The sequence below is a fragment of the Ptychodera flava genome, chromosome 20, assembly GCF_041260155.1.
Source record: "Ptychodera flava strain L36383 chromosome 20, AS_Pfla_20210202, whole genome shotgun sequence".
NCBI classification, from domain to species: domain Eukaryota; kingdom Metazoa; phylum Hemichordata; class Enteropneusta; family Ptychoderidae; genus Ptychodera; species Ptychodera flava.
In genome coordinates this window covers 34774286-34846374 of record NC_091947.1, presented here as the reverse complement: position 1 = coordinate 34846374, position 72089 = coordinate 34774286, and the positions used below count along the sequence as shown (strand labels likewise).

Genomic DNA, 72089 nt, shown 5'->3' with positions numbered 1-72089 from the left:
CTATTTATTTACAGCAGCTGTTTTCTATAAGCATAAACGCACCTTTCTACACATTCTCCTTGTTTTACAATAAATCATTTTCTTTTAGCCTTTCTTCTGTGTGCATATTAAAGGCATTATTGACAACATTGAAGAAAAAAATTACGTTATAGAGTCATAATCTTGTCGCATCTTTGTATTTATTCAATCGCTTGAAGCCCTGTTCACAGCTCTGTGTGTTCGTCCCGTGTATTTCTTTAAATTTCGGCAGGGCTGTGAGGACACCGCGACATTGCACTTTTATATAATATCCGATATTTACGGCTACTAGACTCTACAATATGGAACTTAGATTGAACCGTGAGGTGGTGAAATCTCCGATATATATCGGATATTTACTTGCGATTTGACAGAATCTAGTGTCGTCTAGTATCGATGCTAGAGTCAGTCCTTTGAAGTGGGGTTTAGCTAGAACTGTGAGGTGGTAAAATCTCCAATAAATATCGGATATTTACTTGCGATTTGACTGAATCTAGTATCGTCTGGTATCAATATTAGAGTCAATCCTTGGAAGTGGGCTTTGGCAAGAACAGTGAGGTGGTGAAATCTCCGATATATATCGGATATTTACTTGCGATTTGACAGAATCTAGTATCGTCTAGTATCCATATTTGAGTCAGTCCTTGGAAGGGGGTTTGGCAAGAACTGTGAGGTGGTGAAATCTCCGATATATATCGGATATTTACTTGCGATTTGACAGACTCTAGTATCGTCTAGTATCGATGCTGGAGTCAGACCTTGGAAGTCGGGTTTGGCCAGAACCGTGAGGTGGTGAAATCTCCGATATATATCAGATATTTACTTGCGACTTGACAGAAACAAGTATCATCTAGTATCGATATAAGAGTCAGTCCTTTGAAGTTGGGTTTGGCCAGAACCGTGCATGAGGTGGTGAAATCTCCGATATATATCGGATATTTACTTGCGATTTGACAGAATCTAGTATCGTCTAGTGTCGATATAAGAGTCAGTCCTTGGAAGTCGGGTATGGCCAGAAAAGTGAGGTGGTGAAATCTCCGATATATATCGGATATTTATTTGCGATTTGACTGAATCTAGTATCGTCTAATATCGATGCTACAGCCCTGGAATTGGGGTTTGGCCAGAACCGTGAGGTGGTGAAATCTCCGATATATATCGCATATTTACTTGCGATTTGACAGAATCTAGTATCGTCTAGTATCCATCTTAGAGTCAGTCCTTGGAAGTGGGGCTTAGCCAGAACTGTGAGGTGGTGAAATCTCCGATATATATCGGATATTTACTTGCGATTTGACAGAATTTAGTATCGTCTAGTATCGATGCTAGAGTCAGTCCTTGGAAGTCGGGTTTGGCCAGAACCGTGAGGTGGTGAAATCTCCGATATATATCGGATATTTACTTGCGATTTGACAGAATCTAGTATCGTCTCGTATCGATATTAGAGTCCCAACATCGCTGGTACATATGGGGTAAATATCAGTGATTTCACAGATCCGGCGTGCCCAGCCACAAGGCAACTCATTCTAGTATCCTCTAGTATGGATATTAGAGTCCCCAAATCGCCGATAAATATCGGAGATTTCACAGATCCTGCGTGTTGAGATACAAGGCAAGTAATTCTAGTATCGTCTAGTATCGATATTAGAGTCAGTCCTTGGAAGTGGGGTTTGGCCAGAACTGTGAGGTTTTGGAATTTCCGATATATCGGATATTTACTTGTGATTTGACAGAATCTAGTATCGTCTAATATCGATGCTAGAGTCAGTCCTTTGGCCAGAACCGTGGAGTGGTGAAATCTCCGATATAGGCCCTATATCGGATATTTACTTGCGATCTGACAGACTCTAGTATCGTCTAGTATCGATATTGGAGTCAGTTCTTGGAAGTAGGGCTTGGCCAGAACTGTGAGGTGGTGAAATCTCCGATATATATTGGATATTACTTGCGATTTGATAGAATCTAGTATTGTCTAGTATCGATGCTAGAGTCAGTCCTTGGAAGTGGGGTTTGGCCAGAACCGTGAGGTGGTGAAATCTCCGATATATATCGGATATTTACTTGCGATTTGACAGAATCAAGTATCGTCTAGTATCTATATTAGAGTCAGCTCTTTTAAGTTAGGTTTGGCCAGAACCGTGAGGTGGTGAAATCTCCGATATATATCGGATATTTACTTGCGATTTGACAGAATCTAGTATCGTCTACTTATCGATGCTAGAGTCAGTCGTTGAAGTAGGGTATGGCCAGAACCGTAAGGTGGTGAAATCTCTGATATATAGCGGATATTTACTTGTGATTTGACAGAATCTAGTATCTTCTAGTATCGATGCTAGAGTCAGTCCTTGGAAGTCGGGCTTCGCTAGAACTGTGAGGTGGTGAAATCTCCGATATATATCGCATATTTACTTGCGATTTGACAGAATCAAGTATCGTCTTGTATCGATGCTAGAGGCAGTCCTTGGAAGTGGGGTTTCGCCAGAACCATGAGGTGGTGAAATCTCCGATATATATTGGATATTTACTTGCGATTTGGCGGAATCTAGTATCGTCTAGTATCTATATTAGAGTCAGTCCTTTTAAGTTGGGTTTGGCCAGAACCGTGAGGTGGTGAAATCTCGATATATATCGGATATTTACTTGCGATTTGACAGAATCTAGTATCGTCTACTTATCGATGCTAGAGTCAGTCGTTTGAAGTCGGGTATGGCCAGAACCGTAAGGTGGTGAAATCTCCGATATATAGCGGATATTTACTTGCGATTTGATAGAATCTAGTATCGTCTAGTATCGATATTAGAGTCCCAAAATCGCCGGTAAATATCGGGTAAATATTGGAGATTTCACAGATCCGGCGTGCCGAGGTACAAGGCAAGTCATTATAGTATCGTCTAGTATCGATATTAGAGTCCCAAAATCGCTGGTACATATGGAGTAAATATCGGAGATTTCACAGATCTGGTGTGCCGAGGCACAAGGCAAGTCATTATAGTATCGTCTAGTATCGATATTAGAGTCCCCAAGTCGCCTATAAATATCGCAGATTTCACAGATCCTGCGTGTTGAGATACAAGGCAAGTAATTCTAGTATCGTCTAGTATCGATATTAGAGTCAGTCCTTGGAAGTGGGGTTTGGCCAGAACTGTGAGGTCGTGGAATCTCCGATATATCGGATATTTACTTGTGATTCGACAGAATCTAGTATTGGGTAGTATCGATGCTAGAGTCAGTCCTTTGGCCAGAACCGTGAGGTGGTGAAATCCCCGATATATATCGGATATTTACTTGCGATTTGACAGAATCAAGTATCGTCTTGTATCGATGCTAGAGGCAGTCTTGGAAGTGGGGTTTGGCCAGAACCGAGATGTGTTGAAATCTCCAATATATATTGGATATTTACTTGCGATTTGACAGAATCTAGTATCGTCCAGTATCGATGATAGAGTCAGTCTTTGGAAGTCGGGTTTCGCCAGAACCATGAGGTGGTGAAATCTCAGATATATATTGGATATTTACTTGCGATTTGACAGAATCTAGTATCGTCTAGTATCGATATTAGAGTCAGTCCTTTTAAGTTGGGTTTGGCCAGAACTCTGAGGTGGTGAAATCTCCAATATATAGTGGATATTTACTTGCGATTTGACAGAATCTAGTATCGTCTAGTATCGATATTAGAGTCAGTCCTTTTAAGTTGGGTTTGGCCAGAACTCTGAGGTGGTGAAATCTCCAATATATAGTGGATATTTACTTGCGATTTGACAGAATCTAGTATCGTCTAGTATCGATATTACAGTCCTAAAATCGCCGGTAAATATCGGGTAAATATCGGAGATTTCACAGATCTGGCGTGCCGAGTACAAGGCAACTCATTCTAGTATCATCTAGTATCGATATTAGAGTCCCAAAATCGCAGATAAATATCGGAGATTTCACAGATCCTGCATGCTGAGACACAAGGCAAGTAATTCTAGTATCGTGTAGTATTGATTTTAGAGTCAGTCCTTGGAAGTGGGGTTGGGCCAGAACTGTGAGGTGGTGGAATCTCCGATATATCAGATATTTACTTGTGATTTGACAGAATCTAGTATCGTCTAGTATCGATGCCAGAGTCAGTCCTTGGAAGTCGGTTTTGGCAAGAACCGTAAATATCGGCGATTTCACAGATCTGGCGTGCCGAGGCACAAGGCAAGTCATTCTAGTATCGTCTAGTATCAATATTAGAGTCCCCAAATCGCTGAAAAATATCGGGTAAATATCAGAGATTCAACAGATCCGGTGTGCCGAGGTACAAGGGAAGTCATTCTAGTATTGTTTAGTATCGATATTAGAGTCCCCAAATTGCTGGTAAATATCGGGTAAATATCGGAGATTCCACATATCCTGCATGCTGAGACACAAGGCAAGTCATTCTAGTATCGTCTAGTATCGATAGTAGTCCCGAAAACGTCGATATGTCAAACTTCGATACTAGATTGTAAATATCCAACATTTAAAAATTGTGCAAAGTCGCGCCTTCATGAAGGCGATGTTATACTCACAAAGTGGATTTTCTGGTGGAAAGCACTGCGGCTCTGTATGTTTTTTTACAATGGAACTCGTCTACTAGAAATTTACAGTGACTCATAAGTAACTTTGCTCCCGCACTTTCATTCTTAGCTTGATTTCGCAGAAATGGGTGCAAATCACACGCTCTGTCATATTCAATATATCTCAATCGGGGACTCACAAGTGAACATTTCTGTCATTGATACCACAATGGCATGCCACATGTTCGGATGGCGGCGAACATTCCAGCTGTTGTTTCTGTATACTTTTTCACATTTTCCCTACGTTTACATGCTACAAATACAGAAACATCATCATTCTCAGGTAGTTTCGTGATGTCTTCGTTATTAAGAGATCTGAATTCGGGCAGAGTGGCATGATCCCCTGGCTCAGTTTTCATTTCATTTTTCTTTTCGATTTCAACTTCCTCACCATGATCATGTACACGGCAGTATCTGGATGCTTCTTGGTGGTTTCCTCCCATGATTGGTGCATTGGGACAACATTGAATTATGAACGGCAAATCCTTCGGAATTCTCAAATTCTCTTTTGGAGCTGCGCACTTGGGGCGTTTCAGTTTCTCATTTCCATCGATTGTAACATATCCCTCACTGCATCCGGGCGTTTTACACCTAAGCAAGGCCCACTTGCTTGATTCTTTACATATTTGTCGCCAGGCATCAAAACAAAGCCTTACTATGTCATGGTGCTTAGAACAATCCCTATAAACAGTGTAAAGGTAATGTTTCTTGCAATTGGCCGATTGATTCGTAGTACTTCACCAGTTGCCATGTGAACCAACACTCTTCTATTCTCTGCTCATTTATTTGCCACACGTTGTCATGCTGTGATCGAGAAAAAACGCTTCATTCCTGAAAGCATGTGTTCGTCGTGTTGGCGACGATTGGCGTTGTACACTTCAGCCCCGGAGTGAAACGTAGAACCGCTGAAAACAATGTTATTGGTTATATCATCTAATAGGCGTGTATCGAACACTGTCACTGAAGAATACTGAAAGTACATCTGCTTGGTTTCAGACAGGTCATAATATATCTGAGTGTCATCTCCATATTTCTTATATGAATAATGATAATTCATTCTACATTTCCAACAGAAAGAGTGGAACATCGCACCTGATAGTAGTTCCCTCCGCTGTATATAATTGGGAATGACGCGCCGCCTCCGAAATGGGAAGCAAAGTGGTAATCGAGTTATCACCCCAGTGGACTGAACCGTGCATCACATGGACGGCTGTGGCTGCCAGGAAAGGGGGAGAAAAAATCGTTGGCTGGCAAATATGTCATCAGTTGCGTCAAAGCGATGCAGTCCAAAGAACAGCAAGTTGAAGTTAGTAAGTTTTGGAAGAATTCTGATGGTGGACAAAGCAGTCCAGGTGAGAAAAACAATGGCCAAGCACCAAGACACACTACCGTTTTCTTGTTCGAAAGACTCCATCAGATGCTACTCGCCAATGATCACCAAATGCTCTGCTTCTTTGACGAACTGTCGGTGCTGTACAAGATCATCGCAAGCAGCAAAGGTAAGGGCCACCCTTACGGAAATTGAGATCTACATCTAGTCCACATTAGATCTACAATAGACTTATTTTAATTGGGCAGTAGATGAACTGCTTCATCTACTTTTGTGCATACTAATGAGGTCATAGTTCAGAGAGTAGATGAAATGTAGACAAAATGTGGATGAAAAATTAGACGAAATTTGAGCTATGTAAGCGGTCTGAAATCACCAAAGTGCGCCTGCAAACTGCGCCGGCGCATTTCAAACTGCGCCCCCATTTTGCGCCGGTATATTGCGCCGCCCAAAATGCGCCCTTACTCTGCGCCATTGCGAAGTTTCAATGTCAACCACGGTATTAATAGTCTATTTTGGTTTAGTCAGGCGATTTCAAAGAAATATTCATGTTTTTCGTGGGAAATATGGTGAAATGTGTCACTAAAATGCGGAGGATGGAAGTAATTTTTTCCGACACGTATGTGAAGTATGTAATAACATCACCCGAGAGGGAAGGTAACTCCGAGCCAGTCGAGTGTCATTTGCATCGTAAATCGACCTTAAATCTGTTTGTAGTTTCTACCCAAACCTTGTCAGTAAATACTTTCACAGGTTAAAAAAGACGCTAAATTTTACTCTCAAACTATTTTGATGGCCAAATATCTCTGCCATTATACATTTCGTAGGGTAACTCTATACTCAGTATATGGCGAGAGTGTCCTGGCTGTCTCAGTGTCTGAATAGGCGGTGCAGCCGTAAACCGAACATTCCATACTCATTCCCTTGTTTGATCGGAACCTCTGGGACCGTAATTCTTGCTCTAATTCTGCGGCCTTTGATCGTCCAATAATTGCTACTTCCAATTCATGACGACCCCAAATGATAAGGAATGCGACTGATTCTGAGACTCTCAGTTCATAGAAGAGTCAAAGTGCGATCACGTTTGCGACTGAACTTGAGACTCCCATTTCGCTTTGTGATGCACATTTGCGAGTGAATTTGAGACCTGGTCTGATACTCTCATTTAACGTGCAAACAGCAAATGCGACCGACCGTCCTTACGACTGACTTCCTGACGTAAGGTATGTAAGGGTACCGGAAATCGACAAGTGCGAGGCTAAAGTTAGGAGAGCGAATGTGAGGGCTTGAAGTGTACGTGCTCACTATGAAAGTGCGATCGATAGTGAGAATGTGAAGTGAACTCGGACTGTACATAGTTAGTGCTTGTCAGCATTATTTCATCACTTTGGTCGAATGAAAACTTACGATCAAAGTCAGCGATACAATCTCCATGGAAGTACAGTGCTGTGTATCATGAGCGAACCGCTGAGTGAATTCATCATTGAAGTCCCCGATGGAAATTATTGCAACACTCTTATTTCCAAACACCAAGAAGTTGATATATTCGTCTAAATAAAAATATGAATGAGACATTCATCTTTACATAATGGAGAATAGAATATTATATCAGACTACGAAGAACATTATTTACCAGGTTTTAAAAATCAGCGAGAGACTGATCGGGCTGGGACGTACGATTCACAGACTGATTCAAAGTACTGGTCAAGTGAAAGGGGACGCCATGAACACTCAATCCCGATGGGTATTTATATAGTTATGTCAAAAACGGGAGTCACGACCGTGATTAGATTATTCAGAGTCAATTAACCTTGAAAACTGACCAAACGATAGCACACAATTACATACAATCTAGGTCTAGCGTCCTGTGACACTATGGCGGGTTTCCGAGTCCCTGTCGCGGTTCGGAAAACGACCTGCTGACAGCTGATGACAAAACACGCTCATGCTTTTGATCATAGACCCTGGAGCGATGTTTTGATGGATTTCTAGCTTCCTTACCCTATAAACAACTTGAAACTAAAATGAAAGACGAAAAAAGATCCGTGAACGGACGAGAGATTTCCTGTGGAAACTTCAGATATTTACTGAGGCGGATCATCGATTTTTTTACATCCATGGGCGGATCATGGCAGAGAAATTTACCTCAATGGATGGATCGATCGGAGCACCGAGAATATGGCATTTCCCATTGATTTCCAAAACATCATCGTGGAGTTTCTGACAGAAAAGAAAAAAATTGAAACGACAACTGATATCGTGTCATTTAAATACGGGCTTTTAATTGTTCATTCATTTTAGTTACTATCATCGTGCCGTTTTAGAAGATTTTTGAGGACCTAAACGACATCATGTGTTGGTCCATTGCCATGGAATCCTATGCCAACGAAAGGTGGTGACTTTTTTCAAAGTTGAATAAAATTTCCTTTTGGTTGTGTTAGTCAATTAATCGAAATATTTTTGTTCCCAATTGATCATAAACCTCGATTCTCCCGTCTCTGATTCCATATTCACTGACTCATTCTTTCTCTTCTTTATCGATCGATGAAAGTAATTTAATCTTCAATACTCTTTGACAGATGTAACATCTTCACCTATATATTGTCATTAGTTTCTAACCAACGTCCAAAAAAATTGGCCCGAGCGTTTGCCAAAGCACATGGGTCTATGATTGCGTGAACGGCCGTACTCTATGCATTGGGAAGATATTCATGTTGCAGTCTGCCCGAAAACAAAACCGAGGATGTTTAGGCGATAACAAAGGCGATGTCTCAGTTGAATAAAACAAAACTAAACTTTTCGGACATCATATTTTTATCTTGGCGTCGATTCGATGTGCGACCATACGCTGATTGCCCATATTCTCCATAAACAGATAAAGCTAGTTATAACAATTCTGCGACAAATCCGTGGTGTTTCTCCCCGTGAATTCGAACGTCCTTGAACCCGTAGCCGCGATCATTGTTTTTTGATGTGTTCCGTGCTTGATGGTTGGTAGAATTAATGTATCAAAATTTGAAGACACATGTGACTGAATCCTGTGATTGTTAGACAATTGATGGTGTGTAGGGCGAGACGGAAAGCAACAATCCAAGGACCAAGCTAGGGAGCATCATGCATTGCATGCTTTCTAACAAAGAGCTGCGTGTTTCCATATCTATATACCATACGAAATCCGGCTTTGACCAATGTTCCTGTCCTGTTTCGGAGGATAACTTTCGAGCTGCGTAACCGATGTTGAGGTTCAGATATCCGAATATCTTTCGTGTTCGAAAGGCTTATTGATTTACAGTGAATACAACTTTTGTATAATTAGTTTACGTGTACATAACCCAGCACACGGGGCAAAGCCAAATACTAACCAATACCAGGTTGGAAAATTTCACGAGTCGCTCTCATCAGAGGTCGAGAAAAAAAAATGTCGGTATCGTTGCTCCGCCATGTTTATTGTTGTTTGTGCGACTAGTTTGAAAGTCATAGACTTTCTTAACGGTGAAATTCATATTGCCATTCAATATTTTACACACGAAGTCACCTGTCACCTCCATTCGGAAGCAAAAACGTTTACACAGAATGTTTTTATAGTGATAACTAGCTCCAGGCCGTGACATGTCTCTAGTTACGAAGAAACTTCGTAAATCAAAATCGACATCAACATTGAGCTGTGATCGTGAACCGTTAAATAAATGTCGGCAAAATAAAACATCAAATGGCTAAACTTTTTTGGGAGAGAGATAGAGAGAGAGAGGGGGGGGTTCTGCAGTCGCGAACTGATCATGGTCTTTAGGATGGATAAATGCAGAGTCGGTTTACACATTTGCGCTGCGCGCTGCACAGATATCGAAAATGTACAGATACTTTCCCGAAATTTGACTTATTTTATAACATGAGTAGAACAAAACCAAAAATATTGACGTTACTCTTCGGATGTTTGACTCGCAAGTTTGCTAAAGTTAGATTACATGTATACTTACAGAAAATGGACGCCGTAGTCTTCTGTTCAAAAAATAGTATGTTCTTCAACACCACGTTTCTTATGATCGGTGATGTCACATTTTATTATTTTTATAAATATAAATTAATGCACCGATTTCAAACCGTATTATTTTTTCTTGTCGAATTGAGAGAGTTTTTAGTAGTTCTGTAGACAAAACGATCGGAAACAGCAGAGTATCTTGGCAATGGCACGACATCTACGCTATCGTTTAGCTGCAATATTTGTACAGTTGCAGCCAGAGCCCGGGTAAGCCGAATTCGGAACGTAATAACGCCAGTTGCAGCGGCGTCCTAGATTGACTGTACCTTTGTCATTTCTGTTGAAGTACACCTGTTATTGCTACAAGCATTGTGGGCTTCATGAAACGTTGTTTCTCTGTACATGTATACCGGTCTCGCTGTTATATTCAGTGTCGTATAATCTGTTGTTTGCATGTCAACACATTGGCCTGTGTACAACCTCCTGTGGACACTAATCGTGGCCGTAATTTACACAGACATAAACATTCGATCCCGTCCGGGGATGTCAAAGGTGAACGGGATTAACTTGATCCCGGGTATCAAGTCCCTGGCCTTTATGGAGATGCAAATTCACAAATTTTGACTGCTGCTGAGGCCAAGCCACGATACCGCCAAGTGAGTGTAATCCGTCCCATACAAACATAACATGGTCTCGTACCTCCGAGACTCCGTGAAAACATGTCATATCATTTTTCTAGCTGCATTTTTTAGGGCACGGATATTAATATCTACAGTCTACACTGCTAAAGCGTCCTGCTAGTGCTACGCAAGTGCGACTACTCGATGTTGTGACACTCGGAAGTGTTTTGGCGCAGAGTAAGGGCGCAGTTGGGCGGCGCAATATACCGGCGCAAAATGGGGGCGCAGTTTGAAATGCGCCGGCGCAGATTGCAGGCGCACTTTGGTGATTTCAGACCGCTTACATACCTGGACATGCGTTAGATCTCTTGTAGATGAAATGTAGACAGATGTAGATCTATTGCTTTGTCTACTTTGTGCATATTAATCATCAGGTCATAGTTTAGAGAGTAGATAAAATGTAGATGAAAGGCAGACAAGATGTAGATGGAATAAATTACGTTATAAGTAGCTGTGATGTCGCAGCGGTACTTGTGGCGTGTATCGAACGCGATCGGGTCATTGAGGTCATCGCCACAGTCCCGCTGCGAGCCAACGCATAGGCTTCGTTGGCAGTTTACGACGACACCGACCGGTATCGTAGATTTAGCTTGCAAAATAATGAACTATATTAGCCTTTGAATAAATAAACTTGTATCATCTTTATCATTGACTATCTGAGACTCATTCTGTGCGCCTGCTAACTTTCTTCATTTTCCCGTGAGCCGTCGACGGTTCTACGATGTTTGCTCGATCGCGCGTACAACGTATTGAATACGTTAGAGGTCAAAAGTTCAAATTCAAGCAGGAACCATCGACGACTCACCGAAAAATGGTCGAAAATACATGTTGTCACGGTCAGGCTCGTTAGCAGGAGTAGAAGATGAGTCTCAGATAGTCAGTGATACAGTAGGTATAATTTTATTTTTTGCATGCTTTATCTATTTTATTATTTTGCGAGCTAAATCTACGATACCGGTCGGTCTCTTCGTAAACTGCCAACGAAGCCTATGTGTTGGCTCGCAGCGGGACTGTGGCGATGACCTCAATGACCCGATCGCCGTTCGATAACACGCACAAGTACCGCTGCGATATCACAGCTAACGTATAAGATGTAGCTTAGACAAAGAACAAGAAATTAGTGAGGCATGGAGATCTTGCAAAAGTGTTGAAAATGAAAATGTATGTTAACATGTCAATCAATTTTTAGACTTTAAAATTGACCGATGGCCATGGTGTAGCACAGGCTAGGGCTGCAGTTCATGATGAGTATCATAATAAAATTAATATTGCATATCACAACAACATCCTCTTGATATAATTTGGTGGCAACTTCACTTAGCACCATGGTATCAATGGACCTTTGCATAACATGAGATATCTCACGCTGGAAAAATTAATCAATCATTCAATGACCGATCATGAGTGGTATTCAGGTCGAAATAGAGAGTAGAACATTGTGCATGCTTATAGACCTACTCAAATTTTTCAAAATCTTTCTCAACCGTACATACATCATTACATGATTAACAGAACAAACTGCATACAAAGCATTTCAGTACATTCAACGACGCTTTATTAAAAATTTTAGAACTGAAATATTCTACATGTTACACAATCAAAATTCATATGGTCGTGGTATTAAAACAGGCGATCAACAAACCTTGCCTACCTCACGGGCCTACCTTACAAGTTGCATTACAATTATCGCAGTACCAGTACAGCTGTATACTGGCAGTGTAGAGGCACTGCCATCGTCAAGTTATGGATGCCAACCTAGGTCTCAACCCGATGTAATTCTCGATCGGAACACTTCTATGCATATCAGAATGGATGACACATTGTTTCCAAGGTGTAGAGATGACGAAAATGTGCTTGAAAAATAAGATTTGTTGAAATACGAATGATGAGCAGGCTGGCTTCTCTCCCGAATGCATTGATATGCTGAACCGTGAAAACATGGCGCCTTCTGATTGCGCATGCGCAATAGGTCAACTCTCACTGTTGACCCGGAAATCGAAGCCAGTTACAAGGTCATTTGCTCTAAAAGATTAAGAGCAAGAGGTGGAGGTGGAGATCAGTCCATGCGCGAACTCTCCATGAAATGCAAGAAAATACGTCGCTCAGGTGAAGAAATTACTTAAAGCAGTACTGGTAATTTTAAAGCTGACTCGTGTAATGCATGTGTATTCGAAATGCCATTGCCAAAATAACACTGTACTGTAGTCTTATCTGTTACATGGCAATGATAACAATGTCAATACAATTATTTGTAAGTTGACTGAGAGATAGGGCCTGGCTGCTGATTTTCACACGATTCAGAAGTGACTTAATGATACTCAGAAAGTTTTATACGAGTATAGTTTTGATTTTATTTTTACAATTAAAAGCAGCTGGGATATCAAACAGGTTCGCTTGATTGTTTGTTGGATATGAAGCCGAGGAAATAAAGTTATCAGTTAACAAATAGCTCACTTGCATATGAAGTTTTGTAATTAGTCACATAACTCAAAAAAAAAACTTATGAATTAGATCAGAGTCAGGCCCGTGGTTAGATGCTACTGTATTGACCATCTGAAGAAAGTATCAATGAAAACATTGATTTTTTTATTCTTTTATTGTGATTCACTTTAAAGTCACTTTTTGAAAAAGTAATTACTGGATAATCTTTACATTTTTAACTTTACCACAAAATTGTAGTTTGATTCCTGTAATATTTTGCATTTGTGTTCCTGGAGTTAAACAGGATTGCCTTAGAAACTTAATTCACTAATTTCTTCTCTCTATTGTTGTACAGTATATATTCAAATGTAAGGTAAAATGTCTTGTCTTTTACTGATGCCTTCTCGCATGGAGCCTGCACTTTGCCAATCATAGAATTTGAAGGGATTGGATTGTTGGGCATAGTATACAGCAAGGAACAGTACATTAGATTAAATGTAGACAAGATGGTGATTTTTGAAGTAGAAGTAGATGAGTCTTTGTTTGCCTAGGTGAATTTTGTAGATGAAACTCCCTTAGATTGGACGGTAGATCAGTGTAGATCAGGGAAGCGTAGACGAAGTTAGTGTGAAATGTATAGACATAGTCATGTCTGGTGTGGACAATATCTGTAGACAAAACTTCATGTAGACTAACTGCTGTGGCTGTTCATCTACAAAACCCTGATGTAGATCTACATAAAGTCTACTGCAGACGGTCCGTAGATCTACTCTCATCTACTGTGGACATAGGTTTTCCGTAAGGGTTGCAATTTGACAGAAAGCTTTTCCTGAGCCTGTACAACGGAAGTGAGTGGAACCGCAATTACTTGACAAACACGGGCCTACCTTCCATGGATGACACCAATTTAAACGTGACAGGCTATATTCAACCACACTATGTAATTAAAAATCTAATGGCAGAAGACGCCGACGGTTTTTTCGATCGACAACTATTTTCATGCCCACCAGAAATAGATCCACTTGTTCAAGAAATGGTGAACGTGCCCGACAAACGCTATCGATGGAAGAAATCCACAAAATGATAGCAAATGTACACGACACGCCCTCTTCAATAATCTATCATTTCTCGAAGGAAGCAAAGGAAGCGGCAATAGAGTAAGAGTATATCGACAGCCTTACTCTAAGAAAAAGCCAAATCATCGATGATGAAAACAGACGTGGGTGATATCCAAAGCCCGCGGACAATTTCTCAGAATATGCATGGTACTGCAATGTCAGTACGTGACGTAATCGTACGAGCTACCGAACTCAAATCTCAAGACATCAACCCCATCGAAGATAACCAGTTGCTCGATACCGAATACCACACAAACACGGTTAATCTACAAACGGTTGCACCAGCTTCATACATGATGAACTACTTCATTGAACAAAAGTTCGCCCTGATGCCAGGTGAAATCAAGTCTCGTGTGGCAGAAAAGAACGACGAAGATGAACCTCTGGAAACCTCGGACCTACCGTCAACTATGAAGTCACCACTGAAGTATAACGCAGTCGAACTGTGGCAGATATACAACCAACATTAACAGTATCCAGACTTCCCACTCGGAGCTGAGCACAACATCCGTTCACTACTTTCACATTTTGGAAGAACTTACATCAACCAAAGTGATGCAGTCACATTTGATGCCATCATTCAAGACTCCAGGCAATGAAAAAAACAGGTAAGATGTACCTCTACTGTCCTCAGCTAGATTCTAGCTTCATGTACGGAAGAATGTTCTCGTGATTACGTCTTTCAAAATAAACCGCGCACACATATTGTGTATTTCATAACAACTTTTCACATATTTGAGGAAAGCTCGTGTCACAAAATCGCGTCTACGTCTATGAACCAACTTCTTAACATAAATTTTTGCTTTCTATATTAGATACACTGCCTCCGCGTGCCGATTCTTCCTGAACATAGTTGCTGACTACGGACTTGGTACAATAGAAGTTAAAAGAAAATCCCTGCTGTTCCGCAAGAGGAAGTTCGATGAACTCGAAAGTGAGTCCAGAGATGTGCTGATGCAGTGTGCCATCACCGAGCATGACTACAAGAAAATAAGAAGTCAACATACATAAGTACGCTAGCAATTGTTTGTCTTGTCGAGCATTAATATTGACTGTTTGCCTCCATCTTCAACTTTACCACGATAGTAAAGGAACTCATAGACATTACATCTGTTTTCTACGATAATATTTTCGATTTCTTTTCACAAATTGTGTTTTGTATAGGCTAGCCGTGCGCCAATTTTGCACAAGTAACATAGACTTGCGTGTTTTTAATACTTTATCATTTATATTTCATGAGGCTATTTTACAGTTGTTGTATGGCCATAGTAATTTTTTCGAAAGTTATTACACAACCGCGGATAACATTCCAATTTAACAAAGTTTTTCTCACTAAAATAAGTACTCTCGCTTACGACCTTAGTCAACTTTACAGTGTGTATGACTACTAAAATATTGCAGTGCTTAAAATTTTGCCATGTTTCTTGTCTATATGACGTGGAGAGCCTGGTTGTATATGATTAATATGTTTTCTTTAAAGGCCTTTGTTGGCACCACATTGCATTCTCTCATCACAAAATTATTCCAACAGATTACAAGTTCAATCGTAAGCATCAGGCTATCATAACTCAATAATCCTCTCACAGGCTAGAACAAAGCGATCTCAGGGATAGTATACAGTGCCTTTAACAGCATTTTTACCTCTGTACTATTGTGCAATATTATCTGTCTGTTTTTACATCCTTTCAAAAAATTGTCAATGTCCTCTGTACTCTGCATGTTTGACGTACATGCTTTGCTTTTAACAGGAAAGTTTATGAATAAATTAGTTCGAACTTGGAGCATCGTAACAAAACTTTGCCTTGTTTATTATCTTGCATGTGATATATATAAATATATATATATATATATACATTTATATTATATATATATATATATATATATATATATATATATATATATATATATATATATATATATATATATATATATATACCACATGCTTCAAAGTTTAAGTCAGTCGCGTGTATATATCATATATTTCACCACCTTACAGTAATGGTCAAACCCACGTCTATTCTTAACACTTTGAGCGCGTTATTTCCCACCAAAAATTTAGCGCAGACTTTAAAAAATTTATTTGAAAAAAATTGACTGGGCTACTTCTTGTAACGGAAGCATAGACTAACCTTGGTCTATAGAGGGTTAATTATGGTACTCAACAATAATAAACTATGTCAAGTCACAGGTCAATATTCGGTACCCTAAAGATAACTGGCTAAACCCAACTAAATCCGACTGGTTCTAACTTCATTTTACGGGTCTTGTCGATGCCGACTTCCAAGGACTGACTTTAGCATCGATACTAGACGATACTAGATTCTGTCAAATCGCAATTAAATATCCGATATATATCGGAGATTTCACCACCTCACGGTTCTGGCTAAACCCGACTTACAAGGACTGACTCTAGCATCGATACTAGACGATACTAGATTCTGTCAAATCGCAAGTAAATATCCGATATATATCGGAGATTTCACCACCTCACAGTTCTGGCCAAACCTGACTTCCAAGGACTGACTCTAGCATCGATACTAGACGATACTAGATTCCGTCAAATCGCAAGTAAATATCCGATATATATCGGAGATTTCACCACCTCAGAGTTCTGGCCAAGCCCGACTTCCAAGGACTGACTCTAGCATCGATACTAGACGATACTAGATTCCGTCAAATTGCAAATAAATATCCGATATATATCGGAGATTTCACCACCTCACAGTTCTGGCGTAGCCCGACTTCCAAGGACTGACTCTAGCATCGATACTAGACGATACTACGATTCCGTCAAATCACAAGGAATCTAGTATCATCTAGTATCGATGCTAGAGTAAGTCCTTTGAAGTCGGAAGTCGGGCTATGTGAGGCGGTGAAATCTCCGATATATATCGGATATTTACGATCGGAGATTTCACACCTAACATTTCTGGCGTAGCCCGACTTCCAAGGACTGACTCTAGCAACGATACTAGACGATACTCCCGGGGGGGGGGGTAACTCCATGGCTTATAGTACGGGGGGGGGGGGGCTCTGCACGAACCTGGAAACCCAAACTGTTGTCATACCAGTTTTGAGCAAAAAACCTACCCTTTCTGATACCTAGTTGTGGAAACGCAGCTATCTCTTGGCGGGGTAGTGTGAGTTGCTACGTGAGTGGCGGGGTTGACCTTTGACCCACATAGCAACTCATGCTTCCCCGCCAACAGATAGCTGCGTTTCCACAGCTATCTGATACCATACAATACCATACGTATACAGCTTGAGCGGACGTATAGAAATTTGCATAATTCAATAGGCTGCAGAGCCTCGTTCTGAATGTAAACAAGCAATATGTCGGAATGCACGTCGTTCGAGCGACTTGGTCGTGAAAATGGGCTCGAAAGCTCACAAATATGATTATTTAATGCGAAATTGAATATGCTATGAGGTAATGTACACTTTTGAGAGTAATTTCATCGTATCTATGCATGATAGAAATAAATACTAATGATAATTGACAACAGAATTCGTACGTTGCAATGATGGTTTATACCTCTCAGCTGAGTGCTATTTTTAGACTGTGACCCGAAACACACTGATACAGGTCTTGAACAAAAATAATACTTGTTGTGTCAAACCACTTGCTATGAACAACGCTTGTGACAAGTTTCGTGAATTTCTGACAGTGTGCATATATTTGCGGCATGATTTCATGATGCCATGTATGCGCTGTTAGTGTTACCGTACAAGGCCGATCGTACAGCCCAGTGTACGCGTGTACAGCGTACAACGCTATGGCACTGAAACTCGCCTTTATGCTATCGGACTTCAGTCAACATTGACGAGTTGAAACATGGTAACTGAACAGTGATATACTACCCGTTACCAGTGAAAAGGAAAACTGTGACAAATCACGGTCACTCAAATCCACTCTTACAACGATATTATTATCTTGAAAGACTGAGGGGTCAGTAAAATCAGGCGTGGGAATGTCCGACCACCACATCCTGCATCGACTCCAAACAGACAGACACTGACAGTTGACAATGACCGAATACAAGAGAATCGGCCATACAGTATGCACCCTATTAGAATATATGCTCCATATTAGTGTTTCTTTTTTTGAAGTCTCACTTAAGTTATATACGAAAGCGATCCAAATGTCATTCATAAGATGAGCGTAATGTTTGCAAACTTCACAGATCACAGTTCAACGCACGTATGATATACACACATTGGGTAAAATTAAAGATGGCGGTGTATCGCGATCGTGGTAGCGAGTTTTGCAGTCTTCGTCATAGTTACACTTGAAGTTCGTTAAAAAGTCATAGGAGATGGCGAAGCAACTTAGTTAAGAGTCATCAAGCCATGAATTTTACTGAAGAAATGGCATAATGTTTGCCTGAACTTTAATACGGTACGCGCGCGATCTGCAGAAACACGGAGGCAGACCGTACATGTTTTGCAGGGTGGACGTGGGAGCTCTTCGACTTTGAGTTGTTTTCTGAATGTTCGTAGTACCCGGTAGTATTAAACCGACAAAATAACAAAAACTATGGTAGTAAAAAGTTAAAATTGTTTGGCATATTCAACTGTGAAGAGAATGCGTATGCAATCATATTGCTTTGTTGCGAGTGGCAGACTTATCCTGGCCGAGTCCCAAATCGGCGCTGGCGATGGCCGAGTTCGCAACTGCCCGACTTCTCCGGTTACCCAATGGAATATTGGTAGCCAATGCCTACGAGGACTACCGCGAAATTGTAACCCAAGCATCAAATATAAATATAACATAAGTTGGATTGACAACAGTAAAATATGTGATATTGTGCAATCTTTGGGCCTAAACAATTTGTAAACGTGAGCAAGGCGTCAGCGGAGTGCAACACGTTCCTCACTTTAAGCGGCCATCTTGTCTTCTGATGGCGGGACGGTGTACGACCTACGAGGCCAAAGCAGTGATTTGCAGGGCATGAACAAGAATAAAACTAAGTTAGGGGGCTTAAATAATGATTAGACTGTCTAACTATGTAAAAATAATTCACAAGAATCAGCTGTGCATGTAGTTGCGGCAGCCCAAAAGTAGGCCTATGTTTAGCGAGCCATAGATCGACAATACACACATAGCACCAAAAGTAAGCCGTAGAAGTTGATAAAAATTCATAGGCACAAACTTAACTGCTTTATATGACCATAGAAACGTCTCTGACATCGTTTGTTGGGAAAAAATGGGCTGAAATTGCCCCCCAAAAAAGAGGAAAAATCACACTAACGGTCAAGTAGAACAGCGCCCTCATCACTTCCATTTGAACGAAATTCTAATATAATATGCAAATAGGGGTATCTCGCTCAAGCTGTATACAGATACGACTCACTCGCCTTGCGTACCAGGGGTACCAACAGTCAAACCGACAGATCGGAAATATTGATGGTAGATCTGGGATGTAGATACATGGGTTTCCAGTGTTGACAGCATGATGTTTTAACAAATGTCAGTTTGTGTTTAAAACTGGACCCTTTCTCATACCAACACCTCGTGAAAAGTATACCCTTCTGATACCAAACTGTGCAAAAAAACGACCCCTTTCGCGCGGACCCTCCCCGTATAGCCATCTATGGGAGTTACCCCCCTGGACGATACTAGATTCTGTCAAATCGCAAGTAAATATCAGATATATATTGGAGATTTCACCACCTCACATTTCTGGCCAAACCCAACTTCCAAGGACTTACTCTAGCATCGATACTAGACGATACTAGATTCAGTCAAATCGCAAGTAAATATCCGATATATATATCGGAGATTTCACCACCTCAGAGTTCTGGCCAAGCCCGACTTCAAAGGACTGACTCTAGCATCGATACTAGACGATACTAGATTCCGTCAAATCGCAAGTAAATATCCGATATATATCGGAGATTTCACCACCTCAGAGTTCTGGCCAAGCCTGACTTCCAAGGACTGACTCTAGCATCGATACTAGACGATACTAGATTCTGTCAAATCGCAAGTAAATATCCGATATATATCGGAGATTTCACCACCTCACGGTTCAATCTAAGTTCGATATTGTAGAGTCTAGTAGCCGTAAATATCGGATATCATATAAAAGTGCAATGTCGTGATGTCCACGTTTCCTACATGGACAAAGAACAGTGCGACCAGAGACATATTGACTGTCAAGCAATAGACAATGCTGCTAATAACACACCTTTAACTTTCATCAACTGCTCAGAAGTGTTCCGTTTGAAACGAGTACCGAGTCATTTTACAACATTGCAATTTTTACTTGGAGTACATATAGTTAAAGTGGCAGAATGCAAATACTACCGACGTTTTTGTATCTTCATCCACAGTCGGTTTTGACCAGCTGTACTTTGTATTACATGCCCTTTCAATCGTTTCATTGTACGCTTCAGAGATGTCTTGTATGATTGTCATAAAAATTCAGTTCTATATGATGTGTACAAATTTTTTTCGATGCGAGACTGAGTTAGATGAAGAACACTGAGAGCTGTGTATTTGTTTCGATATCTTTTCATCGAAGTTCAACTCAATTGTATACCGTTTAGAGCCAATATCTATTTACGAGGAAAAATGACTATTGCTATCTCACACTTTTCAAGCCCCACAGATTAATATTATATTCCAGGTTCTACCAAATTTCGAATACATTATTTATATTCAAAACTATCATTTATTAACTTTTACGATTTCAAAATCACATTATTAAATACAAACAAGCGACCTTGCGACCGATATAGCTCCGCTGTGTTTATGTAGAGAAAAACTATTTTTGACACATGTTGATGAAGAAGGTGGAAATCTTTGATAGCTCAATGCAGTGGCCAGAAAAAAGGGGCTAAAATAGCTGCAAAATACACAATTGAAGATCTAATCATACTTTGAATATATCACATCGGATCATCCCTAAAGAACATGTCAACCACAGCTATCTGATGAGTAGTTTTTTGAGAATAAAATTTTCTGACCAAAAATGCCAACAATTGCCCCCCAAAATAAAAATTGCAAATTTCATCATAATTTCAATAAATATCATTTAGTTAATCTATAGAAACCTGTATACCAAATTTCAAAGCTATCAGATGAGTAGTTTTGGAAAAATACATTTTTTGACCAAAAATGGCAAAAAATGCCCCAAAAATACGAAATTACAGATTTTACCAGAAATTCAATATATATTACTTAGCTCATCTGTAGAAACCTGTATACCAAATTTCAAAGCTATCAGACCAGTACTTTTTGAGAAACACATTTTTTGACCAAAAATGGCAAAAATTGCCCCAAAATTACAAAATTGCAGATTTCATCATAATTTCAAAAAATATCATTAAAGTGATCTGTGGGAACTGTATACCAATTGGAAAGCTATCAGATCAGTAGTTTTGGAAATACACATTTTTTGACCAAAAACGAAAAAATTGCCCCAAAAGTACAAAATTGCAGATTTCATCATAATATCAATAAATATCATTTAGTATATCTGTAGGAACCTGTATACCAACATTTCAAAGCTATCAATGAGTAGTTTTGGAAATACACATTTTTGGACCAAAAATGGCAAAAATTGCCCCAAAAATACAAAATTACAGAGTTCACCATAATTTCAATATATATTACTTAGCTTATCTGTAGTAACCTGTATACCAAATTTCAAAACTATCTGACCAGTACCTTTTGAGAAATACATTTTTTGACCAAAAATGGCAAAAATTGCCTTAAAAATGCAAATTTGCATATTTCTGGACAATTTTAACAAATCTGAAAAAGATTATCCCTAAGGGACATATGTACCAAATATCAAAGCTCTCTGACTGGTAGTTTTGAAGAAGAAGATTTTTAAAGATTTTTTTTACCAAAATGACAAAAATTGCCTGAAAAATACAAATATGCAAATTTCACCAAGATTTGAATATATCTAAATGAGGTCACCCTAAGTAAACTGCATATCAAATTTCAAAGAAATCGGACAAGCGGTTTCAGAGAAGAAGATTTTTTACCAAAAACAGCAAAAAATGCCCCAAAAATACAAATATGCAAATTTCACCACAATTTGAACAAACTTAAGTGAGGTCACCCCAAGTGAACTGCATATAAAATTTCAAAGCAATTGGACTTGCAGTTTCAGAGGAGAAGGCAATTGTTGACGGACGACGACGACGACGACGGAAAATCAACCTATTTGATAAGCTCCGCGTCGCTGACAGCGGAGCTATAAAGTTGAAAATAATTGCGCTCAGGTCAGTTACTCATTTTAGTTTCATTTCCACCACGAAACCCGATAGTAATTTCAAGGTTCTACAAAAGTCATCCACCGGTTGGCTGAGGAGCGAGTCTTGAATCGAACCTGGCAATGAGAAATGTCGTCACACCTTAGAAATATAACTAGGTATGTCAGTTGTTGTTCTCACACAGTTAATCGTTTCGTTGTACGCTTCAGATATCTATATGTCTTCTATGATTGTGATACAAATTCAATTCTATATGTGTACAAAATCTTTGGACGATGGACTTGCAGTTTTATGAACCACAGTGACAGCTGTGGTATTTCTTACAATATCTTTCCATTTGAAGTTCAACTCGCATGTTTTACCAGTCCTGTTTACAGCAATTTTCTATTTGTTACAAAAATTATCCAAACGCTATTGCTTTTTCACATTTTCGAGGTCACATATATTTCTAGGTAGAAAGAGACCTCCATGGTTCTCCAAATTTTCGGAAACATTCTTTATTCTTTAAACTACCATGAACGATGAAATAAGATGACTAAATACAAAAATATTTGAAATCATTAGCCCTATTTGCGGTCGGATTGGTCACTAATTTTACTTTTATTACAACCACAAAAAATTATAGTACTTTCTTGTCATCCACTGGTTAGCTGGTAGCTAGCTATGCTAGCTAAGAATGGCTATTAGCGGCTAAAAACGGATAAAAGCTTGAATAGCTTAATGGCTGGGCCTTCTAGGGACTCCTCACTGGTTAGCTGGTAGCTAGCTTATAGCTGGCTAAGAACGGCTATTAGCGACTAAAAACGGATAATAGCTTGAATAGCTGAATACCTGGGCCTTCTAGGGAATACTCACTAGTTAGCTTGTAGCTAGCTAATAGCTAGCTAAGAACGGCTGTTAGCGGCTAAAAACGGATAATAGCTTGAATAGCTGAATAGCTGGGCCTTCTTGGGACTCCTCACTTGTTAGCTGGTAGCTAGCTAAGAGCGGCTATTAGCGCCTAAAAACACTGTGTGGAAATTCTGAATTGCCTTAATAGCCAAATACAGCTACTAACAAGTATTCATATGGCTAATGTGGCTAATAGCAATCTAGCTATTCAGGGGGATATTCAGCAATCCAGCAATCCCGCACCGTTCTCCACAAGGTGTGCAACACAATCACTCAATAAACACACGATCCGGGTTTTCAACTGGCCTTGCACTCACACAAAACATTCAGAACTACACTCCCATATACCTAGTTGGATCACAAATTTAACCATCTCCTCGAAAATCACGCCGATGAACGTGTTATTCCCATCATCCTGAAGAAATCGGCTGTGTTTTGAGACCAAGCGCAGTAAAATGTGGCCAATATGATGTAATTTACTCCACTACTGATTGGCTAATCAACGGCCAAAACAAAGGTCATGGCAAGACGTCACTGGTTAAGTATAGTTGAACCAATCAGCAGTGGAAAAAATGACGTCATATGGCAGAATCGTTCTGCAGGCTGCATTTCACCGCGCTTGGTCTCAAAACACGGCCAATTTCTTGAAGATGACGCGTCAGTAACACATTCATCGACGTGATTTTGAGGAGATGGTTAAATTTGTGATCCAACTAGGTATATGGGAGTGTAGTTCTAAATGTTTTGTGCGAACGCACGGCTAGTTGACAAATTGGGTGACATTTTTTTTGAGTGATCGTGTTGCACACCTTGTGAGTATTTAGGTTGCAGTGGAGGGATATCGACTACGGGATCAATAGATCGATCCGAAAATCGATCTACTTAGCAGACTACCCAGCTAAGGAGCGCCTGTGCGTACATACTACTAACCCTAATGGCCATCAACAATTAAAGCTGACGCGCTACAATCGTGATTCCGTCGTTTCTGTTGTGACTTCCTCACTCTCTCCTCAAAATTAAAATTAATCCCTATATGCCAAAATTCAGACCTCGAGCTCTATTGGCTTGCCCAGAATTCGATATGCACATAATTACAGGTACAATATGTGGCGTCATAAGGTGTCCAATCATACCATACATGAAGGTGAAGCACTTGTGGTTACTGAGTTATGGACAAATATGTATATTTCAGGTCAAAGGTCACCGAGGTCACGTGACATTTTGTCCAAAAAATTGTATTGCTAAGTTATCCATATATACAAAAAATCAGACCTCTAGCTCTGCTCAAAACTAGATATGCGCATAATTAATGAAGCACAATATGTGGCGTCATAAGGTGTCCCATCATACCATATATGAAAGGTTTGGCACTTGTGGTTAGTGAGTTGAGGACAAATATGTATATTCGAGGTCAAAGGTCACGTGACAGTTTGTCAAAGTGTCTGAGACAATTGTGTGAACGGATGGACTCATGGATGGACTCACGGACGGACATGTCCCAATCTATAAGCCCCTGGACTTTATTTGTGGGACTAAAAACTGTGTCACTGCATCCTTTTGCAATATGAATACGATGAGAAACTAAATTTTTATTTTTCTTGGCCTTATACATGGGAGTCTATTGAGAGCTGCCTTATACATGGGAGTCTATGGAGATGTAAACTAAAAAGTACTCTAACACGGCCAAATTTGATCGCATTGTGAAACAAATCGACGTGCATCTGTATGAGGTAGGGTACTATTCTCTTGCAAAGTTTGAAAGAAATTGACCTGGGCATCTCTGAGATATCTGCGTGAACGGACGGACGCACGGACGCACGCACACACGCACGGACATGACCAAACCTATAAGTCCCCCTGGACGGTGTCCGTGGGGACTAATAAAACACATGTTGGTGCACCAAAACACATCCTCGTTCATGCAAAAATCAAATGCCAGGTAATGAAGTAGGTATATAATGGGTCCAATCTATGTACTCTGCGCCAGGTTTGCGCCAGGCGCATAGTCAAGAAAAGGCACTCTGCGCCAGGGGTTTGCACCAGGCAGCTGCGCCACGCTTTGTACCATGCAGTCTGTGCCATGTTGCACTCTCGGGCATCATCGGTAACGGTGCTTTGCGCCAGGCAATCTGCGCCACTTTTCTCTTTGACGGGGTCGAAGTGGAGGATGAGTGACAATATAGGGAAAAAGTGCGTGACTAGAGCGAGAAACTGACGCTTTCTCGCAATCGGTGAGAATCTGTTCTTATTCTCACCGCTGTCGGTGAGGAAATTTTAATCTCCACTGGAGATTGGTGAGAAATGCACTCCTTGGCGAGAATCAAGTGTTAGAACAAATTCTCACCGGTGAGAATGGAAATTCTCACTAAGTACAGCGAGAATGGAAATTCACTGGCGAGAATCATCAAGACTCGCCGTTCGGAGTCTTTATGATTCTCGCCAATGAACGGCGAGTCTTGATGATTCTCGCCAGTGAATTTCCATTCTCGCTGTACTTAGTGAGAATTTCCATTCTCACCGGTGAGAATTTGTTCTAAACACTTGATTCTCGCCAAGGAGTGCATTTCTCACCAATCTCAGTGGAGATTAAAATTTTCTCACCGACAGCGGTGAGAATAAGAACAGATTCTCACCGATTGCGAGAAAGCGTCAGTTTCTCGCTCTAGTCACGCACTTTTTCCCTATAGTGTGAGTTGAGCGAAAGAGATGGGAAAATGAACTCGCAAAAAAAATGCGTGGATTTTCTGCTGAGAGAATGCTGCCCATCAATGAATCCGTGTCATCATTCTACAGCTGCTCTCCGTCCTGTGAACCACTACATGATGATTTAACCTGTTGCAAGGGTGATATCCTCTGTGAAATACCTGGAAGGTCTGATGAAGGTAGAACTGAAGGAAGTGAGGAGTCCTTTATACAAACACTGTATGAAGAAGAGGACATTGGTGAGGACGTCGTTGATTGGCTGAATTGTATGCAAGTATGGATAAGAGTGGATCTCAACTTGAAGATTTACCTCAAGATTTTTGTCCAGCATTATTTCTAAACCAGCTGCGAGACACCTCACAATTTACCAGCATAGAAGGGTCTTTGTCATGGAAAATGAATGCTCTCATAGACAAAGTGCATCATGATCTCACTGCCTTTGTGTTGTTCTTGAGGATACAGTGGTTGAAGATTTATTGTGCAACCATAAAAGCCATAGAACAGACTGCAGATACAAGATTAAAGAGAACATGGCAGGCAGCCTTCACAATTTAACCAATGAAGAAGCTTGAGGGAGGACGGTGCTTATCTGTTTGGCATTGACATGAGACAGATGGAAACAGAACACTACTCCTTGCTAACCAGTACTGTGTGGAAAGTTCATGACATGCAAAATAAAAAGCCTTTCATCAAGTGTGAAGAGTGCAGTTCAAGGAGAAACACCATATTGGATGTCATGAATATGGAGGATGATGGGAAAGAAAAGATTTGTTATGTTGGTGGATGGACGATCAAAAAACAACTGGAAAAAAGCAGAAAATACATCAACAATTTCATGACACATCAGACAAGAAGGTTAGGGAAAAAATCAAAACAGAATACCAGTGTCTACAAACACTTGACCATTTAACAGTCCCAGAAGCATTAATTCATCGTGACACACAGTATCCAGAAACACTTCAAATAATCGACAGTCAACAGTTTCAAAACATGGCTTAATTCATATCAAGGACAGCTGTTACCTGTTCTTCCTTGAGCTGGAGCAAGAAAGAGTGAAGCTGCTAAACACTACAGAGATACACAAGCACGCAGATTTGCTCGTAGAAATTGCTAAAGAGAAGCTTTTACATAATGATGAATTATATGCAACTTTCACAGAATTATGCACTGCTGGTGATGATACAGTTTCACCTTTGATTACGAAGGAAGTGTTATTGGAGTTGTTCTGAGATATGTAAATATGGGAGCTGGCCAATTCTTAAAAGATTATAGGAGGTAATGTAAGCTAAAGAAAACTAAAGCCCATCGAAAAAAATAGCGTCAAGGACACTGAAGATCCTCAAGTGTGAGGCCAGTTGAAGTAGTTGGTAGGTGGTAAGCAGTAATTGACTTGAAGGCATGGGGTTGGATATGGGATACACAAGATTTGTGTTAGATACATTTAATTGTATATACGGCATGATTTGGCGCATTAATATAAAAATAAGTTGCATACATTAACACCAATCTATCCTGATGGAGTATGTGGTGGTTTATTATTAGGCGACTAGTAAAGTGAGCAAGCGCCATTTACTGCATTGGAATGCAAGAGAGCCACCGTAACTTCTCTGTCAGCACTCTAGTGAAAATTGCTTCATTGTGTTTTTCAACATTTAAATTTGTAGTATACAAGTGAATTGCATTTTCACATTGATCTGCTTGACCAGAAAATTCATCAGCCTTTTGCTGAAGTAGGTTTATATCTTCTGGTGTACATTGGCCAACTCTGAGATGATTAAGTAATTCTGCAAAATGTTTACCATCTTTCTGTCTGCACAAGTGCAATAGAGAAATAAATATGCAAAAAAAGATGAAAGGCTACAGTAGTATTTGTGAAATCGAGCTCAAAGGTCATCGAAGTCATGTGACATTTTGTCAAAAAAAATTGTATCCCATAGTTATTCCTATATACCAACAAGCGACCTAGCGGCTGATATAGCTCCGCTGTGTTTATGTAGAGAATAACTATTTTGACACATGTTGATGAAGAAGGTGGAAATCTTTGATAGCTCAATGCAGTGGCCAGAAAAAAGTGGCTAAAATAGCTGCAAAAATACACAATCGAAGATTTCATCATACTTTGAATATATCACATCGGATCATCCCTACGAACATGTCAACCAAAGCTATCTGATGAGTAGTTTTTTGGAGAATAAATTTTCTGACCAAAAATGGCAACAATTGCCCCCAAAAATAAAATTTGCAGATTTCATCATAATTTCAAAGATCAAATTTAGTTCATCTATAGAAACCTGTATACCAAATTTCAAAGCTGTACTATTTGAGAAACATATTTCTTAACCAAAAATGGAAAAAATTGACCCAAAAATTCAAAATTGCAGATTTCATCATAAGTTAAATAAATATTATTTCGTTTATCTATAGAAACCTACATACCAAATTTCAAAGCTATCAGATGAGTAGTTTTGGAAATACACATTTTTTGACCAAAATTGGCAAAAATTGCCCCAAAAATACAAAATTACAGATTTCATCAAAAATTCACTATATATCTGTTGAAACCTTAATACCAAATTTCAAAGCTATCAGACCAATACTTTTTGAGAAACGTTTTTTGACCGAAAAATGGCAAAATTGCCCCAAAATTACAAAATTGCAGATTTCATCATAATTTCAAAAAATATCAATAAGGTGATCTCTAGGAACCTGTATACCAAATTGCAAAGCTATCAGATGAGTAGTTTTGGAAATACACATTTTTGACCAAAAGTGGCAAAAATTGCCCCAAAAATACAAAATTGCAGATTTCATCATAATTTCAATGAATATCATTAGTTCATCTGTAGGAACCTGTATACCAAGTTTTATAGCTATCAGATGAGTAGTTTTGGAAAGACACATTTTTTGACCAACAATGGCAAAAATTGCCCCAAAATACGAAATTACAGATTTCATCAGAAATTCAATACATATTACTTAGTTCATCTATAGAAACATGTATGCCAAATTTCAAAACTATCAGACCAGTACTTATAGAGAAATACATTTTTTGACCACAAATGGCAAAAATTGCCTTAAAAATGCAAATTTGCATATTTCTGCACAATCTGAACAAATCTGAAATAAATCATTCCTACGGACATATGTACCAAATATCAAAGCTATCTGACTGGTAGTTTTGAAGAAGAAGATTTTTAAAGATTTTTTTACCAAAAATGACAAAAATTGCCTTAAAAATACAAATAGCAAATTTCACACCACGATTTGAAGAAATCTGACTGAAGTCACCCTAAATAAACTGCATATCAAATTTCAAAGCAATCGGACAAGTGTTTTCAGAGAAGAAAATTTTTTACCAAAAAATGCCCCCAAAAATACAAATATGCAAATTTCCTCACGATTTGAACAGACTTAAGTGAGGTCACCCCAAGTAAGCTGCATATAAAATTTCAAAGCAATTGGACTTAAGTTTCAGAGGAGAAGGCAATTGTTGACGGACGTCGACGGAAAATTAACCTATTTTATAAGCTTCGCGTCGCTGACAGCGGAGCTAAAAATTAGACCTCTAGCTTTATTGGCTTGCCCAGAATTAGATACCAAATAGATAGATAGATATGTGCATAATTAATAAGGTACAGGATATGGCACCATACGGTCTCCCATCATACCAAATGTGAAGGGTGTAGCACTTGTGGTTATTGAGTTATGGCCATATATGTATATTTGGGTTCAAAGGTCAGCCAGGTCCAATAATATTTTGTCAAAAAAATTGTATCTCATAGTTATCCCTATATACCGAAAATCAGACTTCCAGCTCTATTGACTGGCCTAAAACACGGTCCCTCCACAAACACGGTTGGGAAACGCAATGTATTTCTATTGTCCTGATGCGCGTTGCGCTTCCGTTACTCTGTTTATTCACGTAAAGAGATTATCGCGCCTTGGTCTAACATTAGCAAAAAGAATGACAACATTTTTACCTGACATGCAATGAACTAAAGGACAATTCGCATGCGTTACATAGGCTGTGTTTCGTATTTACACGTGCTGGTTTGACTAGACTACACTTGCAGTCAACACCAATGTAATCATTACAGCCATGATTTCATTTCTCTTGATGACAAGACATCGATTTCAACACCATTTCAGAGGAACAGAGTGAAGAGGTCTACAGTGTTCCGATTGAAGTTCACATGCCCCGTCCGTGAAAACCAGTGTAAGTGCATGGAGCCAGCGGTTTTCGAGGACATATGACATCGAAACAAAAATGACCTTTCTTAAATGTAAATTTTTCTATTATATTCGTATCGGCATTGTTTTAAAGCTACCGGGAGACCTGTGTGACACATCAAGCACATGCCTCGATAGGGCTTTATGACACGCCAGAAAAATCGCAATGGGGTTTGAATCAAAACAATATTTTTCACGTAAAATTCCCGCCAATGGATACGTTTGATCACAAAAATTGCGTCGTCAGTTTATTTTAAATGGTGTTACAAGTACCAAATCAAGAAAATCTACATTAAAATACCATGTAGTACGCAAGGCACAGCAATCAAAAAAGATTTCAAAGAATCGAACATCGACTCCGCGAGGGTCCCAAAACAAAATGGCGTTCGGCCGAATTTGGGTCATCTGCTTTTCTATCCTTACTTTATACTTTGATTTGCAGTTATTGAATCGCTAAAATAAGTTGAAATTGCTTTCAATCAGATAAATAGGTCCCAATCAAACATATTTGACCAGTCATCAAACGAAAACCATGAATATTTCGACTCTTCACACAACGCGAACACAGATAGTCAGTGGACGCCATTTTCTAAATTGCGGAGCAAAGCATTACACAATAAACTATCAGTTTGCGTCTCATTATAAACCTTTATTCAAAAACTGGGTTCGTCAGTTTAATTTTACGTATACTTTAATCACAAGAACAGACATCGGAATGAAACAGACCGTCATAATTTTGCAGTGTAGAGCGAACAAAAATTCATGTTCTCCTGACACATTATGAAAGACGCAATTCAATGAAAATGACCTACACACGATAGCGTGATCAAACGCCGATTTAGCGCTGAAAATCAATTAGGAATAAAAAGATCACCCACTTTCCTCATCATGAAATACTGCTTATCGAGAAAATACTGACGTTTCAAAGTAGCTGTACACTTTACGGCCGATTCAGGCTAGTTTCTTCGTCAAAGACGACACAACCGTACCCACTCTTTGAGGGGACGCTACAGCTGGTGTGACGTCATCAACAGCGAACGCCAGCGCAACGCGCATCCTACCAGCTAATCCCCTCGTTCGCACGTTTTGACAATAGCGTTTCCCGACCGTTTGGTGGAGGGACTGTGCCTAAAATTAGGTACATGCATAATTAATGAGGTACAGGATGCGTCATCATTAGGTGCCCCATCACACCAAATATAAAGGTGTAGCCCTGTGATTACTGAGTTATGAAGAAATATCTATATTTGAGGTCAAAGGTAGTTGAGGTCACATGACATTTTGTCAAAAAAATTGTATCCCATAGTTATCCCTATATATACCAAAAATACCGTCAAGGACAGTGTGCTCACATTCGGTTTGAATTGGTAAATTCAAGAAATATTTAAACCAGAAAAACAAGAATGACAAAAGCAAATAAGGTCTGCAACTTAGGTACTGGAGGTCATCTTTAGGAACATGCATATCAACTTCTATAGCAATGGGACAAGCAGATCCTACATACATAAGCAAATGTCAACAAAAAAATTAGCTAGAGAAGCTTGACAAAAAGAAAAGGTGGGAGAGTTGGGAAAAAATAAAGAGTGGGAAAAATCTATAAGGGATCTGGCAAAAAGTAACGCTACCTCATCATTATTATACATCTACCATCGAGAACAATAGAATTTAGCGTGCGCTAAAAAAGCCGTACGGAACTTGCGCCCGTTCCGTACGGCACGGTTTCAAGGCGCCCCATTCCCTGCGGCTGTATCTGCGCGTTCACTGTAGAACGGTTTCAAGGGACCCCTTGGACGAGTGCCAGAACAAGTCTCGCGCGCGCTCTGCAGTATGTACGTATGTGCGTGTAGTGCACACACTCCAAAACTTGCAGAAGCGCGTCCGTTGTAGCGTTCCACACTGGCGCGATAAAATCTGAAGAAAAATTGTTGACATTGCACGAAAACGGTCACTACTCCGACATTTTGATGCCCCGATCAGGAATGTAAGATGTATAATAATAAGGTTATTACGAAAATACCGCAAAGGATGCACTCGGACATTGGCGCCTCGCATCGCCCTCCGCTTCGCGTCGGGCGATACGCTGCGCCAATGTCCTCGTGCATCCTTTGCGGTATTTTCGTAATAACCTCATAATCTTCTATCCCTACCCCCTCCTGAATATCAAATGTTCCACCCCACACTTTGCAATGTCATGTATCTTTCATTTTATTTGTGATGAACAAGTGAGCGTGAAAGTTCAGGTAGCTTTGGAATTGACCGGCTAGACCAGCATCATATAAACTTACATGTTCAAAATACATTTGTAAATGTATTCGTTGAGTTCCTGATTGGACTCAATGGTGCACTGCAAGAACCTTTTCAACATAACGATTCTAATAAAACATAAAGAAAGACAGTTTGTTACAAGGCATCCTTTTCACTGAAACACTTGCAAACATGATTATGATGTGTTCTATTACTTGTAGCTCATTTCATTTATACCATTTAGACAAATTTTTCACTATACGGTATTTCTATTTTTAGCTTTCAGGTATTTTTAAAGTTGTAACAGCTCTAGTACTTTCTCTTTCGTTCTGTTTTTGAGGTATACTGTGATGAGAATGTTCCCTTACAGTATTTCATGATTCGTTTCATCTGCAAGAACTAGGATTGCAATGATTAGACCGTTGTAAGCAACAGATAACTTATCATTGTGTCCAATTGTCAGGAATTCCCATAACTGTTTAATATGTAGATTCGCTGAGACTGGACAAGTGGAAATTTCAAAACCTCCTGAACTTTCAATCTCATTTGTTCATCACGAATAAAAAAGAAAGATACAAGACATTGCAAAGTGTAGTGATTTGTTTATGTTTCTCTGTCTGGGTACATTCATGGAGTGGCCCTAGAGTGTTGTGTAACTGAGAGCATGTAGCTGATTAAAGATGTAAACAAGACCACATCAAGCCCAGCTGTTAATGTTGTAAAAATCGCAGATACACATCTACGGAAGCTAGTTGGCCAAATCTTGACAGAAGGAAGTCTTGACAGAAGGAAGTAAAAGTTGACGCCGCAGTTTATCACATGACACATGGACACACAGACGGAAGTTAGTTGGCCAAATCTTGACAGAAGGAAGTCTTGACAGAAGGAAGTAAAAGTTGACGCCGCCATTTCTAGTTTTCAATTCTAATAGCTCCTCAGTATATAAAACTGAGGAGCTAAAAATTGCAATGAGGATGGAGAAATGAAAGGCAGCAGCGAAGATCACTTTGTCTGAAATAAAACAAGACCAGTCAAGAAACCTCATCAAATCACACCATCAGCTGTCACAATGCTGTCACAACATCCTGATATATTTAACACATCAAATTACAAGAAAGATGACCTGGTACTTTTGGCTCAAGCCTACGGTCTGACATTCCCAAGACAGATGCGCAAAAATGAAATGGCAAAGCTGTTGAGAGAAAAAGTTATTGCATCAAATCAGATGAATAACCCTTGGACACTACAGACTTATGACGTTGCAGCTGTAGATGCTGAGAGGACCAATAGTATAGTTATGAGATTTACAAGGCATTAGCCAGGTACACATTAACTGTTAACTTACAGACCCGCCAGAAAGTATTTACGCACCTAGCTTCAACAGTGAAAAAGTTTTGAAAGTAATAAATAGCACACACTGTACAAGGTTTTCAGGAAAAATTAAACTATATTTCGTAAATAGGTGACAAATGAAAGACAAAAATGGTAAACGCAAGGCAAGAAAATCACGGCATGAAAAGAGCTGTATCTGAAAGTCTGAAAATTGTTCGATTCTGTATGGAACAACAACGCTAATGAACATGAATATTAATGAGGTCAATTGAACGTTCGTACCAACTGTCAATAATGGGTATGTCCACCATACACTATTAAGCTTGTACAACACTTTTTTTTATATTTTACTCAGCTCTGGTCAGGCTGATGTAATATCAGTTACTGTGCTGCGTACCGTAATGAAGTTTTAAACCATTTTACAGTTTAGAAGCTGTGACCTTAAGGACTGGTGAGTATAAGAGAAGACATCTGGTACACAATATGTTATCCATTTTCATGACCTCTTTATGACCTCACATCCTTGTACTTGTACCTTGGTACAAATCTATCAATTTGGTTAAAAACAACACAAAAACTCTATAATTTTGCCTGTATTCTCTTGACATTGGACTGCATTACTCTTGCAACTCTAAAATTGTTGTGTCTCTGAGACCATAATGCAGACTTTTTGCACTACATACCACCAGAAGTACGACTGTGGAGGTCATGCATGGGTCATGAAAATGGCCAATTGCAACACAAGCAATATGTAAGGTTAGGACTGGCTAGACCTTATGCCACAAGTGTATAAAGCAGCCAAGGGACAACCATCAGAAACAGCTGATTTTTGTCAGTTAAGAGATTCATTCAGTCAATCTTTTCAAACATAAGGCTATTTGTTGACCTCTGACACATCACCCGACCCTGACTTTGTAACACTGAACACACTTGAAATTGCCAAGTTTGAATTTTTCAGTGCATCATTAGTGCACATGGTAATGATCGAAGGTTAAAATTTTAGTTAACTGAGAATGCTACCAGTACAATAGGTCATGGAGAGGTCATGCAACCAGCCTATTTAATTATCTCTCTACCACTACATCCGTTTTTTTAGCTACTATAGACTATAGTCTATAGAAGCTATTGGGATGGGTATCCATCCAGCGTCCGTCGTCAGTCTGTATGTATGTATGTATGTATGTCCGTTTGTGAGGCGTCCGTCCACTCAAATATCTTGAGAACCGCAGTACTTACTGATTTGATATTTGTTGTGTAGATGAAAAATATGATTTTGAGAAACAATTTTTTTTAATTTTTTGATATTGTTGAAAATAGGCAAATTAATGCCAAAAAAGGTGTTTTTGGTAAAAAATCTTCTTCTTCATAACTGCTGGTCAGCTTTGTTATTTGGTATACAGGTCCCTAGGGATAACCCAACTTAGATTTGTTCAAATTGTGATGAAATATGCAAATGCGTATTTTTAAGGATTTTTTTTGTCATTTTTGGTCAAAATTTGACTTACATTGTATGTAATTCTTGTACTGTATAAACCCTATCAATTCACCCAGAAAAAAATAATTAATATGATTTTAAATAATTGAATTAATTAGGAAATCATCAAAGCCAAAATAATTTTAGTGTAGAATTATCAGAAAGTTCAACTTTTTTTGACAGTTCATAGTGAAATGCTTACCATCTTGGAGGATTAAAACATGTAAAGGTAACTTTCCTGAATCCCAACTTTGATATATTCTGAACCGTCATTTATTGTGCCCTGTATGTTATCTAAAAGAAATTGCTCAAAATAGTCAATAGAGGTAGAGATAGAAAAAGTTGTAATTTCCATTTATGGTTGACTTGGTAAGGATAAAATAAAATCACTTTTTGAGGAAAAAAATAGAGTGGTCAATTAAAAGAGTGGTCAAAGTGATAGGGTTTTTATGGTAAAGCTGGGCTGTAAGATTCCTCCATGTGTTATTTATAGCAATTATGCAATCTGTGTAAACAGTGCAATGAAAGAGTTACATGATTCCTTATAATGCTTTTGATGACCTTGAACTTCTAAAGTTTCAAACATTTGTCTCTTCAGTGTGCTTTCTCTGAGTATGTACAGTCGCAACTTATTCAACAGAACTCACTTACAATGTTAATCAAAGATATCCACCTTCTTCATCATACATGTGTCACAAAAGGTTATTCTCTACATAACACAGCAGAGCTCTGTCAACTGTTGAGTTGCTTGTTCTTTCAAAACCGCTGGTCAGACAGCTTTAATATTTGGTTTACAAGTCCCCAGGATGACCTTAGTGAGATATTTCATACAGTCAGGAAACACTTAATTTTGTATCCATGTTTATAGTACTAGCTTCAGGGACTTCAGCCCTATGTTTTTAGGTTCAAGAGAAATCACATACACTTTTAGCTCTAAAGAAGAGTCAACAAGATTCAGATTCAATTATTGATTTTATTATTTTTTAATTTGTTTACTATGTGATTTTGCCATACAAAAATGTGATGTACTTTTTTACGTTTCTTGAGTCAGGAAAAGAAAGAACAAAAAATGTGTGTTTGAGAATGAATGTGAAATCAGAGTGTGAGTTTGATGTGAGTGAACTGGGAGTGAGTGGACAAAAAAACACATCCTCATGGTGTAACAGTTAACAGACTTGTCACTTGTCATAAGAGATCTGGGTGCAAATCCCTAGTGGGGATTAAGAAAAAGTTCCACTCCTCCAGTGAATGGATGCTTGCCTGCATGTAACTGTCTGTCAATTTCTGTGTTTGTATCTGTGTGTGTCTGCCTTTGTTTGTCTGCCTTGTTTTTTCTGTCTTAGCAGCATGCATGCCTGACCATGTTTGCATGTATGTATGTGTATATGTAATGTGCATGCATACACAGGCCATATTTATCAGGTAAACTAAATGGAGTGCTAAGTCTAATAATGGGACTGAGATGGCTATGGAAGATGTTATGGAATTAATTTCATGCAAAAATGGATAATTTACACGGGGACAAAATTTATTTGTTCATTTAACAAATTGTACACTGTTTATTGCTTATGAATTGATTTATTTATCTTAAGTATGTCAGGCTGGCATTTCCCTTTCTGCTGAGTTCAGTTTGGCCTAATAGTATGCTATTCTGTGTCTTGCTGTACTTATCATAAGTTGGATTGGTGTTCTGACCATTGTATGATCTAACTGGCAAAAATGTTCTCTACTACATCCTGATTGACAATTCCAGGCATGATTGATGCCCTTGGAAATAGTTTCAGCTTATATTCACACAATTGGATAAGCCTTAAAAGCAGTGATTTCATATCAAAGTAGAGTTTGGCAGATATGAAATGTTTACTTTCCACAGACAACCTCCATAAAGACATAAAGTCCTTGCAGTCTTGAAGTCGACTGTCTGACATGTCTCTTACAGGTGTCTTTATAGAATTAAAAAATGACAAGTTTGCTTGTATGAGTCAAAATGTCAATGGAAGCATCCAGACAGGTGACATCTGATCCATTTCTTCTACACAGTTGTCTCTTGTATGCCTGTTGTGGTGTTATCAAGCGAGAAACCAGTTCCAAGGTAAGTTAACTGTACTTCGATCCATTGTTGCTATGCGTAAGTCAAGCCCTGTTGACCTTACCGGTATAACACTGAGACTGTTAACTTTATATATGCATATCTATTGTTTACATAAATACCCTAATAACAATGGTCTGCTCTTGATCTTGTGACACAGCTTCATAATAGCTCACAGTGGATGAAGGAACTGTGTTTAGCTTTGGAGCTTCCCCCCCCCCCCCCCCACACACACACTCACTAAGAAGCCCTACAGAAACAGTTTTTTCTCCTCAATTTGTTTGTGAAAACGCATAACTTGTGGTTGGCTAAAATGACTTGTATTTGATAACCATCCCTAAGGAGACATTGATGTTATAACTATGCTTTCGCATCCCTCCCTTCAACAAACATTCTTTCACGTGTGTGTCTGTGTGTGTTTCCAAATTCATAATAAGCAGATGTAAATTCTACTTGAAATAATTGGGTACATTTACAATTCATTAATATCTCGATCCTTTTACAACACAGCTAATTTAAGCACTGATAAAAAAAATCTTAAAGAAAAATTTACCTGCATAACAAAGAGCATTTTTGTGTCTAGGACATCCTCTGCCAAGTGGTTTCTCATTTTAGATTACACTGTCAGGTTAAAGTGCTCTTCTGTCAATCGTTCATGGATGGTAGTGAATTTGCAGACTGATCGGCATTGTACGCTTCACACCAGTGTTTCCATAGTATCTTCTCACCATTGACTTGTAATGTCTTTCCAGACTCTCTACTCTTTTCAATGTTATTTCTGATCTTTTTTATGTTGTGCTAAATGGAAAGGAGAAAGTAAACCATGGCTTAGAACAACAAGATGTTATTGACAGGAAATCTGAAAGTTGACAGCAGGAAATCTTGACACAAGGAGGTAGGTGAACTGTATCATTACTTATACCCTTTACTGTGTGGACTCTAGATAGGAGGTGTTATGCTGATGTCATTTATCAAAGTTTAAGTATGTAAGATCAGTAAAATTGAAAGTAATGACATTTCTTTAAATTGTCGATCTTTGGATTCTCCTTTGTAAGTATTATCAAAATATGTGATAAAATATGGGAGTCACAACACTCGTTATACAAGACCATCAATTTTGCCATTCATTAGAAAAATGCTGAATCGCTATTTTTTGGACACCGTGGTGCGAAGCACCAAAGGTGTCCTATGTCGCCACAATGTCTGTGTGTGTGTCCGTCCGTCCGTCCGTCCGTCCGTCTGTCCGTCCGTCCGTCCGTCTGTCCGTCCGTCCGTAGACAGATTTTGTTCCACTCATAACTTAAGAACCCTTAGGTCCAATGTCATGCAATTTGGTATTTGGTATTATCATGATGAGACTTAGATCTGATTAGATTTTGGTGGGTGTGGCTTATTAATTAATTGCTCATTTGCATATTTTATGACTTTTTTCGTTCACGCAGATATCTCAGAGACGCCTGGAGCGATTTTGTTCAAACTTGGTAAAAGGATAGTACTCTACCTCATACAGATGCATGTTGATTTGTTTCACAATGCGATCAAATTTGGCCGTGGTAGAGGACTTTTTAGTTTTCACCTCCATAGACTCCCATGTATAAGGCAGACCATAGACTCCCATGTATAAGGCAGACCATAGACTCCCATGTATAAGGCAGACCATAGACTCCCATGTATAAGGCAGACCATAGACTCCCATGTATAAGGCAGTCCATAGACTCCCATGTATAAGGCAGTCCATAGACTCCCATGTATAAGGCAGTCCATAGACTCCCATGTATAAGGCCAAGAAAAATAAAAATTTAGTTTCTCATCGTATTCATATTGCAAAAAGGATGCAGTGACACAGTTTTTAGTCCCCACAGATAAAGTCCAGGGGGCTCATAGATTGGGTCATGTCAGTCCGTTAGTCCATCCATGTGAGTCCATCCGTTCATGCAGATATCTCAGACGCTTTGACAAAATGTCACGTGACCTTTGACCTCAAATATACATATTTGTCCATAACTCGGTAACCACAAGTGCTAAACCTTTCATATATGGTATGATGGGACACCCTATGATGCCACATATTGTACCTCATTAATTATGTGCATATCTAATTTTGAGCAAGCCAATAGAGCTAGAGGTCTGATTTTTGGTATATATGGATAACTTAGCAATACAATTTTTTTGACAAAATGTCATGTGACCTTGGTGACCTTTGACCTCAAATATACATATTTGTCCATAACTCAGTAATCACTAATGCTACACCCTTCATATTTGGTATGATGGGACACCTTATGACGCCACATATTGTTCCTCATTAATTATGTGCATATCTAATTTTGAGCGAGCCAATAGAGCCAGAGGTCTGATTTTTGGTATGTACGGATAACTTAGCAATGCTATTTTTTGACAAAATGTCACGTGACCTCAATTACCTTTGACCTCAAATATACATATTTGTGCATAACTCAGTAACCACAAGTGCTACACTCTTCATATTTGGTATGATGGGACACCTTATGACGCCACATATTGTTCCTCATTAATTATGCACATATCTAATTTTGAGCGAGCCAATAGAGCTAGAGGTCTGATTTTTGGTATATAGGGATAACTTAGCAATACAATTTTTTGACAAAATGTCATGTGACCTCAGTGACCTTTGACCTCAAATATACATATTTGTCCATAACTCAGTAACCACAAGTGCTACACCCTTCATATTTGGTATGATGGGACACCTTATGACGCCACATATTGTACCTCATTAATTATGCACATATCTAATTTTGAGCGAGCCAATAGAGCTAGAGGTCTGATTTTTGGTATATAGGGATAACTTAGCAATACAATTTTTTTGACAAAATGTCACGTGACCTTTGTGACCTTTGACCTCAAATATACATATTTGTCCAAAACTCAGTAACCACAAGTGCTACACCCTTCATATTTGGTATGATGGGACACCTTATGACGCCACATATTGTTCCTCATTAATTATGCACATATCTAATTTTGAGCGAGCCAATAGAGCTAGAGGTCTGATTTTTGGTATGTAGGGATAACTTAGCAATACAATTATTTTGACAAAATGTCATGTCACCTCGATGACCTTTGGCCTCAAATATACATATTTGTCCAAAACTCAGTAACCACAAGTGCTACAACCTTCATATTTGGTATGATGGGACACTTATGACGCCACATATTGTACCTCATTAATTATGCACATATCTAATTTTGAGCGAGCCAATAGAGCTAGAGGTCTGATTTTTGGTATGTAGGGATAACTTAGCAATACAATTTTTTTGAAAAAATGTCACGTGACCTCAATGACCTTTGACCTCAAATATACATATTTGTCCATAACTCAGGAACCACAAGTGCTACACCCTTCATATTTGGTATGATGGGACACTTATGACGCCACATATTGTACCTCATTAATTATGTGCATATCTAATTTTGAGCAAGCCAATAGAGGTAAATGTATGATTTTTAGTATATAGGGACAGACTATAGGATAGAAATTTTTTGACAAAATGTCATGTGACCTCGATAACCTGCTTCGATAAAGTGTGTATGTGCGATGTATGATAGTGAGCATGCGTGCGTGAGTGCTTCACGAACTCTACAACGTGTTGAAAGGTCTCAGTCAGAAAAATGTAACAACTTAGCCGGCTATTGAACCACTCTTTTTTGGGAGTGGAGATTTAGCCGACTGGTTCTGTCTCAGGCCTCTCAGCTAGGCGACTGATGCCGTATGTTGTGGGTTCGAATCCGATTGAAAACTATCCGTATTTTTACCTAAAATACACGATTATGTCAATAAATAAGTAACCACAAGTGCTATGTCCTTTATATTTAGTAGGATGGGAGACCTTATGACAACACATGCTTTACCTCGTTAATTATGCCCATATATAATTGTGGGCAAGCCAATAGAGCTAGAGGTCTGAATTTTGGCATATATGGATTAATTAGCAATACAATGGTTTTTTTTTTTTCCCAAATGTCACGTGACCTTGATGACCTTTGACTTGAATATGCATATATATGCATAACTCAGTAACCACAAGTTCTTTACGCTTCAATTTTGATAGGATAGTAGACCTTAAGATGTCACATCTTGTACTTCATTTATTATGCACATATGTATTTCTTGGCAGGCCAATACAGCTAGAGGTCTGATCTTTTTCCCCGATTTAGAACCAAAATGGGAACAATGACATAGACCTATGTGTCCATAGATCTGAACATATACACTCCAGTGATACTTCTTAATGACCTCATTTCCCTGCCCCATCAAGACTAATACTCCTATTACAAGTGGGGACTATGTCATTGTCAATGACTTGTTACTTCTAGAATATACAGAATATTATCTCACATAGTGAGTGTCTGAATATTATTCTGAATTGTATTCCAAAGCACATTCTGAAAGGGCTCTTCTGGAATATACAGAATATTATCTCACATAGTGAGTGTCTGAATGTTATTCTGAATTGTATTCCTAAGCACATTCTGAAAGTAACTCATCGAAAATTTCACATTCTTTGCCACTGCACCATCTCCTAATACATACTGATGACCACGGTGTCCACTCAAGTCTCACTTTTGATTCACCAATGTATTTCTATGGACGAAATAATTCAATGCCATTTATCTCAAAATACAGTGTGTATTTTTTCACCAATGCATTTTCTATGGACGAAATAATTCAATGCCATTTATCTCAAAATTTAGTGCGACGACCATATCATTTTATTTGATCACTGTTATTTATTTCTTTTGACTGTACTTTGTGCACATTTTCATGAAAATGACAAAAGTAGAAGCTGTTTTTCCAGCAATTCTCAATGTAATCCTATTTGAAGTGCCAAATTCCATCCGCAAGTACTGTTCGTACATCCTTAATTGTGTGTTTTTAACCTATGTTGTAAACAACATGTTACCATTGGCAGAATGCTGAATATTCCTCTGAATACAAGTTAAACAAGTCATCGTTGATGACACAGTCCCCACTTGTTAAAGGGTACTTTGATTACAAGTCCTCAGAGAGGATAGAGTCCTCTTCATTAATTAGGTTTGTGATAAAAACTTTGATACAGATGGCGCTCAATGGCCAAGAATGAGTTCCATGGTGATGAAAACATAAAACCAATGTAGGCCATCATCCTACATCTACAGGATGTTGCAAAACATTTTTGCATACTATCCTAACACTGACAGATAATCACCGGTACCATATTTCATAAAGTTTGATGCAGTATTTACAACACTATGAGATCAACATGTGTATGAAGTTCCATCAAATTTGACGTTGTATTTGTGGATATATCACTCTAATTAGGAAAGTTCATTACATATCAAATTACAAATTAATTAAAATGACACTGATAAATGTCTTTTTCAATGTCAAAGCAATGTGAGCCTTACATCTGTACAAAGTTTCATGAAATTTGATGCAATATTTCTTGACATATCAGCCTAATTATGAAACTTCAATAATTGACATGATACTGCTACATGACGTGAAACAAATTGAAGAGCATATGTCTGAAATAGGTCAATGTCCTTGTACCAACTTTGAATGATACTGGTGGAAATATGTCTGAGTTATGGCTCTGTACACGAGAAAATTGTGACAAAATCACCCCTACGCAGCAATATTTGATCTTACTGTTTAAAAAATCTTCAGGTATATGTATGACATACGTCACTGTCCATGAACCAACTTTGAATCAAATCGGTTGAGATATGCCCGAGTTTTGGCTCTGTACATGAAAAAATCGTAATAAAATGGCCGCCTGGCGGCCATATTGGATTGTATCACAAAACAAATCGAGGTGCATATGTATGACATAGGCCAATGTCCTTGTACCAACTTTGAATAAAATCGGTTGAGATATGTCTGAGTTATGGCCCTGTACATGTAAAAATCGTAAAAAAATGGCCGCACAGCAGCAAAATTGAATCGTATCACAAAAACAAATTGATGTGCATATCTATGACATTAATTAATGTCCTTGTACTAACTTTGAATAAAATCGGTTGAAACATGTCTGAGTAATGGCTCTGTATTTGAAAAAACCGTAATAAAATGGCCACATGGCAGCCATATTGGATTGTATCACAAAACAATGGACGTGCATATCTATGACCTTAGTCAATGTCCTTGTACTAACTTTAATTGAATCAAATCGGGTTGAAACATGTCTGAGTTATGGCTCTGTACATGAAAAAAATCGTAATAAAATGGCCGCCTGGTGGCCATATTTGGATCGTATCACAAACAAATCGAGGTGCATATGTATGACATAGGTCAATCTACTTGTACCAAATTTGAATAAATTCGCTTGATACATGTCTGAGTTATGGCCCTGTACATGAAAAAAATCGTAAAAAAATGGCCGCACAGCAGCAAAATTGAATCGTATCACAAAAAATTGATGTGCATATGTATGACATTAATTATGTCCTTGTACTAACTTTGAATCAAATCGGTTGAAACATGTCTGAGTTATGGCTCTGCATGAAAAAATCGTAATAAAATGGCCACATGGCAGCCATATATTGGATCGTATCACAAAACAAATGAACGTGCATATCTATGACATTAGTCAATGTCCTTGTTCTAACTGTGAATCAAATCGGTTGAGATATGCCGAGTTATGGCTCTGTACATGAAAAAAAATCGTACTAAAATGGCCGGCTGGTGGCCATATTGGATCATATCACAAAACAAATCGAGATGCATATGTATGACATAGGTCAATGTCCTTGTACTAACTTTGAGTAAAATCGGTTGAGATATTCCGAGTTATGGCTCTGTACATGAAAAAATCGTAATAAAATAGCCGCCCGGCGACCATATTGGATTGTATCACATACAAATCAATTTGCATATGTATGATATATGAAGTAATCCTTGTACCAAGTTTGAATGAAATTGCTCCAGGCATCGCTGAGATATCTGCATGAACGGACGGACGGAAGCATGGACGGACGGACGCACACACGCACGGACATGACCAAACTATATAAGTCCCCCCAGACGGTGTCTGTGGGACTAATAATCACTTAGAATGTTTGTGTGGGGGTAGTGTGTAGTGACTTATTTGTGTAAATACCTTTGGATCCATTACAAAGATCATTTTCCCTCCAGTCCAATGATTTCTGGTGGTGAAGTGATTTTCTGTGGCTTTTGCATCTTCAGTAGTTTCCCCATCTTTGAAGTGAAGCTTAACAAATCCACGGTGGCTCTCGCCACCATCACAGCAAGCCCAGTAGACACTAAGGAGGAAATATGACAAGTTAGAATCACGTTAAGGTTAATCATCAGATAAGAGCTCTTGTTAGGTCAATAAGCCATAACTTTTGGTCACTTTTTGTCATTATTTTTTTTCCATGTATCAACTGCAGTTCTGGTTCAAATTGCTGAAATATGATGAAATACCCTGTATTAAGTTTATAAACAAAGCCAGTATATGTGTGCGTACAGTAAGTATTGTTATTGGTAGCAACATTTTTACGTTCAGACTTGAATTTGTTTTTTGACGCAAAATAACAGTGATCAAATAAAATCGTATGGTCCCCACGCTAATTTTAAGATAAACAGCATTGAATTATTTGCCCATGGAAAGGGCATTGGTGGAAAAATGCTGACTCAGCACTTTTTCTTGTAAATGTTGAAATTCATGGTCTTGGTAACTCATAACACGTGCAGTGACCCCTGTATTTTATTACGCATTTTGATTATACTTACCGGATTTTTCTGAGAGTACGCCCACTCTTACAAACTAGGTCAACCTCAGAACACGTGCACACGTCAAAATCTGATCGATGGTTTTCTTCGCTTAAATTCGAATGCGTTCGACAAACCATGGAGGTAGTAGAGAAGGAGTCACAACTGAGATAATTACGTTTATTACTATTGTGCACCATTGGTTTAATCCCTTTATGTCCATTGTTTATTGTTTATTTCCCGCCATTTGCGTTGCCGACGGTACCTTCGCAACCGAACCGAGTGAAATTAACCTGGGTTTGCTAATGCGACTCAGTTTCTCCACAGTGTCATAACGCATGCGCAAAGACTGTATTTGCGTAGCTTGGGTCAAGTGCGTCATGATAGTGTAAGAACCGACACGTTCCGTCCACGAAAAGTGAAGTTACAAGGAATTTAAGTTTTTCATTCTCAAAATCTTGGTAATTTTAACGTCGTTTTTTTTATACTTTACATTCGATCGCAGGAACCTTTCCTTGTTAGAATAAAGTTCTGATCACGAACTTTTCAATCATGTACTGAGTATGGTGCAGCGGACTGCAGCACTGCCGTGAGCGTGGGTTAAACTTGTGTAGCGTTTCCCGGGTGTTTAATGACGCGACGCGACGCCAGCGACGCCATAGGCGACGCTGCGACGCTTTGTTTCAATGCATCGTACTGTTGTTTTTTATATCGCGACCATTCATTAAAGTCATGGACGTAGCAGTTAAAAGCTATGCTTTCTTATTTAACCTTATCATTAATGCCAGTACAACATGATAAAACACAGCAAGAACCAAGAACTGGATTTGGAAAAAGTTGGCGTGTTAACAATGCTGCTCTACGATGTTTAAGCGCAGTGGTCGTCGCGCTGCGCATCCTCCTGAGGGGGTCCCCTCTGTTGTAAACAAATCCAAGAACGCCGCACATGTTACGGGTTGATTGTAATGTTTGCGATATTGCCGCTTGTTAAAATGGCGGCTGATCTGTCACAAGCATACCAACTATCCAAATGTAACACGCAATAAAAGGTCAATTAATCTAAGTTAAATATCTGCTGAATATTGAACAATGATTGCACGCTGGATTGAGATCACATTTGCTCATGATTTTCTTGAATCAGTTGAATGGCGCTCGGCTACTGTTATCGCTCGAGCCATAGAGCTAGACGTACGCATGTATACGCCAACAGACTATCAACGACCGGGCTCTAGTTTTCGACATCGCTAGCAAGGACGAGAGCTTTCATTTCAAGAGGCCCGACAGGAGTACAAAGACAACAACCCAAACTACAGAAATCTACAGCTCGCAGAGCAATGCCCGCTGCAGCAAGAAGCATCTCTGCATCTGTTCCGTTCCGTGGTCTGTATGAACGTCCGTGTCAAACCGGGTATATGACGCGCTACACTCGGCTGTGGAGAATCCAACTCAACTACAAAGTTTACCCCGTTTGGGGTGCAAACGAGAATTCCGAGTACAGGTATCAAGTCAAGCGAAGGACCTTTCATAGGTCTTCTTGTTATGTGGGGGTTATCTCACTTGAAAGAGGATTCAGACCTACCCGGCAATCAGGAGGTACAACAACGAAGGTTGCCCAGCACCGGTAGGCCTACACTAGCTAGCGGTTGGATCACTGCCATGACCGTGCACAGGACCGAGGATCTCTCGATACGTCTATGCACGTGTGTAGCCGTGCAATTTCCCTGCCAAATGCCGCGAAAACCCGCTCGTTTTGTTTATTGTTTCCTGTCATTTACTAATTCTTATCACGTAATACTAGGAGAAGTAAGACAATGATCAACAGTTGGTTGTGGGCCAAGTCGTAGCGGGCCGGTACATTTTGGACCGGATTCTCTATTCCGTGTACGTCAACGGGGTGACCGTCTCCCAACAACATCTCAAGTGTCCTGCTCTGGCTTGCCGATCAGGTCTTGAGTGTAATTTTTGTGTTAGGCATTGTGCTTGTTGCTGGTCTACATATATAGGCAATGTTGATTATTTTAGTTATGTATTTTCACTGTACTGTAACATAGCATTGTGTACAACCAGCGTGATCGCGCGCGATCAAAGCTTTTTGTTCACTGTGTCTGCGTGCAGTAAACTCAGCGACATAATGTGCTGAGTGTAGTGTCCCAATGTTCGTAGCTCTACACGAGTTTAGAAATACACCACTCAAGTTCGTTTCCGATCTTAATATTTTACTATTGCATGTTGTTGAGTCTTACAAAGGCCTTAACAAAGTGGGGGACTGCTCCCATCTCACTCCTATTGAAGTTGAGAAGACTTATGTTTACAAAAATTTATGTTTATCAACAAAAAAATCACGCACGGCGCAGCGCGACGACCACTGCGCTTTAACATCGTGTACATCAAAATCAGTGGAACGACTCGAACTTCCCACGCCCCGACGCTACGCTTGGACACGTGACGCCATGTTTGAAGATCTGTCAACTGCCGAGGGACGGCCGAAACACCCGAACAACCCCGAACGAACTTAATCTTGATAACTCCTTTATTTTTTAGTTAATTTTGGGTAAATTTTACCGAATTACGGCCCTGGGCCGTTATTTAGCTACAGGTGTGAAGCAGACAATGTAGCCATTTTCTGTTTAACGGCCCTGGGCGTACTCTCAGAAAAATCCGGTACAAAGAAGAATCCAAAAATCTACAATTTAGAGAATTGACAATGCTTTCAACTTCATGCTCATACATTCTAAAGTGATCATAGAATGTAAGTGTGCTATTTGAAATCCTTGTGAGGAAGAATGTTTACAAAGAAAACTTCTGAACAGACAAAAATTCAACAATGTGATAAAATGAATGCAACATCATGACCTTAGTGTGAATGGGTAAAATAAGATCATCACTGATCTACATTTAGTGTCAGTTCAAAAGAATCTGGATTGGCGTATGTCATAAGATTGTAAGAAAAAATGGCCTAAGTTACAGCTACTGAGGCTTTAAAATATAAAAATTAACAACTTACTGGAAATTTGCTCTCAAAAAACATATGGACACCCTCCCAAAAACACTCTATACAATGTTGCCGGGGGCACTCCTTTGTAGGCAAGTGGGCTATTGGGTATCTGAACCCACCATCTGCAATGAACACAAACTGAACTACATGGGTTGCTGTTTCAACTTTTGACTCTCCTATTGAAACAAAAGTTAGAAATTAAAAAAAAAATAAGATTTGAAAGAAATAAGCATTTTTACCACAAAGCACAACAGGACACACACCCATGCACATGAATGGCAACATTGCCTAGCTGCCAAGTTCCGTTCAAAACAGAACAGCAGAATGACAGAATATTTGAAATATACTTGTTTTACTTGCTTACAAATCAGCATTACCAGTTTTATCACCCTGTGCATTGTTATAATATCTTGATTCTTCAATAAAACAATTTTTGGTACATGCCAAAAATTAAATGAGGAAGTAATTATGCATTATGTCCATGTACAGAGGGTGAGTTGACCTTTGACAACCAGTGATTGTGCCCTTTTCAATGAGCAGAACAATACAAATAATATTTCACAAGAAACTGAAATAAGTGAAATAATGACAAAATGAGCAACTTTGTCCCTTTATATAATCATACCATTGTAACATATCAGTACAAAGCCATGACATGCATGCTTGCTATGTTCAGTCTTAATTTATAAATCATCAGGTAATTTTCCTTGAAAATATTGTAGAGATGTATTTTTTATTCAATTCACAATAAGAGATATCTCCACTTTTTCCTGGTTTACAAAAATGTTGTAGATTAACATTTACTAGTCTAAAATTCTCTCCTATCAATCTCACTTGTATGGAAAACTATTTACTTTGTAACAGTGTGTGCATGTTACCTGAATAGCCATTTCGTCAAAGCAAAGTCCTCCATACCGGTCAATATCCTTCAGACCTACTCTGTTTGCAGCGTGATTAAACCTTTCATCGACTCAAAATTCCAACCTGTCAAACAAACAAAAGACTTTGTCTGTAATTGTACTGTGTGATATTTATAATCATGACATATCATTTGCAAGGTTTGCTCATTAACAGACTTACCAGACTTTGTATATTTCTAGGTAGTTTAAAATAGTACTTATATTCTTACCTGGCTGTTGTGGGTTCATATTCTTTTTGTAGATCAGAGTCCTCTTGCTTGGTAAAATAAGGACCCTTGCCAGTTCATCATATGCATGTGGACTTCTTGCATAGATATTCAGACACAAACGAAATATGCTGATAAACAAAAGGATAATTAATTTCAGATTTATTACTGAGAAATATTATTTTCAACCGCACTATTATTTTACATTTGGTAAATGTATACCAGGGGGAGCTACAACTGTCTGTCTACAGGTCTGTATGCATGCATGTCCATCCAATGTGAAAACTTGAGATAAGATAATTTAAAACGAGGGTCTCAAAAAAAAGACTAAAATTACTGTACGCAGTAGCTGTGTCTTCAAACTCTTGTGTTCTGCCCTGACAGCTAGCCTATATGGTCCCAGACTCCTAGTGTTTGCTTTTATTAAATTCTATCTTGTTTTGCATGAGGGTTCCAAATTGATATTTACATATTCCCAGTTACAATAAATACTCACCGAGGATGCCATCTATGTCCTTTCACACTTTTTTGCTTTAGACATTGCTGTTGCTGTTTGAAAAGAATCTTCATATCATTCCCAAGTTATTTATCTTCGATCATTTTGAACATTTCTTCAAAGTCATCATTATCATTGTGGTCAAATTCTAGAAATTCCTCTTCAATCTTTTGATGCATGAGTTTTTCCTTGCTTCTGCTTTTCTCCACAACTTTTGCTGTTCTTTCAGGGACTGTATTAGCTCTTGTCTCTTCATCGTTTTGAAATGTCTGCGCCCGTTGACATCATAGTGAGCACATGCCTTGCGTTTTGATTTCCGAGTCAGTACTTTCTTCAATTTCGCACACTGTGAACACCAGTCAGATTTTGCTGTCACTCTCTTACAAAAGAGTTCACAATTTTTGCTTCTGAGTTTTGTTATATCCTTGCCTGAAACATTCCATAGTTTTCTTGTGCAGCTTGAAGTAAGTTCTGTGGACTCAATTCCAGGACAGAAGAGTGAGATGGAGTTGAACGTTGACTTTCCTACCACGCTTGTTCAGTAATGAATGCCATCCTTTCATGTCATTGTTCTGTCCGGATAGAACATTGAGAATGACTGCACACAATTCGATGAGACTTGCTACAAATGTTGATCACACCAAGACATATTATCAGTGGGAACCATTTAGGGATGACTGAAAGATAGTTTGCTAATTTGCATATTTATGAACTTTCCTAATTAGGGATATACATTTGAATTGACTGGACCAAAGTTAATGAAACTTGCTACATACATTGAAGCTACTATGATTCAATATTATTGAAAGTCATTAAGCATTTTTACTTCAGCCAATGCCTAATTTGCATATTTAATGAACTTCCTAATAGGGATATATATCTGAATTGACTGGACCAAAGTTTGTGAAACTTGCTACATATATTGAAGATTCTATGATGCAACATTATTGAAAATAATTAAGCACTTTTACTGCAGCCAATTCCTTATTTGCATATTTAATGAACTTTCCTAATCAGGGATATTTATCTGCATTGACTAGACCACAGTTGACGCAACTTGCTATAACGATACTATGATACAACATTATGGAAAGTCATTAGGCATTTTTTCTTCAGCCAATTCCTAATTTGCTTTTCAATGATCTTTTCTAATTAGGGAATATACTGGCATTTACTTGACCAAAGTTTGCAAAACGTGCTATGTACATCGATGATTATCAATAAATATTAACAATATTGAAGTTATTTCACACTTTCATGTTTGCTAATTTATAATTTGCATATCTAATGAACTTTCAAAGTTTGGTTTAAACACGTGAGCATTTCATTTCATATCTGGTTAATTAAAAAACACCCTTTTTAAAATGGCTGGTCAAACAGATTTGATAGTATTGTAGGCATTGTTTGCTATGTTACTTGCCTTGCATGACAACTTGGTTTGTTTTGATTTCAACAGAACTGTTTCTTTCTCTGGAAATGTTGAGTGTAATGTTCAGAGTGGCGCATCACAACATTTGCTGCAATCATGTAAGGAATCTACACAAGACACATCCAAGCTTGTTCAAAGTGGACGGTAATGTGTGCTTTATCAACATTGTAACTTACAGTATCTATGACTTAACTAGAAAAATGTTGATGTTTTCCTGTGCCCATATACTAAGTTTCTTGCATGTAGTTTGAAAGCACTCATATGCCATGTCTCAGCTAATGAGGGGTGTGTATTCTTGATGTGTCTTACAAATAATAAACGTACATGATTTTGCCTTTTTTCTAATTGAAACATGATCACTTTTTGTCAGACCCCTTAACAGACCTGGTGACTGAACACTGCATACACCTTAGTCCCTGGACTGACATTTCATTCCCATAGTCACAGTGGTGTATAAATTGCACAACTGTAAACAGTACTTACAGGCCTGATACCTATATGTTAACAAGGCCTTCTGTTCTGATCTTTGTCTGTTGCACGTATGCCCTGTAATCAGCCTGTAGTTTTCTAGCCGTGATATTTTGTTTATGCTATTTTGTACATTGCTAAACTTACTACAAGTATAATACTGTACCTCACACATGCAGAATATATGGTTCAGTACATGTACATATGGCAAAGTATGATATGTTCCTTTGTGATTATTTTTTATCAAGTCGTGTAAGATGTCCTAGAAGTTTATCAGAGTCATTCATGGTCCCATTTGAGTAAGATTTATATTTTTCCTAATTTTCTATGTCATCCTAGCCTATCGTATTGAAATGAATTTGCTGTTTATTTTATATTGAATACTGACTATTTTCATGAATAAAAAGAGCTGAGATCCCTTTTTCATTTTGCATGCTTTTCATCACATATAAAATAAGCATAGACATAATCTGAGCCTGAAGTGAATTCAAGTGATAGTGATGATGATACTGAGGACCATGAGCCAAGTTTTGATATTTCTATTGTGTAAGTAAATACTTACATTTGTAAAGTTAATACATAAGAGCAATACCAGTTCCCAATTATGAAGTGTGTGCCCTTCCCAAATCACTTGTTCCCAGTGCATTTGTAAATTACTAGAAAACACTTTTTCCCTGTTAGAGTTTTGTCTACTATGTCACCTTCCTCAAAGGATAAATTAGACAACTGTTTATTATGGGTTATTGTAAACATTTGGTTTTGAGACTTTCCAAGCTGTCTTACAGTCTCCAGCAATGTTTCAGTTGTTTTTCACTTACCTTTTTTCTCAGGATTGACTGTATGGAAGTTTTTCCTGCCTTGATCAAGTGATGATGATGTTGTGGAAGATGGTGATACATCTGATGATGATGAAGAAATACCGTAGAAGATGACACAGATGATATACAACTGCCAGGTCTACAAAGAGTTCATTCTAAGGGAGCCTTTTTTGACGACAGAAAATGTCTTGTCTTCCTGGAGCTACTCCTTATCTTCGGCAAAAAAAGTAATATTGGCCATATCTGTGCTGTCAAATCCTGTAAAAGTGTGATTTCACCTACTTCATCGTTTGTCAATGGCTCAGCTTTATATCTAAAGTGAGTAAGTCTGTACTATCCATGTATGCCTTTTTATACTTGCACATAGAAATACTGTTGATTGCTTGTATTGAGTACCACCTATAACTGTACATTATATATTCATAATCACATTACACTATAATGATAAGTCAGGGCTACGATGTTCTTTGCCAGACTCAACAATATGATATGCCATATAATTCATATAGAGGCGTGGTATTTTTTGAGTAGCCTTAATACATATTAATAGCATAGAAGGGAATGTGACATTTTCAGCTAGTACACTACAGTGATGCATGGAGAAAGTAAATTAGTATTTTTACCAACTGCATTTACGTCAGTTTTTGTATATATTGAATGTTTTTTATAATTTCTTACCACATGCAGGTAAAATGTAACTAAAATATCAAAATAAGCATGAGACTAAGTTTGGATGATATGTTCTGGCCCAGGCGAAAGTGAACATGGTCAACCAGGAATTAACATGTTAGTTCATGGTCATATGACCATGGTGTACCATGTTAATTCATGGTCAACCATTGACGACCATGTTTGTTAAATGGCACAAATTACTATGGTCTACCATCGTCAACCATTGCCCAAAAACCATGGTCAGCCATGGCTATATGACCGCGGTCAACCATAGACGACCATGTTGTTAAATGGCACAAATTACTATGGTCTAACATGGTCAAACATGGCCAAAACTCATGGTCAATCATGATCAACCACAGCCACCACCGTGGTCAATGACAGGTGACCATGGTTTTTAAGAGTGTTATGAACTTTGCACCAAGTTTGGGCAATAGTAAAAAATATATATTTGCACAGAGAAGTAGAAGTTAAATTGTGTTTGTTTGTATGGAGTGTGCATGAAGATTAGGGGGCGGGGTTCATATGAAAGGCATGGTAACTGCTGGCTAAACAACAGCATACACACTACCTGTAATATTTCACTCAGTGTTCTCCACAAATAAAAAAATTAAGTGGATGGCTAATTTGCATAATCGTTTGCATAATATTAACATAATCATTTGCATAATATTATATATAGTTTGTGTTCACCAAAAATTGACAAAACAGTGTACTCATGGAGCAGAGCCCCTCCACTGATTTTTTTCAAAATTCAGTACATCCTCACTAAGTTGCATAAGCTCCTACCCTTGTTTAACTCAAATAAAGAAAGGTTAGGAGAGTAAAATATACCGTTAAAGTTGGTAAAACTGCTCAGATCAAAGAAACTATTAAAAGATGTAAAACAATGAGATATCGAAGTTCCCGTGACAGCATCGCTAGGAAAATACTACGTTTTTCAGTACGTTTATCAGGGTTCTCTGACAACGCGCACCCCGGTACCAAAATAGAAGAGTCCCACTCTGATGTCATATCCGCCATTGTTTACGGCATATTTTCATTCACGCACGCGATCTGGGATTTTATTCTCTTCACATGCATTTTCATTTGTTTAAAGCAAGTAACGCTCCATCTGTTAAGAGTTTTTACCGCTGACTATAACAATTTTCATTGCTATGTTGCTGTTTTCACAAGATACTGACCGTTCGATCTTGGAAAGTTGAGTTGCTTTAATGTGCAGCCAACCCATTGCCGGTGCAGTGACAGACAGTTCCGTAAGCTATGCTACGCTGTTGATCGGCAGCATACATGTCTTCGTTCCACGTTTACTTTTTATTTCAAGATGTGAGTCAAACAGAAATTTCACCAAATTGCCACTTCTGTATCTAGGGAATGTGTAATTAGTTTGATTTCAAATTTTTCGTCAAGTAAGAGCAGAAATCGTCGCTGACTTTTGCTGTCTTTTGACTAGGTTTTATATCAATTTTTCTGTCCATTACAATTCTTTGGATGGGTCAGTGGAGTCAAGGGTTGAACAATAGCGTCGCGGGCCGCGACGCTGTTTTGGGCTGGGAGAACCCTGAATTTGAGGGTGTTAAAAGAATGTGTACTTTCTTGGGGGAAATTCGGCAGAATAAATCTTGATGCGACCGCACAGTTTATTGTGTCACCGTCCGGGTGGCGGGACGGTGATTGTGTGAATGGGTTGACAAGTCGGTCGAGCTTCTCTCGCGGTCTTTCTTCCGCTATGGTCATCGTGACATATCTTGACGAGGTATTAAAATGACAAATTCACACATACAACAACAGCAAAATGTGCCTTATTGATTTAAATTAACACCTTATTGAAATTAAATACAGAAACAAACAAAAGCACGGCATAAAAACATTGCCGTGAACCAAACCCGCCACCCAGAACAAACAGACGGTGGGTTTCAAGAGCATGGGCGGCCGAAAATTAAACTGGGCGGCGTAGATTTTATCTGGGCGGCCGTGAAATTAAAGTGGGCGCACCGCCCACTTAAAAGGCGCCGTGGAGAACACTGTTTCACGGTATTCAGATTATTGTAAATCCTGACATTGTCTTTTCCACAGCAATTCTGACAGTCAGCATGTGGTACATGACATCATTGTGCTGCTTCTTCCCCTGTATTGTATACAAATGATAGTTTTCTAAAGTGACATATAAATGTACCCAGTACCCAGTAACTCTTTAGATACGTTTAGCTTGTGAGCAGCAGATTCTAAAATTCACCTTAGAGTCATGTATACAGATGCCAGAAGGTCTGAACAGCCATGAAAAAGTTGAGAGGATATATTTCCAACACGTCTTCATTCCAGTGGACACATTCAATCACACTTGACTGTAAAAGAAAAACCTCAGGCAATAAATGTTTCATTAAAAAAACAATATATTACTGTACAATAAAACAAATATCTCTTCTATTATGAACATACAATAATTGTAGTTTCAACATGAAATGAGCTGTTAAATATATGTTTTCATTGTAAATATTAGTTAGATACAAAATAAAAACGTTTGTACTTTGATCTATTATACTGGATACTGAATGCAAAATATTAATGTTAGTAGAAAACATATCTATATATGTTGGAAGAATAACCAACATTTTAGGAAATGAATTATACATGAAAGTCTGTTGATAAATTCTGTCTGTTTAAAAATGCTTTGACAGATTATACAGATACGTCATCACAAAGTGAAACATCATAAATTTTTAACGAGTACATGTAACTGTTTATAAAAATATATCAATACTGAATTTAGTGTTAGAAGAATAATGATTATAAATTCTTGGTACTTTTGTTGATATCTTTTTTGGATTACACGTACTAAGTGCAATCTGATAATGGAATATACAAAAAAATGCAAAATCTGTCCTTTGAAAGACCTGGAACGGTAAGATAAACAGATCACAATATTTAAAACGTGTATCAAATGGAAACTGATCAGTTAAAAATCTTATGTTAAATTAACATATATATATATATATAAATTTAACTATGAAAAACTTATTCAAAAACTTTGCAATTTTTGCTACATGTATTTGTTGACAAATAAATTTCACTTTATATATTTCAAAATGCCTTTCCTGAAAATGAAGTGTACATGGAAAACATGAGAACTTTGATTTGATGTTTTATCATTAGATGTTGAGTTTCAGCCAAAATAAACAAGGCATCATGGTAAAACAATGTTCAATTGCTACATGTAAAAATCAGGATCAGGTCTGTGGTGTCCTTTACATGGTAAGAGCTGATGAACAGTAAAACTTGCACAAGAAATGAATCACAGTACAAACCATGCCACCACCCGCACTACTTGGAAAGAGAGTAGTTGTATCAAGTCCGAAAACATTTCTTCCATCATTAAGACATCGAATGATCAGCACCTGAGACGAGAATAAAACTGTATCATGTCCGATTTATACTATGTTATTCCTATGCACTGCTACCATAAGTACCATACCAACCATAATCGATATGAACAGAGATCACTTCTTGTCGCCATATGTTCTCAACTTCTCAAAGAACAGTGGTTGGTTTGAAATAGTCCCCTAAGGTGTGTAAAGTGTCGAAGTAGCAAACTCTCAGTTGAAACGTCACGAAAAGGCTGGAAATTCAACATGTCCACGGCCGGCCATACACTGTAAATAACGGACATCCACTGATCGAAGTTTAACTTACATAAACTCTAAGTCTCTAACGCAGGCAACGTCCTTCAATCATTACAGTTGTTCTCCTAAACCTTTCGTGTTCCCTTCATCATCGACTGAGAGAAGTAATCGACGATTTCTCCAAAAACCGTGGCTTAATGGAGTGAATGATTATCCAGACTCACATATTCCAACACTGGAATTCAAAATGGCAACCTTGGCAAAATTGGCCAATCAGAAGTCTTGTTTTACAACACGTGATGTTGTAAGGTCAAAGTTTGAATACATGATGATCTTTGACCTGTGACCTCCTGGCTGCTGCCGCTGCCTTTTCAAACATTAGTTTTGCGAGAATGGGAGAGTATATTACTTTTATGCCAACTTTTATACACTATAAATCAGTCAGTGTACCTCTATGGCCTTCCGACATGTATGATTATGCAAGTAACTATCGTGAGTAGTCAGACTTTAAGCCAATTACCTTTCTAAATGTGTTTGCATGTATCAACGTAGGACAGTACACTTTCTGATCGACACATGACTGAGACAATGGCCTTATTTAGTGCTCGGTGCTACACGGCAACACAGAAAAACCTTGAACAGGGCCCATGGGCTAATTTGCAGCTATTCAGTGGTATGACTTGTAAACCAAACAAAAAAATTGTAGTTCTTTTCCTGAAATTCGTCACACCTTTTTGAAACTTATCATTTAAAAACATTAATGTCCAGAGAAATAACCTTCATGCATTGATGTTTTTCAGTACATTATTTCATATTCCAAGGTAATGGTTTGATAAATTTGTGCATTCCATAAAATTGACCTATCTAATTTTTTTTCAAAAAATAGTATTTCTCAAATCATTAATCCTTTGACTTTTCTTTTTCTTAAGGATTATGTGGTATTTACAGTACATACCACCTAGAACTTACTTCGATTTTGTTTATTATTGAGTGATTATGATATTTGGTATCCTGTTGTCTTCATCGTTGGACACGTGTTAAATTCTGCCTGAAAATATTCTTTATGATTTGTTGAAGAGAATTTTGCAATATTACAATTTAACCAAAATAAAAATTTAAAACATGGTCATCAAGAAAATTTGTCATTCTAGGACGATGGTCGCGTTGATAACGATGGTCAGAAATATAATCAGTCATCAAATAACATGGTTGACCATGGTTGCCAACAATCGTGAACAGATCAGCGATGATAGACCGTGGCCAACTGTGATAGACCAAGGTATTTGACTGCTTACTGTGGTCTCATATCATAGCCAACCAAGGTAGTTCATGGTAACATCAAAAACCATCAAATACCCTGTTGATCATGGTACATCACGGTTGACATTTCGCCGGGGGGGCATGTCCAGTTGGCCATCTTGAATATCAATGGTGTTCCCAACCCATCCTCAAAGGAGGCTCCATAGTGGTGATTTGTTGACATGTAGCCACTGCCATTCTACTCTCGGGGAAATAATTATGGCAAAACTACATGTAAGTGTTTGGCTGATATTTTATCACTAAAAATTTGTAGTCAGTCAACATATTACAAGATCCAAAGTACACACCATGTTCCTGCTACAGACGAATATTGGAGGCAGCATCAACAAGAGGTATTGCCGGTAAACTGATTCGATGGTCAAGAACTTGTGATACTAAAACTTTTTTATTATTAAGTATTGTCATTTAATTCAGGTCAACTTTTGTTCCTTAATTTGCCATTGTATTTTGTTTTCCACCATTTTAATAAAGTACAAGCCCTTGTACACTGTTGATGAATAATCTCTTTACGAACATAATATATTCTGGTCAGAAGCAATGTTTTGGTATATATGTGTTTGACCAATCTCTTCCTGCTCTGTGTCTAAAGGGGATGGACGAGTGGATTCGCCAGGGTTCTGTGACCAATATTGTTTGTACACAACGATGGAAGACACCAGCAAGAAGATCCTGTCTATAATAACGATTGACAAGAGGGCCACAGACAAAAAATCAACAAATTTAGAAAAGGCATGCTTTAAGTTACATGTAAGTCTTGATGCACTACAAGTTAAGGATCTTCAAATAAAAGAAGTGGTCACCGATGCCCATATGCAGATTACATCACTGATGAGTAAGAACACGACTGATATATTTTAGCTTTGACATGTAGATACGCTTATGTGAAGTAATCATTGTGCAAGTAGTAATTACAGCTATGGTCATGGAGATCTTGTTTCAGCAAACAATAAAGGTTACACATGACAATACAAATGCAGCAATATCATAATAGTTTCATACATAAATTATGTATGAAACTATTATGATATTGCTGCATTTGTATTGTTCAATTATAAGTTTAAATAGAACTTCTTTCCTTGGCATTACAGAAATTTATAAAATCATGCATTCCCCTTTCTTACAGAGAATTCATATCCTGACATCAAACACTCATATGATATGTGGCATGTGGCCATGAATTTATGAAAGACGATTGTAAGGTTTGTGAGTTTTTCCTATGAAACCAATGCCTTTCCAGTGATGTAGAACTTAGTGGGCAAACAGCAAAAACAATCAGGTGTGAGCAAAATGTGCTGGCTGTGAAAATGTTTTCTGTAGTTCAGTAAACATTTTTTAACATTTTCTGGCAGCAACAGGTTCAGAAACCACCCGTACTTGTAACAGCCTATGACTTCATATTTGATGCTGTTGTAACAAACTTTTCTACATCCATGCTCTCCGTGTTATTGTTGTAATTTGTTATGTGTAGATTAGTCATCATCAATCTCCAGGCATTACACTAAGTTGATACTATACACATGACAATTGTAGTGCACAATCTGTGTAAAGACATGACTGCTTTTCAGCTTGTTGCAAAGACACGTACATTACATTATTGAAAATCATTCTTTGTCTTCAATATGCTGAGGAGGCACTCACATTTATTACATCATTAATTTGTCTCACCTGAACCACTCTGATATGTACAGCCGACATATATGATAAGATGCATATAACATGTATGAAAAAATCAGTGTTGTTTATTACATTTGTTCATGTATTCCATTTTTAAATCATTAGGCTGGGCAAATAGAATGCAAAGGGCTGCTGAAATGGACAACACACATTGTGAATCACTTTTGGTATTGCTGCCAAAAAGCATATGATATTGACAAATTTCTGGTAAGTTTTAATGATCGTTGATATATTTCATTGTTGATGTTTGTTTGCTCCTATTTTGAGGATATTACATAGCCTGTTTCAGATGAGTACTTAGTATTGCTGTATTCTATTTAAGATTGTAAGTTAAAATTTATATTTCAAATCAGTTTTCAGAGCTGTGATTTGTTGTACTTGTTTCCTCAGATCTTCCTGCTGTAACGAACAAACTGGATGAATTTATGAGGTTTCAGTTGACTGAGAGAAGGCCAGCGGCAGCAGCGTCCAGAACAGCAGAACAGCAGCATTGACAGACCAAATCAGACAAAGCCACAAATCAAAGGTAAAGAGCAATTTTATTAACAGTTTCTGTGTCAAGTAAAAGAGAGAGACAGGGTTATCCATGCAGTAGATAGAGTATATGGATCATAATCTGCATAATCATGTGAGTCAGATAGATTTTGGAAAAGAGATGTGTTCCTCAAAATTTAATGCAAGAGCTGTAAAATTTGTTTTGTCATTTGAAATTATTTTGATTCATAAGAGATTTCTGTGTTTTGCTGTAGAAGTAGGTTTCCAAGGATTCTATGGATCAAAATATGTACACTGCATTTCACTTCAGTGCCCACTACTCAGAGTATGACATGGTCACATTGCATGTACAAAACAAACAAACAATTGGCTTAGGTATCACAACACATTTCAAAGTCACCGACTCATTGATTAATTACAGTAAACCAGCATTGGTTAGTTTATGTCGAGACCTATTGCTGATCAGTTGATTACACTTTATCTACAATGTAGCTGTTTTTTAAAATTTCAGTTGAAAGCTACAACAAGAAACTGTTTGGTTTTTCATTTAGTTTCAGCTGAGAAAACCTCTTCAGTGCTTAAACTCTCAGCTGACATTGTAAAAACAGTCACATTGTAGGTCAAGTGTAGTCAACTGTTTATCTCTCAGTCCAGGCAGAGCAGCTGCCCATACTGGTTTACTGTAATTGATCAATGAGCGCAGTGACTTTGGAATGTGTGGTGATACCAAAGCCAACTGTTTGTTTCATACATGCAATGTGTCTGTCTCATACACTGAGCTGTGGTACTGAAGTGAAATTGCACTGTAAATAACAAACAATTGTAGTAATTTCAGAGAGAACATTTTCCCTTGAATGTTCACTGAAATTAGTGTTGTTTAACAGACACTTTGCATGGTTATGAAACTAGTGTTATACACTGTGAACATGACTAATTGCCTGTTTTGTGAGCTACAAGGAACGCTACAACACATATGTTAAACTGTGCTCTAGCTAGCTTGCAGCTTGCTTTTCTATTTTATCTGCCAAACTGTGTTTTTTATCTCATCTTTGTCATGAATACATGTGCTTAATTCCACCAACTGTATGAAATTTTCTCTTACAGGTAAATATAAGTGAAAGCCTACAGGTTGACCAGTCCGCTTTGAAAAAGTGTTCTACAAGTGACTGTAAGGCGTTTACAAGAGACCTGATGTGTGTAGTGTTTTCGAGGCAAACTATGGCAACCTCATCATTGACTGGAAGACATCCAACGCCCATTCTGGAAAGGCAGCAAAACCACAGCTTCCCCAAACCAAGGTCAATGCAATAATAGGTAAGCAACTTCATTATGGTAACCAAATTTAATTAGCCATAAAGGTATACTTCTTTATCAAAAATTCTGATATATATATATATATCAGAATTTAATTCTTTGCAACTCTGATCCACTGACATTTAGATTTGTTACTTGTATAGACTGTTTTTCCGTTTGTTTACTTCTCAATTATTAACAAACTTCCATAAAGTATGTCTTGAAATCAAATTCAACAGCACTTAGTGTACATTATATGCACATGCATTACACAGCATATTTTCACTGAAAAAAATATGTTTACATAATGGGCTTTAGTATATACTCACTTTGGCTGTGAAAGTCTTACATGTCAAATTTAATTAAATAATGTCACTTCGAATTTTTTTTGATCTCTCCCTAAACAAGGGAAAACGATCCTCCCTTCCTGTGCTTGCCTGTTGTCATGATTAGCCAATTAATTACATTATTCATCTCATTTCAGAATATGTCTGCGAGAGGTTCAGGTCAACCGAGAAAGAAGTAAGAAAATTTATTCAAGGAAAACTAAACAATGAAGAAAAATTATTAAAAAGAAAAAGTGTGTCTTTTGAGTAATCAATAAAGCAACATTGTGTTTTTCTTTCATTTTATTTAAATTTTTGTATTTTGAGCTTGCAAAGAACTTTCTTATTAATGAATTAAATTTGAAATGAATTTTGACTATGGAACATCTGCTTTGGTGTTATGTTTGATTTTACTTGTGTGATTGAATGGTGTTAAGTCCTATCCTATATATGAGTGTGATATCTCAGCTTACCTCTGATTTTGGTGGTTGTGCCCTAACCCCTTCAGAAAGTGTTTTATAGCCATGTGCAAAGAATCCCTTAAAGAATACTTAAAATTCAAAAGTATCTTTAAGGAATACTTTTCGCTGACTTATAAGAACACTTTTGAGGCCTTTAGTATTCTTTAAAGAATAATATGAGTAGAGAAATAGTATTCCTTAAAGAATGGAATAAAAGTATTCTTTAAAGAATACTTTATTTTTAAAAGTATTCCTCAAAGAATACTTTAAAAAATAAAAATATTCTTTAAGGAATACTTTTATGTATAAAAGTATTCCTTAAAGAATACTTTAACACTAAAAGTACCAGTATTCTTTAAGGAATACTTTTACTCCATCAAAAGTATTCCTTAAAGAATACTTTAAAAAATAAAAACATTCTTTAAGGAATACTTTTACTCCATGAAAAGTATTCCTTAAAGAATACTTTTAGACTCAAAAGTATTCTTTTAGTAATACTTTTTAAATTCTTTTAAGAAAGGGCCAAAATACTGAAGGTTCTTAAAAGAATATTCTTTTAAGAATCCTAAAGTAATACTCTAGATCCTATAAGACATTTTCTTTAAGGATTACTAAAAGACATTTTGTATCATCCTGTAGTAATCCAGGAAAATCCAGATCAACCAAATATCTTCATCAGTAAGAAACGAAAACCATCATCTGTAGATGCTGCATCATGTTATGAGAACATATATTCTGTTGAATGTAATAGACTTGCCACTGAAAGGGAACATTACCCTGTTACTCTGTTGTATTGTGGGGCTGCTAGTGAATTGTGTTTTGAATTGATGAGGGAAAGCAAACACATTAATCTTGACAACACTCTCTTTGCAATTTTATTTTCAAGACAGGACAAAACTGTCACTGAGGTAGTCACATCTGAATTGCAAAGAACAAATCCAAGGATACCCCTTATTTTCTGTACATCAGCAGTTGGGATGGGATTTGATTCCCCATCCATTACTAGGGTTGTACATGCCAGACCCCCACGTTCTATTTCTGACTATTTTCAAGAAATCGGTCGAGCTGGTAGGAGGGGACAGAAATCAGAATGTCTTCTATAATGGGCATAATACTATAATGGGCATGATATTGCTACAAATTTGCCAGGGATCAAGGATGATATCATAGCGTATTGTAAAAATATTGAGAGTGTCTGCACGCAAATTAATTCTTGGTAACTTTGGCTTTGAATGTACAGGCAATATTCAAAAATGCGAATGCTGCTCAGAGTGTGCACAGTCATGTGATTGTCAAAATTGCATTGATACGTGGCTTTTCTTTGTGTACTAAAATGGCTCTGACAAATATCAACATCAATATATAATCAGATATATCAATGCTATGATACATTACACTGTCCTGTATAAAGCCAGAGGAAAAAAATTACCTTCCTTTCTCAGGGCTGAAAATATTCAATTATGATATCACTGTACATGAGTCCTACCTTAAATTTGTATATGATGAGTGGAAATTTGGAATAAAACAAAGAACAAGGTTGAATCAAATTTGATGCTTATATTTTATTACTGTGTATTGCACTTTTTTCACTCTTGTCTTTGATTTTCAAGTCTCACGTAAATCATAATATTTTACAGCATTTGTTTAAAAAAATGCTAGTAGTGTATTAATATTTGCCATGAAACACTGCTTTTTATTATGTTCACAATATCAATGTATAAAATTAAGTTGATGTTCCCTTAAAATACAGGATGTGTCATCACACTTTGGGGAGTAAAAACAAGAAACTGCTCTGGATGCATAAAAATACTGAAAAATTAGCTGAAAGTTACAGGTCATTGAACATAAAATTGCACCTTAAGCCACTACATATATATGATTTTTACTATTACATACTCTGACAGTGCTCAAAAATTAAGCATAATTCTGAAAATAAGAATACATTCCATAACGATACATGTGATTTTGATCAACTTATGAAGTGGACATTACCAGAAATATGCCAATGAAATGGGATAATCTAACAATAATATAACTTCATGTGGAAACCACAAACGCTTGAATTTCCTAAAAACTTGTCTTCCAGTCGCGTTAGACTTTGAATATAACCACATAGATTCGATCGGCAGCAACTTTGTTCTGACCGCTTGGCAGTCTGTCTGTGTTTTTGCGGCCAGGAGAAACTAAAAAGTGGCATTTTCTGGAGCGTGTGCCCGTGTGTTGCCTGTTTGGAGTCCACTTACACAATGAACACCGCCATAGCTTGGCGTCCTTTTAAAGGGAGGGTCCGCCTTTAAGTATTCTTGTTCCAATGTTGCAAGAATAGTTGCTTGTCTGACTCTATTAAAGCAAAGTGTTATGTGTACAATCAGCTATATTACTGTTGAAAATTGAATTCTATAACAACCCAGCGGTGAGAGAATGCAAGCAAACTGTACTGGTGTCTTTTGCAGGAGAGTTTGTCAGGTATTCAACAGCTAGTCCTTTCACTCACCATGATTGTGAAAGGACAACTGCAAACAGAGTGTGAGCTTGTTCTCTTGCTATAGGATTCTCTTATTTTTGCATATGTTACCCCCTGCTTTGAAGTGTCAAGAAAACAAAGAAATAGGTGATCACACATAAAAATAACCTGAATGTTACAACTCTTTACACTACTCATTTGCATTTATATGTGGAAAAATGTTTTTGGTATATGCACTGCAGTTAAAATAAATATGGTATGCATGCTCTCTGATGCAATCAAACGGCAATGTATACAATAATAGTGCACATGAATTCACCTATATATATATATATATATATATAATATATATAATATATATATATATATATATATATATTATATATATATATACACCAAGTCCTTTCAAAGGCTATTATTCTAGAGTCAGATTCAGCCTCTAGTGAAGACAGTGATGATGATCGATCAACGATGTGATAATTGTAAACAGCTGGAAAAGAAAATCATAATTCTTGAAAGAAAAGTTGAAGTTTTATGTAAGTAAACAATATTATTTCAATATTCCTTTCTATGTAATCACCAATATATATGTATTGATGTAATAATGACATATTTATTTCAATGTGAATTTAGTATGCATTTAATTCTTGCTCTTCCATATAAATAATTTTTGATTGGTGAGAAGAACTGTGAGAATACATTAGAATTATAGTCACACATGACATCTGTAACTTGTATATAGCAACATGAATTCTAAAAATTTTGAAAGTTCATCACTTTTTTCTTTTTTCAGCAAAGTCACAAAATAAAAATAAAATTCTAACCTACCTGTTGGGTCATGCATGCGTACAAAGCAGTATAATTTTGGAAAGTATAGAGGTTGTATATCCCCTGTCACTTCATGCTTTTGGCTGGCAAATACTGTACTGACAAGATGAACATGACAAAAGTGGTTAGATATTATTACTGCCCTCAGTCGCCTTGCAAATTAGCAAATAACACAAGTAATTAAAAGTTACTGGGGAATGGGGATAGGGCTACTTTCGTATTTATAATCTTTCTTTTTCAATGCGTAAAAAGAATGTTTCAATAAATTTTGCAATATACATCCTCTGTTAATTAAATGTTGGATTTCATCTAGGTATGTAGAAACAAATAAGTGCGATGTTTTATTTCATTGCCTACTCTTGACTTACACACTTAGTTGGGCATTCGGTGTAAAACTCCTCTTGTAGTTTGAGGCTTATGACACAACCACCTTTTAGTTTATACAAATCATTTTGTTGTTCTCTCTTCAGTGAAAGCTAAATCAAACCCCCTTTAAGTTAGACCTTACCAGGGTTAATTGATGGTAAAGTGGCAGACTTGTATGGGGTAAGTTTTATAAAATGTCCTGACCTCTGCACCCTACAGAAGTCATTTTCCATTTTGTACTGGTATTCTGCAGCGCTGTCATAGCAGCTCGAGAATACTCTGCATCATGAATGAAAATAATTTAATATGTAAAAGTCACTTTAATCAGTGATTTCTGATACATGCCACAGCTGTATCTCTTTTACAAACGGCTGCAGAAAATGGAACAATAAAGTGACTGATGTGTTCTGTATGGTGCATTCATGAAGTTCTGTTATTATTGCACTGTCATCTCAGATGTGACATGTAGCATTACACCTGAAAATCTACCCAGCCCTTTGACAGCAAACAAAAAATTAATTAAAGGTGACTTACATCTGTACCATATAACAGCCATTATACATATTTTGGCCCTTGGCTTTTTTTTACATCAGATGGGCAACATCTACTTATATAGTAACTGTACAACATATGCAGTCAACAATGTTAAGGTAGAATGTGCTTCAGGGACAGATATTCCGACTCTCTCACTTTTTCAATGCTTTTCTGATCTACCGCTTGTGGGGGTGTTTTAAAGCTCTTGGCGTATAACAAATTTTCACTGGCTTAGTTTTTTGAAAAACAAAAGTTTTAGTTTTTCTCCAAAATTAACATAGGAATGGCAGTCATTTTGAATTTCAAATATCAGTAAATCTTGAGTAATTTGTTTCTCTTGTTCCAAAATTTGCAACAGAGGGTAGGAACTCTGCTTCATATCTTGATCTGTTCCTACAAGTGGGTACTAATGGGCTACACACTAAGCTGTATGACAAAAGGGATGATTTCGATTTTGAAATCATAAATTATCCCCACTTGTCGAGTAATATTCCGTCTGCACCTGCTTATGGTGTGTACGTGTCTCAACTTCTCAGGTATTGTAGGGCTTGTGATTCCTACGCTGATTTTCAACTGAGACACAGCTCATTGGCATCAAAATTACTGAGACAAGGATACACAACAAAAAGACTCTTTAGGACTTTCAAAAAGTTCTACGGTCGATATGACGACATTGTGGCCCAATGTGACACCCCAGTCACTCAAATGATTAACGACAGCATTCCCGGCTTTGACAATTATTACAGTGATGTATATCCTGTATCTTTTCATACAATATTTAGACAATTTCGGACCAATTCTGACGGTGTAGCATGCTAACAGGGTACACGTACCCATTCCGGACACCTCCCTGGTATCACCACTATCAGTGGTTCAGGATGCTACTTAAATTTGTAAATCACAATTGTCCCATTGGACCTGGTAATGTATACCTTGAACGCAAATGATTATTGGACCAGTTTAATGTCATATTGCATGGTGACCCCGTATTTTTATTCTTGATTTTGAAAGAGAATGGTTGAAATATTCTTTGATGAAAGTTTGAGCAAAAGTTTAAGTCTTTCACTTTCGAGGTGCATACTACCTTAAAAGCTATGTCACAGTGGTAATCACTAATATACTTGTTTCTATTATTTTTTATTTCAGATGAGAGAGGTAATAAAGGCTTCCTCCATTTACTGGTACGCCGAGAACTATAAATGGTTCAAGGCAATGCCAGTAAATTGGAAGAAGCGTACCAACTACCTTGTTGATACATTTTTCGACAAAGCAACACAGAGTAGAACATCTGTGGAGGGACTAGATGCGTCCATTGTTAACTGCATCATCAGTGAGTATTTATAATATGAAATCAATTTGAAATGTATGCAGACAGTGTAGGGTACCAATGGAAACTTGATGATTAACATATACAGAAATTTATCTAATACAGCATTTACAGTCACAGATCGAGCTACTGCAATGAGTACACCAATGTACTATTCACTCTAAGCTATGAAACCCTAAAGGGGGTTTTCAAAGGTGTCTGGTTTATAGATGACATTTTATGTAGGGACTGAAAAAGGAGTAATAATTGATAGACAGGATTTCTGGAAAAGATAGTGTTGAGTTTTAATAGGGAGGTTTCACTATTTTCAAATAAAACGTTCCCATTTTTTCCACAGCTTTAGTATGCAGTTATGCAGGGCCTGAGGAACGACCGACTCGTGGGGCTATCAGGCGCCATATCACCAAAAAAGGTGTGGAACTTGAGAAGAAAAACAGTAACAATTAGAAAATTACAGAAAATTAAACAATTTTGGGGAGAGATTAGGAACATTTTGACTGCAAGTAATTCCCAGCAGACATTAGTGAAAAAAAATTTGGCTGCAGATGGTTTGACGTGAAAAAAGTTGAAAGGTTGAAAAGATATATATCCATGAGAAGACATGAGTTTTTGAAAATCACGCCGAAATGGCAGTTCGTGCTATAAACGAACGCTTTCTGGAGAGCACTTCTGTAACCAGGCAGAAACTGGGCGCCCGTTTTTGCCTGGTTTGTGTACCATCAACAGGCGCTTTCCGGACACTTCTAGAAAACCGGGCGCCCGGTTTTGTGCCATAAACGGGCGCTTTCCGGACACTTCTGCAAACCGGCAGAAAAACCGGGCGTCCGGATTTTGCCCGGTTTCTGTTATAAAAACGGGTGCTTTCTGGGCACTTCTAGAGACCGGTCAGAAATCGGGCGCCCGGTTTGTGCCATAAACGGGCACTTTCCGGACTATTGAGTTACATATCATTATAGATTACACCGGGTTCTTTCCGAATGCTGAACCGGGCACTTACCGGGCACTTTCTGGGTGCTTTCCGGGCACTTTCCGGACACAAAATTTGGTAAGGGTAACTCTCAATGGAATCCTCCAATCAACTTCATTTGAACAAATCCCCATCTTCGTATACTAAGTTAGACCATCACAAACTTTCAATGCCAAATGTTAAGCGGTTCGTCAGTTTGAACGGTTTACGGACACCAAATGTCTACATCCATCCATCCACACACACAGACACACAGACAGCCTACTCTATTCGACACCACAACTATAGCCCTGCTGACTACGTCACCCGTGCTAAAAATGGATCTGTATGGTGATGTGATGTGCGTAGATAAGAAGTGAAACAGAAAGTAATGAGATTGGTCAGTTTCGTGATTACATCATCGTAAATGTCGTCTGCTGGGTTTTCATTTGTCGGTCTGCATATTGCTGTTTGGTTGGTTATTTGAGGAGAGGAGATGGCGGAAAGTATTGAACCCAGATCGGGTCTACAGTTGTCAAAGCTGTCATTTTAAAACATTCAAAGAGTCGAATTTTCAGCGAGACATCCAGAGTAAGAGGCATCGAACCCTAAGTAAACTGGGTCAATGGCGAGATACACCTGATAACAGTACAGAGACACCAACGTCCGATTGTCGATGTTCCTCCATTTGTAACAGTATATGATTTTTCCAGTGTGTGTGATTTTAATATCACAGAATCATATGATGACAATACACCAGAAGAAAATACTTTTGATCAAAGTGCGGATAATTATTCATGGTATCCATTCCCTAAAAATTTTTTTTTTTTACTGTACATATTATGTCATTCTGAATCCAACCGATGGTAAGCTAAATTTTGATTTTTTTCATATCTACCCATTTTATATCTCACATGTCTCATACATAATGTGTAAACAAAACTTCATGCGAAAGTTATTGTCATCTATGGACAGCATTTCATTTGATAGTTATATATATATATATACATATATAATTATATATATATATATATATATATATATATATATATATATATATAATATTTAATTATTATTGGTATCTTTATACCTTTTATTATTCTCGTTATAATTATTATTGTTATTGTTATTACAATCGTGAGACAAGAAAATTTGTATGGTTCATCCTAAGTGATTTAAATATCCCTGACATACCATCAATGGACTCGGTGTTTTACCTGGAAGAACTGATAGGAAATATATGTTATCGTTATTGTTGAGATTTCATTTTTGAGAAATTAGTCATGAGATGAATGTAATTATACATATGGTATCTCTGATGTTTTTAAATTCACGGGAAACTGTATGATTAATTTATCCCTTTAATTTATTAAATGGATATGCCATGATGTATATGGAGAGAAAGACAAACATATAAACATTGAGGGCACTATATAATATTGCATTTCAATATTCTTGGTGATGGGTAATCATCGTGATGTATTTAGTGGGTTTTTTCTTTTCAGGCAAAATCAATGGATGGAACACCGTTTTCATTCATAAAGCCATCAATGTTAATGAAACTCCTTTGGGTAATCCTAAAATTGCATCTTGGATAAACAGGTAAGAAATACCTCCTTTGCTTATCTTCTATAAATTGTAGTGTCCAAATATTTCATTTCTTACAATAGTTTGGACTAAAGAAAGAATAAAAATATTGAGATGTTATCTTTTATAGTTTTTACTGACATTATAAGTTGACAATTATAGAATGTTTAATTAAGTAATAATGATTCTTATTTTTTGTTTTTGATTTCCTGTGAAATTTGATAAATTTTGGACCAGTGTACGGGAAAAAATGGACATCAGTATTTCCTGCTTCATACTGGAAAGGGATGTTTGCAGGTGACATGGTTTATTTACCAAATAGGAAGCCTGTTGTTATCAAATCATTCTTGGAAAATTTTGGTTTTTAACAACTAGAAAATATTACAGCAATATGCAACTTTCACAACCCATGAGTGACCTAACATCTGTTTTTAATTTGATTGCTGATAATACAATTAATTTTTTCATTTTTTCACCTTGTAAATAGAAAGTTGACATCTTTGTTCTTCAAAAAGTTCAATACAACTAATTTCATAATATGGCAAATTAATGCATCTTTTAAACTCAAAATGCTGAATTCTTGGCAATGGAAATGCAAGGATGTCATACAGGTGCCATGAAAATGACACATAAAAATAAAAAAAACATGTTCAAAACAACATAAATAATATATATTTTTTTTTATTCACTACATCATACGATCAAAAATAGAAATGTAAATACATATTATATATATAGTGATACAGATGAATAATATCAAAACAATCAATCTAAATGATCTATACTTGAAATCTGTCTCTTTATAATCACGTATTTCACAGTGAAGAAGGAACTACCAGAAAAATGCTATTACCAGACTACGAGTGTCTCCAACCATTTTTGAATCTGTTACATGGAAGATAATGTGCAAGGCTTGATACATAATATAAAAAATACTAGTAGTACATAGTAGTAGAAGTAAACTCTCGCTACATAAAATTACTCGTAGAAAAGTAATTTTTCTAATATCCCATTGATTTTTATCAATTTGTTATCAATTTGTTGGTCAATATGACATAATAATTTCACATTTCTTAAACAAAGATTAACTCTTGTCCATGGATCGATCGCCCCACTACATAACAAGATTGAACTTGTGAATATAGATGAGTCTCACAATATCACATCACTTAGATTATAGTGTCACACACGTTTTGACCAACAACAATAATGACAGAGGTAAGTGCATCCTATAAAATAAAACTATAAAGTATGATTGTGAATACTATACTAATATCAACAAATATAGCCTTCGCTTATGTGGAGGATAGTTCCCCGTTTGATATATTGGTTTGACCTAAAACTGAGTCGAATAATTATCACATAGACTGTATCAGTAATAACATTACTAGACACCTGTATTGGTTAAATATTCATTTCTAGTACGTTTGGCAGCTACTTCGGTGAGCAAATACCCATGTGACATATGGACATTAGCGTGAGCAACATTGTTTGTTTTATTCAGATTTACTTGAAAAGGGTGTAAGTACATGATTTATTTCGGGTGTAGTAGATGTGGTGGTACGGGCAAACTAAACTAGATGCTCACAAAAACCAGACACCAAGTGCACTTAACTGTGTACACACTATGCATGCTTGTCTGTTTGTAGCTTGTAGAAATCACACTATAAGTTTTTTTCTTACTGTGAGCTGTGTTTTCTATTTTCCTAATTAGTCCCCACGGACACCGTCCGGGGGGACTTATAGGTTTGGTCGTGTCCGTGCGTGTGTGCGTCTGTGGGTGCG

General features: G+C 37.8%; 4 long non-coding RNA genes across 5 annotated transcripts; 2 read left to right on the top strand and 2 right to left on the bottom strand.

Annotated features, from left to right (window-relative positions):
- The first annotated feature begins 33039 nt into the window (after window positions 1–33039).
- Window positions 33040–51913, top strand: LOC139120789 (uncharacterized). The gene is made up of 6 exons (XR_011549147.1): window positions 33040–33751; window positions 34117–34212; window positions 37276–37327; window positions 38135–38219; window positions 51133–51249; window positions 51822–51913. It is a non-coding gene; the product is annotated as an uncharacterized lncRNA (long non-coding RNA).
- On the bottom strand, window positions 36957–44602 carry LOC139120788 (uncharacterized). The gene is made up of 3 exons (XR_011549146.1): window positions 44446–44602; window positions 37878–38122; window positions 36957–37290 (listed from the first exon to the last, which is right to left on the bottom strand). It is a non-coding gene; the product is annotated as an uncharacterized lncRNA (long non-coding RNA).
- Window positions 48932–49831, bottom strand: LOC139119664 (uncharacterized). Its single transcript, XR_011548973.1, has 3 exons — window positions 49677–49831; window positions 49184–49311; window positions 48932–49038 (listed from the first exon to the last, which is right to left on the bottom strand). It is a non-coding gene; the product is annotated as an uncharacterized lncRNA (long non-coding RNA).
- Window positions 51914–57690: 5777 nt separating the features above from the next.
- On the top strand, window positions 57691–62117 carry LOC139119663 (uncharacterized). Of its 2 annotated transcripts, none has more exons than XR_011548971.1 (7): window positions 57691–58216; window positions 58593–58750; window positions 59127–59202; window positions 59783–59884; window positions 60068–60203; window positions 61277–61486; window positions 61950–62117. It is a non-coding gene; the product is annotated as an uncharacterized lncRNA (long non-coding RNA). The 2 variants fall into 2 exon arrangements; XR_011548972.1 differs by having other exon boundaries at window positions 58593–58835.
- Window positions 62118–72089: the final 9972 nt, after the last annotated feature.